The 60,948-nt window shown below is 35.1% G+C and overlaps 2 protein-coding genes across 6 annotated transcripts in view; both read right to left on the bottom strand.

The window, feature by feature from the left end:
- Positions 1-4,418: 4,418 nt before the first annotated feature.
- Positions 4,419-34,994, bottom strand: LOC125678705 (von Willebrand factor A domain-containing protein 5A-like). Of its 3 annotated transcripts, XM_048917347.2 has the most exons (22): positions 34,663-34,961; positions 32,078-32,156; positions 31,555-31,757; positions 31,133-31,358; positions 30,233-30,423; positions 27,069-27,180; positions 26,858-26,962; positions 24,381-24,458; positions 20,295-20,421; positions 19,941-20,082; positions 19,406-19,482; positions 19,106-19,220; positions 16,127-16,294; positions 14,990-15,161; positions 14,347-14,565; positions 14,077-14,262; positions 12,540-12,632; positions 12,288-12,374; positions 7,747-7,812; positions 7,587-7,628; positions 7,186-7,313; positions 4,419-6,505 (listed from the first exon to the last, which is right to left on the bottom strand). In XM_048917347.2, the coding sequence occupies exons 2-22, from the start codon at positions 32,124-32,126 to the stop codon at positions 6,335-6,337; spliced, it is 2,757 nt and encodes a 918-aa protein (XP_048773304.2). In that variant the 5' UTR covers positions 32,127-32,156; positions 34,663-34,961; the 3' UTR covers positions 4,419-6,334. The 3 variants fall into 3 exon arrangements, with proteins under 3 accessions (XP_048773304.2, XP_048773306.2, XP_048773307.2); XM_048917349.2 differs by lacking the exon at positions 24,381-24,458 and having other exon boundaries at positions 34,663-34,994; XM_048917350.2 differs by lacking the exon at positions 12,540-12,632.
- A 10,918-nt stretch (positions 34,995-45,912) lies between these two features.
- Positions 45,913-60,948, bottom strand: part of LOC125678706 (von Willebrand factor A domain-containing protein 5A-like) — a 30,914-nt gene continuing 15,878 nt past the window's right edge. Inside the window, exons 12-20 of one of the 3 annotated variants that reach the window (XM_048917351.2) lie at positions 60,789-60,948; positions 59,782-59,953; positions 58,305-58,523; positions 58,041-58,220; positions 57,630-57,695; positions 49,561-49,608; positions 49,400-49,441; positions 49,035-49,162; positions 45,913-46,372 (exon numbers count right to left, since the gene is read on the bottom strand). The exon at positions 60,789-60,948 is cut by the window's right edge and continues 8 nt beyond it. In XM_048917351.2, the coding sequence (XP_048773308.1) occupies positions 46,202-46,372; positions 49,035-49,162; positions 49,400-49,441; positions 49,561-49,608; positions 57,630-57,695; positions 58,041-58,220; positions 58,305-58,523; positions 59,782-59,953; positions 60,789-60,948 (1,186 nt within the window). In that variant the 3' untranslated portion in view covers positions 45,913-46,201. Of the gene's footprint in view, positions 46,373-49,033; positions 49,163-49,399; positions 49,442-49,549; positions 49,609-57,025; positions 57,230-57,629; positions 57,696-58,040; positions 58,221-58,304; positions 58,524-59,781; positions 59,954-60,788 lie in introns of those variants that run through there. The other 2 variants (XM_048917352.2, XM_048917353.2) reach the window with 2 other exon arrangements.

Here is a 60,948-nt window from a genome sequence, read left to right as displayed (position 1 = left end):
AAAAACACACAAATATATATAACTATATTATACATAAGGATGTTTCTATGAGGATTGCATTATTTTAGTTCTGTTGTTTTTAATGTTTTTAAGATATTCTTTTTTCTCTTTATGGATGTAATACGTTGGATTCATTTCATCTACATTATTTCAAATAATTGTCACATGGTGGAACGTCTATATGTATACTGGATGTCGTGGTGATCTTATCCCCAATTGGAAGATGTCTTGAAACATAGCTCCATATATATTATTGCAAAAACAGATGTATGTAAATTTATTTTTTTATACACGTACCTTAGTAAACTATAACACAACACCCGATACGTGTTGAATATAATGGTTTATCATAGATTGATAAATCTGTGTATACCAAAATCGACATGTAAAAATAAACACTTCGATTGAGACCAAGTATAATTAACAGAAAGTACAACAGTGAGCTTATTAACACATATACCATAAAATGTTCACTATACCGATGTATCGCATTAAACAAATATGAGTCATAACGAGTAATACGATAAATCAAAGTTAAGTTACATTTCACCAAGCTATACATTAGCATGCAAATAAGTATGAATAACAATTAATATTGTAAGTTGAAAAACGCGAGCTCCAAAGACTCCATAGTAAATCTTACCACTGACAAGAAGTTTTCTCCAAAGAAAAAGAAAAGAAAAGAAAAGAAAAAAAACCCCAAAAAATAATAAAGAAAAACCCGGGAGGTGGGAGGGATTTGAAAAAGTTTTTAGTATAAGATACATCTTCTTTTTTCTGTCTACAAACTTTTGTGCAGTGACGTTATCTCACAACCAATCAAAATAATTTTATACTAAACACGCTTTTCCATGATTTGGCAATCTGTTAATTCAGTATGAGGATTTTCATTCATGCGTACTAATCAGAGACGGAGATGGATTTCAATAAAATTTTCAATATATACATGTACATTGAATGTTGTCGCTCATATCATTTTTATTTTATAATCATGCAGGTTTATAACAACTTATGTTGTTTGCAGTAATTAAAAAACTTTTCATCCAAAATATTAAAAGAAATCACTACAACTGAGTTAGTTTTCTTTAAAAAGAAATACATAGTTGTATATAAGGTGCGTCCAAAATATAGGGCCCACGGCGGGTGTGCCCGGTCAACAGGGGATGTTTATTCCTGCTAGACACCTGATCCCACCTCTGGTGTGTCCAGGGGGTTGACTCTGCCCGCCTCTTAATTTTGTATTCCTTATAGGATTTATGAGATTGATCACTGTTCGTTATCTTCACTAGCTCATAATAAGTAAGAATGGCTGGATAAGGTTTTATCTGTCACGATCGTAACTACTCGGCTATTTCCGTAACAGCAAATGACCGGTTACGGAAAATGACGAATGACGAGCGCGTGATCCGATTGGACCTGTCGATGACTACTCTGACGTATTCGTATTACCTCATGGTCATGCTCCTTGGAAGAGGGGCTGGATCTTCATAGCATCCTGTGATTATTGCTGAAAAAGTAAATGTTCCTAATTGCCGAGAAAAGAAATTATAATTAGACGACGGTTAATTCTATAGCGAGTTAAAATTAATCTACAGACTAGAAAGTTACACGGTGTATTACCTTCGTAATTAGAATTAATGTAAAGGGCTATAATTCTTGTAAACGCAGGGTCATGCGTGACGAAAATAGAATTATTTACACGTTGTTGATCAGTATGTTATTCAAAATGTTCAACGAAAAATTACGGAAAGCGAATATAACGCAAAAGACAAACTCGGGTAATGCTGGATCACCCGTGATAAAAATGATTGTAGTTTTAGATAGCTATGCAGCAGAGTCAGATAATTGTTCTAACGTTTTCAACAAAATTATTTAGTGTAATTTTAGAGTAATGAGCCACCATCAGTTAAAAAAGATATGCAAAAATCTGTAATTTATGTAATGTTTATTTGCACCGAAAGTCATATGATATGAAGTTATTTGAGAGGGAGCGACACAGCAAGTTTCTTATCAACATTATTTTTTTAAAAGTGAGAAACAAAAATTTTAGACAAAAGGTAAACAACTCTTGTAAAAGTGAATGAACCATTATGGTAACGAACGTCGGTTGACTTTGACACAAAGAGGTCAATCAGAAAGATATAAAGCAAGTTTCTTATCAGAGTCATAAATGAGGAAAAATTAGTGTGGTAAACGAATTGTCTGCAAAGGTCTATAACTCTTGTTATTGATAGTCAAACTAATGAATTCTATGCAAAGGGCTATAACTCTTGTAAACTTCATGAAAATTACACAGATTGCACAGCACATCTCATATCAATATCTCCTTGAAAATTTATATTGATGCACAGATTTATCTTCCTCGTTATACTACTTCATCTGTGATGAAAGTGAAATTGAAAGAATGTTTCTAAATATATATGATACGACCGAAAGGCCAATGAGTGTTTCGTAAAGTATATGTTTTTTCACATCCCTATAATTTACAAAATTTCAGAGAAATCTTGGACTCCTTGTGAAACCAAAAGGCGTTTAAAACACCAGTGCTCTTGAACAGTTTTATTTGTACGCATTAACAATAGATGCAGGTAGAATTCAAGTATTAAAGATTATCTAGAAGTGTACCACGCTTGGCATATTACACCCCCCCCCCAACTGTTTCTCTTTTCGACAATAAAAATGAACGATTAAAACTGAACCAGAATATCTTTTTCAAGGATAGTGTTTCATGGATTTAATTTTGCCTTGGATTCATGGCCTTGATTTGATGTTGCTACCCACCCTTTTTTTGTGGGCAGGCAATATTTTTATGCTAGTCTTTTTACATATGTGTATGCAATAGGGGGTCATCTTGTTAGACCCCCTATCGGATGTTTTTATTTTGTGTATATATGTTCTTTTTCTCAATGTTAATTTTATAAATGTATGTAACAGGGGGTCATCTAGTCATTTGCAGCATATGATCTTAATTTTTACTTGGTTTTAATGACTCCCTGTACTGTATGTACTTTTCGTCATTTACTAAATAAATACATTTTCTATTTTTAAACTTGTTCTGATTTGCCTGCTTTGAGCAAAAAACGAGTGAAGTCCACTTGGGTAGTGCTTTTGAGCTAAGGATCATAAAATAAATAATTTAATTTCAACATTCCGGCTGATAGGTAGGTCGAGTTTTCGTTCGTATTCATGCACTCGTAAACTTGTTTCTGCACGACTTGCACTGCTTATCAATGATGTGGTTCAGAATACGAATATAACTAATTATCATACACCTGGGTATTAAGGCATGGACTTTTGGGGGGAAAGGTGTGCCGTGACTCTAACATAGGTCACTGTAGCTTTCTTAGACCATCAAACCTAGGCATTTGATGCATCTTAGGGAAAGCGTTTGTCGTTACCCAAAAGGAGGTCGCTCTGACCTCAGTTTGAACCTTTATGCCTATACACTGTCAAATCGTATGGAGAACTTCAAGGTAAGTTACAGTAATTTTATTCCGATGTAGTTGCAAACGATAGTCACACCTTGAGACGTCCATTATTTCTACATTATATTTGGACTGTGTGGAGGATATTCTAACATGTCCTTGGAGCATGTCCACGTTTTGTTTTATCACGTGACTTGATGTACCCGCCGATGACTGTAAATTATGCTAACAATGTCTTAATTAGGAACCATGTGCTAATTCTGTTGAGCTTTCCCCTGACAAATCAAGGTACGAAAATCTGCGTTCGTGTCAATACTTAGTGGCTACAGTGTATATACCGGGGAATTTTCGCCCCACAAAAATCCATCCTCCGCATGACTGGACGTAGTCAAATCTGAGCGAATTTGAATTTATTAATTACCTTGAAATATCAATAAATGGTTTGGGGACGAATTGAAAATGGGATGAAATAGTTTTTCAATGCACCTGGGTTAGTGTTCTCATCAACTCACTTTTGCAAGGTCGCTATATCTCCATCAGCCATAAAAAGGTAAATCAAGGTTAATGGTGGAAATGTGGTGATAATTACGCGTATTTGCATTACCAACCATACCTGTAGGCTTTAATTACGCGAAGTCAGTATTATCAGGTAATAAATTGCATAACTATGGGAATAGTACTTGTGATTGGAGTAATTTGCACTAAAATCTCGTATCTAATGGAATTGCATGTTTCCCTCATTGACAGTATTAGCCACCGTTTTGAGTGCTAGATATCTAGCCGTCTTCATTCACTCCAAGGTTAATTCGAGTTTAAACTCTTCATTTGTCTCAATGTCCCGGTCTTCGCATATTTTCATAATCACATTTAGGTTTTGTCTTGGACCATAATGAAAAGATAAGTAAAACAAAATACTATTATAAAATGGAGATTGTACATGTAGCATAAACATCAATACCCAATAATGGTTTTAAAAACAAAAGCAAGTGGGAATATCTGTAGTGTTTATACACATATTCTTTGATGAAATGTTTAGTTTATTGGAAAATTCCAGATTTTGAAATTCATTGATGAAATAGACAAACATTACAAAAAGATAGTGCACAAATAGTATATATTGACAACAAAATCGGGTCATCCAAATTTTAACATAAAGTTAAACCTTAATGTTTTCCAAACATATATCAACATTTATGCGCTAAATATATGTAACTCTACCAGTTTTAACTCATTAACTTGTTTACATTAATACTTTTCATAAATTTATCGCCCAAACGTACACTGAATGACAAAAAGTATTGCAACAAACATGGTTGATGTCATCACAATTTTACTCGCTTCAAATTCTATTTTCATTGTTGACGCGCAATAAATTAAGGTGAGGTTGTAATGTCAGGTATGCGAATTAACTAGGGTACGAATTATATGGGGAACCGTTTGTACTTCAAAGTAGCAGACGATTTCAGGTAAGGTATCGACTGGAAACAATGGTCGAATAGTATGAGACAATTGTCAAAGGACCTAAAGGAACAGATTGCAATTCTAAATTCAAAGGGATTTAATGACAATATAATTAGTGAATCATTGGGAATCCATTGAAGCACTGTTGGACGAGTTTTGAAGAAAAAAATTCGTCAAAAGGGAAGTGTTGAAAACGATCCCCGGAGTGGAATGCCCAAAGTGATAGATGAGAGGAGTGATCGGAAACTTTATCGCATTCTGAAAACTAACTCAAAAGAATCTCTTTAAGACATTACATCAATTTTTAATAGGAATGAAGGTACAAATGTGTCCAGGAGAACTGTTCGTCGTAGGTTACATCAGGAAGGATACAGGAGAGGCAAAATTTAGTAAACGCTTACAATCGCAAGTCAAGAGACAACGCCGAATTTTGTGGTGCCGAGGGAAAAGATATTGGAAACCTGAACAGTGGCAGAAAGTTACAAGTATTTTCTCAGAGGAAACACAAGTAGTCATTGGACAAAATAACTCTGTAAGTTTTTGGAAATCATTTATTTTCGAAGACGATAATGCCACCCCCACTCCTCTAGACAGACCAATACTTGGAAACAAGAAAAAGTCAACTGGTCTGCAGTCCCCATATCTTAATGTCATTGAAAATGTCTGGCGTTGTATCAAAATCAAACTGTCCCGTGAGCCGGGATGACCTAGTGGCTGCAGGGACAATAATTTGGAATGGTCTCTTTCAGACATACAGTCGAAGCTTATGTGCTTCAATTCCTTCAAGACTACGTCAAGTTACACTAGAAAAATGGTAAATAAATAACGTTTATTTCATTTAAAGCTGGTTTTCTTCCATGCAACTGATATTTACATTGTGATGACGTCATCCATGTTTGTTGCAATACTTACCACTCAGTGTATAAGTATCATACACTGGTACATAAATATTGCTTACTTGGATACCAAATGTAATTATTACTCTTTTAATTCTTTCCATCGCCAGTTATCTTTCAATTATGAGCACATACTCTAACTTTAGCAATGTATTTGTACTTCTTATAAATGACATAAATTGGGCTACACAAATGAAAGGCAAGATAACGAACAGTGATCAATCTCATAACTCCTATAAGCAATACAAAATAGAGATTTGGGCAAACACGGACCTCTGGACACAACAGTGGTGGGATCAGGTGCCTAGGAGGAGTAAGCATACCCTGTGGGCCGGTCACACTCGCCGTGAGTCCTATATATTGATCAGGTAAACGGAGTTATCCGTATTCAAAATCAGTGTGCCAATATGACAAATTTTCACAAAAAACGTTTGTTCTTCTTGAATTAATCCCCCAAGACATTTCCAATATTAATTGGTCTGAGGTAAGCTATAGCTCGTCATTGATATGTATGATGTATCGGAAGCGTGACTCAACGTGGGTTAAACTGGGTTATTCCGACAGAAATGCCATGGCTTCCTGCACGACATCTTTGCCCTCCGCGTCCTTTGTCTTCAGCCATTTCAGTGCTTTCTCCACTAACATTTCCCACTCGTCCTTTTTGTCAGGCAATTCTTTTCTTAAGAATGCAATAGCAAGAGCTGTGGCCCACACGTCTGTGTCCTGTAAAATATCGATCATCCTCCACGGTTTAATCTATTTCCAAGAAACGAGGCATGCTAATAACATATGTTTTTTGTTTGTATGTTGTTTTGTCCCATTCGAATTTTTTTACTCATATAGAAACGACACCAACTTTAGATAAAGCTCCACAAATTTTGACATCTTTTTATCGATTTGATTCTCGATCCCAGAGCAGCGTCAAACGTAATAAGGTTAACGTAGGGAGTGACTGTTCCCTCACCAAGCGCCAGGTATTAGAAAGGAAAGTCACAAGTCTTTCAGATGTAAAACTTATACGGTACCAATTCTGATGCACTAGATGCGCATTTCGACAAATGTCTTTTCAGTGATGCTCAACCGAAATTTTTGAAATCCGAAATAACAATAAACTTGTTAGAGCTATTTGAGTGGAAAACAGAGTGCAAAAGAACTGTATATGACGTTAAAAACGAAGTTCCCCTGTAACGATACGCATTGGCATGATAAAGAACTACCACTGCTACAGCAGTAAGAGCCATGCATAAGTCAAAATTTGTGGCACTTCACCTAGAGCTGGTGGCGTCTCCAGAAGTGAACAGTTCTCGAATGGGACGTAAAACAACCTACCACACATACCTTTGATATTGTCGCAAGCCACATACTTTGATATTGGATACATCGTTATGAAATCACAATCATACCTTAACCACTGCTGATTCCTTTATTTCTTCCTCTGGCTTTTTTATTATCTTTAATAAGCTGTCTAACTGCCAAGATCCATTAAATTTCTGTTCCTTAACCAGCTGCATCATTTTCCAAATGCTGTCATCTAAAGTTGAAAACAACAGACTATGGTAGTTTCTTTCCGAATCAGAATGACTATATGAAAAGATTGACTTTATGAGGTTAGTTGTATGTGTAAATTTAGATGGTTTGAAATGTTCTAAATATGTTAATTTATAGACATGAAGTTATTTGCATTACGTTTTATTCTATGCAACAAAAGAATCTGGTTTTGATTCAAATATGCACATGGGAATTGGTTAAATAATGCAGGCTTTACTTTTACTTTATAAAAATGCACATTTAACAATGCATGTACCAGTGCCTTTCACAACATCTGCAGGTTCATCATCTTCATCCACTGAAAACAGATGGAGTAAAATGGTTTGACTCGATTTACAGCAGTATAATTCTAACAACGTTCAAGTTTTTTAACACCAAAAACTCGGAATGTCTGTATTTTAAACAAAAAACTATACATGAACTCTCTGGCATTCCACCCATCAATCCACAAGTTGCCAAGGACAGCTTCAGGTCTGAATCACCTGAAGAAAAATTAGATATAGAGGCTGAATAATTTAAATTTTCTTACTTCTTTCCACATTCTCCAAGAATGTACAATTTTTTAATCATTCAACGAAGTTCAATTATAATTATTCAGGAAAATACAAATATTGAAACAATATTGTCTAATATGATGATGACTTGATTTAAGCTCCTCGAATTCACTAAAACCTCACTCATGAATGTAACAAACTTGAGCGAGTTCAATAAACCTTGACTGTTTTCCCTATATAAAAGTGTAATGATAAACTGTCTATTTCCTTGAAAATGTATTATTCCATTTCCCCCAATCTGAGGTCTACTCCACGCAAACTCAGTGCCACTCCTCGGACAATTCCCTCACTAATATCCATTAATATTTTTAACTACCCGGTAATCAAAATGCTTGTTGGCCGAATTCTATTTGCAAACATCGGATTATCTAGAATGATGGCGGAGGGCAGATATGAAAATAATATGTCTTTGAATTGTTTCCTATAATAAAACAATACAAGAGGCCCATAGGCCACATCGCGCACCCGAGTCACGTTGGCCATGGCATTGTTCAGCTGTTGGGAATTTAAAAGATTCTTTATTCCATGAAAAGTTTTGACCCCACCTTATGCCCCCCCCCCCCAACTTAGCTCCAAAGGATCACAACATAACTGAAATTGAATTCAGAGATTCCTCAACACCAATATAACTGACATGAAAATGCGCATCTGGTGCATCAAAATTGGTACCGTATAAATTTTACATTATGACCCCTGGGTATAGGCCTCTGCTGGTGGACTGTTAGTCCCCAAGGGTCTCTACAGCCCAGTAGCTAAGTACTTCGTTACTAGCTTTAAAATACGGATGTATATTTAATTGCTGGGATAAAATTTAGAAATTCATTTCAAAATTAAGGATGATATCTCCCTCATGCATAGCTCTGATCCTTGGACGAATTTGGCTCCAGTTTTTTGGCACTCTATTTTTCCATTAGCTCTGAAATAAACTTACGTTAAGAATAAAATCGAATTATATATATATATATATATATATATATATATATATATAGTGGGCCACTTATTGATACACTTATATATGGGGGGGGGGGGTGTTGTAGTTCACTTCACATATTGATTTTAAAAGTAGAGATTGAGGGGGAGGGGAATGGATAAATTGATGAATGCTGTGTTCAATCACAGTGTAGTTTTGAAAAGTAAAACAGTGTATGATACTTATAATAAAACATTAGCATAGAATTTTTCAGTCCGCTTGCTGATCCCTTTTCGCTGACCGGTGGGGGGGGGGGGGCGATTTTGTAAAATATCTTTCCTAGGTTGAATTATTTTTTAGATATATATATATATATATATATATATATATGTGTGTGTGTGTGTGTGTGTATATAGCTTGAAAATTTGACCTTCAAACATATCCGCAAGTGTGGTTATATAATTACAAAAATCAATAAAATCAATTTGTGACTTTGATTTATAATCTTATTTGTTTTTTTATATTTTAATAAACTTCTTTCATAAAATCTAAATTTTCTTCACAATTTCTTTAAAACGTGTACTTTAATGAAAACTAATATATTTAAATATATTCTGAATGAGATGTCCGAGACTCGATTTCTGTCCGTAATAAAAACAATTCTACAGGTCAAATTTCTTTAAAAATTTGCAAACAGATGTAGATTAATATTAAAAAGTCCTGTCGTTTTAAAAAATTGAACTCTAAGAAAAATGTTCGACAGCTGGTTGGTACTACCTAAAGGAGTTATCAAATAGGTAAGATTTTTATTCAAAGTAGGTTAAATTTCCAGGACACAATTTATTTTCAATATTACGTTTTCCATCTAGATTTTCTTTCTTAATTGAAACATACATGTACTTACAATGTGCCGAGTTTGAAATAAAATTCCAACCTGCACACTGTTTAGTTTGTGAATGGGAGTCGCAACAAACACGCCGAATACGTACAGCATGTGATACCTTTGTTTTGATAGTCAAGGCTGTTAACGAGAATTCTTAGGTTTTAAAGCTTTGAAAGAAAAATGTGAAACAAGGTAAATAACTGTTAAACAGTTTGAATGGACAAGACAATATGTATTCCAGTAGCAAAGTGCTATCGTGAATCAATGTTTTCAGCTGCATGTACTTAGAATTTTGTTGAACTTTATTAATGCGTATTAAACTTCCTATATTTTGTTTTATGGTCAGGGTTATTTACAGATGGTTGTAGTATATAATACATACGAGTATACGAGAGCTTTTATGCTGTAGTAGCATAGAATATTAAATACTATTATTTGATACACTCGTAACCCTATACATTGTGTCTAATACTCAAAAAAAAAAAAAAAAAAAAAAAAAAAAAACAACAAAAAAAAAAACAACAATTCACTACTTGAAAAATTATGTAGAGACTATATAGACACAAAATATTTTAGGCTTACCCTTCGTACTTGGGAATCCTACAGGTATTTAAATGGCAAATACGTAATAATAGTTTAAATAGGGATGAAGTTAAGTTCTACAGCAGTAGTGTTTAAATACCAGGCACAAAGCTCCGATTAGGAAATATTACCGCTTCTGTGCAACACCCTCTTTGCTATTTCCCTCATATCCATTATATAAATGTATACATATTTATTGCAGGTTGATAAATCTAACCTGTTACGTCGAACACGTGGATGCTATTTATAGTTTGTAAAGGGATTCAGGTGTGTCATACCAGTAAGACCGGTTATGTAGAGCATGATTAGCAGGTTCTGTTTCTCAGTCATTCGAGCTCAAGACTTTGCGCTGTTCACACGCTGTACACCCACCCACCCACCCACCCTCTAGATATACATTGCTATTGTGTTGTAATGTATATTATCATACAGGTATATAATGTACATGATACAAATATTTGTTACAAGAAGGTATATATATATATATATATATATATATATATATATATATTATATACCCATCAATGTATCCTTCGTTGATACTGTGGATTTCACAGCGTGTGATCCGGTTTTCCGGATCACCACACTGTGGTTTTCTGATTCCGTATCAGTATCCTCTGAAACTGATGCCGTCACAATGATGTCACAATGCATCAACGCAACGTTATTTGTGGAAAATGTTGACCGGGTCACAAAACAAAACTGCGTACACAAAACATAATTTCATAGTACATGTATGTCTGTGTTTTTGATAATTTGGATTACATTTATTATCTTATAAATGTGGATTTAAAATGCAGAAGGGGGTATATAATAAATTTATCATTACTACAGTAACTTGATCCGAAGAGTCGGATCACGTCGAGTTGACAGGCGCGGATCATCAGATCACACGAGACGCTGTGAAATCCACAGTATCAGAGAACGCGTCTCGTGTGATCTGATGATCCGCGCCTGTCAACGAGACGTGATCCAACTCTTCGGATCAAGTTACTGTAGTAATGATAAATTTATTATATACCCCCTATGCATTTTAAATCCACATTTATAAGATAATAAATGTAATCCAAACTATCAAAACCACAGACATACCATGAAATTGTTTTGTGTACGCAGTTTTGTTTAGTGACGTGGTCAATATTTTCCACAAATAACGTTGCGTTGATGCATTATGACGTCATTGTGACGGCATCAGTTTCAGAGGATACTGATACGGAATCAGAAAACCACAGAGTGGTGATCCGGAAAACCGTATCACACGCTGTGAAATTCACAGTATCAACGAACGATACATTGATGGGTATATAATAAATATATATTATTACTACAGTAACTTGATCCAAAGAGTCGGATCACGTCGAGTTGACAGGCGCGGATCATCAGATCACACGAGACGCGAAGCGTCGAGTTTGATCTGATGATCCGCGCCTGTCAACGAGACGTGATCCAACTCTTCGGATCAAGCTACTGTAGTAATGATAAATTTATTATATACCCCCTATGCATTTTAAATCCACATTTATAAGATAATAAATGTAATCCAAATGATCAAAAACACAGACATACCATGAAATTATGTTTTGTATACGCAGGTTCGTTTGTGACACGGTCAATATTTTCCACAAATAACGTTGCGTTGTTGCATTGTGACGTCATTGTGACGGCATCAGTTTCAGAGGATACTGATACGGAATCAGAAAACCACAGTGTGGTGATCCGGAAAACCGGATCACACGCTGTGAAATCCACAGTATCAAAGAACGATACATTGATGGGTATATAATAAATATATATATATAGTTGTATATGTCATTGTAGATATTAAAGATATTATTCCTCAAGGCAGTGAGGCAGATCGCGTGATATATGTACTTTTCATGAATAAATGTGCAAGCATTGGAGCAATTACCCATAAAAAGTGTTGTTATGATTTTGAATCAGGTAGTAAATATTTTATGTTCGTTTGAGACTGGTCGAATTAGAACATAAAGTGATTTGTTTTCACCCAAATACACGGATTCTACATGCCTATAAATATGTTGCTTTTATCGATATTTGAAAATTCCGATCTATCCAATTCACAAGACATCAAGGACGTCACCGGGTCTGGATCATCTGGAAAAAAATATGCGAAGATGTCAGAAATCTGTCTTTCACTTAGATTATACAATTCATCACTGATATTGTAAACATGTTTGTAAAACATTTATTTACGTGACCAATGGATTCACCTCGTACAACAATGAATTCTTTAAAAGTAAAAAAAAAAGAAGCAAAGACCTGTCGAGATAAAATGCTTTGTCCTTAGGCGCTCATTTCGTCCCAGGGAGGGCTTCGACTTTTTCTTACGTACATTGCTCGAGAAAGACATTGCTGTGTAATTAAGAAATAAGGTATCATTTAAAAATATTTATCGGGATATAAATACGGGTTGGTCACGTGATCAAATTCCATAAAGCCCGAAGGGCTTTATGGAAAATTTGATCATGTACCAACCCGTATTTATATCCCGATAAATATTTTAAAATGATATCTTATTACTTATATTTACATTTTTGGTCGGTAACATTGCTGAATTGTGTTAACAACACGTTTCCATACATTTCAAATTGTTGACGTCCACAACGAAGCGTCATAGATGTTCAAAATGACGACAACACAAAACAAAGTTCTATAAAATGAAGAACTGTTTTAATTATTAAGACGCTAGAAAGCAAGTATATCAACATATACTTATACATTAACTCGGGAGTATATAATGGAAAACTCTTCCATGTGTCTAATTTTAGGGGGTGGGGGAATTATGATTTAAACGGGGATGCGCAGTGTTACACTTAGAGTTGTGATGCGCTTTGACTTTTGAAAAGTGAAGACGTTGAAGACCGACTTTGAAAGATATTCTGTGGATATTACGGAGTTAACAGAAGACTGAGATGGAGGAACATGAAGAACAGGGCGGCAGTCGTCAGATGTAGGCAAATTATTTATAGACAGGACAGCTCGACAGAGGACGCAGCTCAGATGAATCTCCGGAAAGAACTGAACATCGCAGAGAATGTGGAACTGCACGAAGGTAAGGGACGGTTTGGATTTGGATATGTAATTATTGATAGATGAGCTCACTGAACGCTTCTTTTGACTCGATAATTTTTTGTAATAGGTTGTTAACGACGCCTCGCTTCGATGTCCCGACATAAACTTGGAAACCGACATCAAGCACTATGGCTGCTGTGGCACGGAAGCATTGTGGTGTGTAGGTCTTAATGCACTTTGACGACTTATCGGCCATACATCCTGTGAACGACCTTTTTGCTAAAGCCTAATGTCATCGTCTAGCAGTAGGTACAATTCCGCATCACCGATGACCAAGGTGAAGTAGCAGACGAAATTTTAGACATACATTAGGCCTAGTAGGCTAGTAACTAAAGACATTGTTTACAGTTATGATTTTATCAATTATTGATGAAAGTCCACTGCTTGGAATACAAATAAAACCGTAAATACATTTTGTGGTGTTGATTTCATCTATTGAAAGATTTCTGTAGTAAGTGAGAGCGATTGCTAGATGTGTATTGCCTTAGTAAAAGTAGTACCTGTTACCTACTTTTAAGAAATGTTCATACGCACAGCCGTGACCTCTGTTGACCCCGTAGTAGATTTATCCAGAAATAAATACGTATTGCTTGTAATAGTGTTATGTAGGAGAAAACAGTTGCAAATGTAAATATTAAGAAATAACTTCATATAACTATTTTCACATCTATGAATAATCAATTCCTTTTTGATAAAATGTAAGTTATATGCCTGATATACCAACCATGGAATCCATAGTTCATCTTTTCATGTCTCGGAGAATCAGGAACCAAGTAAGGTAATGCACCAGGGGAGGTTGAAGACTGTGGGCGTTCGACGGATCCTTTTCTTGACGCGGAGTTCGTATGTTTTGGTCCATGCCTAGATACGTGCGCATCTTTTGTTTGCATTGACTTTTTGGAGAATATGTCTATTAATTGAATTCATAAATTGATATACATGTAGAAGACCTTCAATTAATGTAATACCGAAAAAAATACACAATGTTACTTACTTGAAAAAATATTAACAAACTTTTCCCCAAATCCTGATTTATGTTTAGACTTTGGCGATGTAAAATTGTAAGCAGACAGATTAAATGATTCATTGCTGTATTGCTCCATTTCGACGTCCTGAGAGATCAAAGCTGTTCTCATCGTTTTATCGACGCCAACAAACGCCGTATATCTGCAGGGGACATTCATGGCAGTGCTTAGTGCAACCATCGCATTTTCTAATGGAAATACAAAGAATTATTGATGACACAAACTATAAATATTCTAAACTTCATTGTCGGGACAACCTGTCCCTTCTGGACAAAGATACAAATACTATTACTTTTGAAAAAATACAAAGACAACGAAATAACAGTATAACGAAATTAATATAATCTAAACTTAATTTGTCAATCACAATGAAATACCCCCAGCAAGTTGTCTGAATGGGAGGGGACCCGAAATACTAAATACAGGGTAGTCGTTATCGGAAATAGCCCTGTACACAGTCATTCGTACATGATAAGACAACGTTCTCTAAGTAATTATTGCCCTTCAATCGCCAGGGGCGCTGTTGTATCAAGGAAATCACAACACTATTATATACTGTACATGTCGCAATATCTGATGACGTGCAAGGAAGCATGGAATATGAAATTTTACCGTCAGTCATATTTAGTTCCATCTCAGCCAGTTTGGACTTAGCAGCAAGTCTGTGAAGCGGGCAAGAATCGTCGGCATGAGTGCACGAGTCCATATCAAACTGCATAGAAAAACTAACATTCTTTTCGCCGACTTTACCAGTTAACATCAAACTGGTTTTCCCTGAGAAGTCCTGTCAAAATCATAATATAAAATTAAGTAAATATCCTTTTGACAGAATCGTTTCCTCTTTAAGTCGAGAATACGAAATTCATTTCCAAATTCTATACATAAAATTAATACGAATTTCATTTTTAAGGAAAAAATACGAGTATATCCATCATGTTTTTATACATGCAATTAAAAGGAAGACTTTATTTCAGCAGTTTGATAGTGGTGATCAGATGCAAAGCAATATGTCTGACATTATTTGTTGTTAATTTGTTGATGGTGCTACCTTTAGGTAATTCATTAAAATCGCTTTCCTAATTCAAATATAAAAATTAATACGAATTTCACCTTTAAGAGAAAAATATGCCTATGATGATTTTATGCATAGAATTAAAAGGAAAGCTTTATTTCAGTAGTTTGGTAGTGGAGATCAGGCGTCTGACGGTGCTACCTTTAGGGCGACCGGTAGCGGAAGCTCAGTGGTAGAGCGTTCGCAGGTCGCAACTTCGACCATTGAGCCTAGATGATAAAGGTAAGGTGAAATTGAGATAGTCCACGTAAGATCAAAATACCTAGTCAGTGAGATATAACTTTTTCTCTTGTTCATGGCCCTATTCTCCACGAGGAGAGAAGGAATTAAGTCAAGTAAGTCAAGAGATATAACTTTAGGAGATCAAAATGGACGGTCGATGGGATTACGGGAGTTTTTAACTCGAAGTCGAATACGTATATTCGCCGAGCTCGCTATTAAAGTGGAGTAACACCAGTTGTGTTTACTGAAGTTTTTAATCACGGAATCTTACTCGATAAAGTATACTGTCTATCAAATATTTGGCTATATGTGCGTGCGCAAGTGTTCCTCACCTTCACGTCCTAAATATTTATTCATTTTTACTTAAGATTTGGTACATGTATGGGTATTTGTTTTTTTAAATAGCAGGTGTGATTATAAGGAAGTTCATATTGTAACTTCCAGTATTGACCTACCTTCGGAATATCACCGGTAATGATTGCATACAAGATTAGTCTTTCTCCAGGAAAAACGGGGGGTACTTCATCAGGAGCATTTATGACAGTGCAACCTTCAGGAAGAGTCCAAGTTAAGGACGCATCAGCAATTCCACCTTGCACACTGCATCTCAAAGCGGACATAACCTATGCCATTTCAAAAAAAGACACAAGGTTGTACATTTACTAGAATACTTCTTTTCTCTATAAATGAGGTTGTCAAACACATGGAATAATTTCGAAGTATATAACCTGTCGTTCAGGAGGTACTCTACATCGTCATAATGGCTGACTTCCTTTTAAATCATGGATGACAATATAGATATAAGTAATATTTGTCTATTCGTTTCAAAATTCTTCGCCTAGCTGAGTAGCTCCGTGGGTTAGCACGTCGACTACTGAACTGTAGATCGCGGGTTAGATTCCAGCAGGAGTTTTAATATTTTTGAGATTTGTTTTCTACTAAAACTGCATTTTGTTTTACTAAGTAAAGTAAAGTTGGAAGTTTTCAATTTCAAAATATTGTTGTAGATATCTTCCACTTTTCATCCATATCAAATTTCTCTGGTGTAACATACCTCCTTAAGCCAAATGCAGTCTTGTGTGTTTTATAGCAATTGTTAGGACGTTCTTCATATACTGATTTTGACTACGGATTTCGCCGTCTACCTGATCAAGATAGAGAGCTACGGTGGGTGTGACCGGTCAACAGGAGACGCTTACTCATCCTCAGCACCTGTTTTCACCTCTGATATGTTGAGGGGTCCGTATTTGCCTTGCTCTTACTTTTGATGGGATTTATGAGATTGATCACAGTCCGTTATCTTCACATTTTCATACCATCATATACACCAAAATTTCATATGGGTCACAAAGCTCACGGGGATTACCATGCTCATAAATGTAAACATGTATACACATCCTTTAACCTATTATTTCAGCTTCAATCTGGTTCCAGTGGGTTATGTTTTGAACAAACGAATAAAAAGGAAATGCCAATTTTTGCATACTAGTAAATTAATTTAACAAATAGTGTAATTCTGGTTCTTGGAAAACTTAAGTAAAACTTACAAACTCGACTCTACACTACATAAGGATATCAAATGCATTTGAATTGACAAGTTGTAGACGTGTGAATTTTACAGAGAATATTGCCTAAAAATTCCCCTATACTCAAACTTCGTTTACCTGATCAAGATATCGGGGTCACGGCTGGTGTGACCGGTTGATAGGGGATTCTTACTCCTCCTAGGCACCTGATAACACCTCTGGTATATCCAGGGGTCCGTGTTTGCCCAATTCTCTGTTTTATATTGCTTATAGGAGTTATGAGATTGATCACTGATCGTTATCTTCACCTTTCATACTCGTATATCCTTACATAACACTTACACCAATAACATGACCTCATGAATCTAGATTAGTTTGATATATCGTATATCGTTCTTGAGAGAACAATCAACATGTAACATCCTTCGTGTATTTTCAAAAAACGAAGTTTATTTTTAAAACTATATTTAAGTTGTACCGATCTGTTTTCCCCATTATTACCAGGCAGAATTTATTCAAAAGCATCAGTCTACATGAGGAGAAAAATATCTTGCTGTGGTCTTCAACTCAGCATTAAGATATACATGTATCGACGACTTTTATCTATTAATGATACCCATTTTCGTTTTTATCTCGATTCGATATAAAGTGAGGATTTCGCAAATTCTATGTTCGTTATAATAATCTAATTTGCAAATATAACCTGTTTATTGGGTTGAATGCTGTTTGACGTGTTGGCCGTTCTTTAAATACAGATTTTGATTACGGACTACTCCGTTTTTCTGATCAAGATAGGGCTTATGACGGCTGTGATCGGTCGACAGGGAGTGCTTACTCCTAGGCAGCACATGATCTCACCTCTCGTATGTCCAGGAATCTGTGTTTGTCCTTTTAAGTTTGTATTCTTTATAGGATTTAAGAGATTGGTCACTGTTGGATATCTTCACTCATATTTCTGTCGAAATTACCACCCTTTAAAATAGACATACAGCCAGGTGTATGTAACACTAAACTTGTAGACACGCCAAAGACCACATATTTTGCTCCATTTATTTTCATACTTGATATGTAGCGTTATTATCAAGAGAGGAACTCTATTGATTTTGGGGTCCAAAGGGTCAAAGTCACTACGAAACTTCATATAAAAAAAACTTGTTATAGCCACATTTTTTGCTCAATTAATTTGATACTTCACATGTAGCTTTCGTATCAAGAGAGAAAGAACCGTTATTGATTGGGGGGTCAAACGGTTAAGGTCAATATTGAAGTTGATAGAAAAAACTTTTGGTCACTTTACAGGCCATATATTTGCTCCATTAATTCATACTTCACTTGTAGCTTTGTGATCAAGAGAGGAAAACTATTCATTCTGGGGGTCATTCGAGGGGATATGTCCCGCTCTTGTTTTTCAATACTCCCCCAATTTGTATCACCTTTCACTTTACAATTACCTCCCCTTGGTAGGGAGTATGGTCCTTCATTTGAATACACTTTACTACGTAAGGATACGTTGTGCCAAGTTTAGTAGATTATTCTGGGAAAGGATTTGGAACGAGCCAACGACACTGTTGATGAATGCGACGGACAAATTCTAATATCAGAAAAGATCACTTCAGATTTCAGTTTGGATGATCTAAAACCGTTCTGAATTATGAGAATAGGTTTTGAGTGATTGATATTTCATGAGAGTTCAATTTCGTGATTTTGTGATATTAAAGAATTTTGTAAATTACCATTTATTAAAGTATAGATGTAATATTGTAGATACAAATTTGAGGACATTAAGAGAATACTATATACATGAATATCAAATCACTACCAAAAGTAAGAATTCCTCAGTATTCCTTCATAAGACAAGAATTGCTCATCCATGAATTGATCATGTACATATATTTCTCTCTCCCTCACCTTTGACTGCAGTCGATCTTCATCTTTCACAAATGTTGCTTTTCCATTGCTTACTTTGGCGACTTTCCGTATCAAGTCCGTCGAACATCCATCTCCAATGCCAAACGTAAACACCCTTCATAAATAAATAAATGCCCTAAGCTGTAACAATTTGAATTCTGTGTCCTGGTCTCTTGCTTATCTAGCTCCCAGATTGAGCTGCAAGGTATTGTATACAACGCCAAACAATAAACCCTGGTTAAACATTACAATGTACATGTATGTGGTTTTAAAAGTACCACTAATAAAATCACCAAATACCTTGTGTTTTTCTGCTCCTTCACCAACTGTACTATGTTTGATACACTGCTAACTTGTCCATCTGTCAGCAAAAATACCTAATAAAGAGTCAATAAAATACATATAGCACTATGTGACATATTAACATATTAACCACAATAAGTTAGTTAGTTGTATATTGTTTAACGTCCAACTCGATAATTGTTCACTCGTATGGAGATGTCATCAACGCCAGTGCAGAGCTGTAAGATTTAGATGCATGCTTAGTGCTTATGACCTATGGGCAGGGAGGGATCTTTATCGTGCCACACTTGCTGTGACACGGGACCTCGGTTTTGTGATTTCATCTGGAGGACCGCACCATTTACTCGCCTCTTACGACAAGCAAGGGGGTACTGAGGACCTATTCTAACTCGGATCCCCACGGGACTGTCACAACAGGTAATTATGACCACAACAGGTACTTAGACTTAAGCAACATCGGAACAGATTACCAATGTATACAAGTCAGTGCTGATAAAGTATCAATTAATTACATTTCGAGTTATGAACTTACTTGTCTAGCATAAGAACCTGAAGGCTTGTTCTTGAAAACATTTTCCAATGGCTTGAAAATTTCTGTTCCTCCCATATCTGCCCTCATATTCCTCTGAAGATGCATAGCTTCTTCCAGATTTTCCTCATTATACGGTTTACTCCTGAAAACATTGTACTTCATTTTTATTTCATCTAAGGCAATACGATCCATTCTACATGGTACATGTATATACATGTACTAGACATAGGGATGCAAGTTTCTTTATTAATTACCGGACATAATGAAGCAGAGAAACTACGATGATTAATGATACGATGGCATTTCTAATAAAACTGATACATTTTCTCCGATGTGACACTTTAAATTCCTTACTTTGAAAACAAAGTCGAAAATGTTGTTCCAAAACTGACTATATTGAATATGCAGGTAACAGGCAGACTTTTCAGCAACAACAATAATGTTTCTTTGGCTTTCTCAATGCGGTCACCAGTCATCGATCCTACATACATGTATATACATAAAAAGGCGACATTTTATAACTATTCATCAATATATATATATATATATATATATATATATATATATATATATATATATATATATGTGTGTGTGTGTGTGTGTGTGTGTGTGTGTATTGGTATAAGTTCAGATATACATGCATGAAAGGCGAAGATAACGAACAGTGATCAATCTCATACCTCCTATAAGTAATACAAAATAGATAGTTGGGCAAACACGGACCTCTGGACATCCATGTATAGAAATACAGATGGTGCAAACATTACGTTAGATTTCAATTTAGAACATTCAAGTAAAAGAAAATAAGACTCTAAAAAAGGAGGTCTCCATGTGAATTGAGAGAAAGAAACGGAAATTATAAATTCTGTGGTGACATTAAATTTCATTTCATAATTTTGCCAGCTATAAAATAAGGTACATGTATGATATGAGATTCAGGGTGGTACATTTATGTGCATACATATACCTTGTATCTCCAATTGAAAATTGATTGCTTTAAATCAATTTCAACATTATGAATATCCTACAAAAGTAAAACATAATGAGATTTAAAGTTTAAAAAACACATTGTTTCACTCCTGAAACCTTGACCTCACATGGATATATATTGGTATTTAGTGTTGGTAGGTTTTGGTTCTTTTGGGGTGGATTTTGGATAATGTAGTGAATTTCAGTTAGTTGTAGCACAGTAACATGGAGTGAGCTTGCAAAGTGCTTCCTGATATCTAGTCAATCACTTTTTAAGACATACATATTTTCAAACTCGCATTGCACATATTTGTTTACATTTTTGTTAGAAGTGTTTTATATCCTCATTATATATCTCATCTTCATATATAGATGTGTATATTGTTTGCAAAAAGAGGAGACATCAAAATTCCTAATAAAAATGATAATTACATTTAAATCATAATTGTGCACTTCATGTACTTTTTACATGCAAATTCATTTCATATAATTATATGGTTTTTGTACTTTCTGTCCATATCTGTAAGTCTGTCTGTCACAAAGTCTTAAATTGTGCATTAAAATGCTTCTCCTCCTGTATGGATTATCTGATAAACTTGAAACTTTGTACAATGCTTCATTGCCATTTGCAGATGTGCACATTGTTGGGAGAGGATTTATTGTTATCCTAAAAGTTATAGTGGTTTGATCCAAGAGGGATGCGGGTGTAAAATAGCTTGTGACCATTTCTCCTAGTTGCAAACAATATTGGAGAGTCTTGAATTTTTTTTTTACAATACTTCATTATCATTTAATGATGTCTAGATTTCTCTGACCCAGGAATCTAATATTTTCCTAAAATCTACAGTGGATCAAAAACAAGTATTTTTAAGTGTTGTTTTTTTTACCCTTTATTGAATAATCTTTGTAAAATTGCATGTGCAAAAGTAAAGATGCTTTGAAAATTCAATTACAAAATTAAACATTTCACTGGTTTGTTAAGGTACTCACTACACTAAAGCTTTATGACACTATGTTACAAGATGGCGATTTAAATGTTTTGGGAAAGTATTTGTATCGATCGATTTATTCGTCTATAACACGGTAGCTAAGTGGTTAATTAATAAAGCATTGGACAAGAGACAGAGAGAGAGAGAGAGAGAGAGAGAGAGAGAGCATTGGGCTGGTGAACTACAGATCTTGAGCTCAAATCCACCAGTCTTTTGTTCATGTGTTGAAATACACACTTATTGTATATCTTCTGGATCTTTTTTAAAATATTAAATCAATTTGTACTGATTTGAGAAACTATTTCCCGGTGTAGTGAGCCACCTTAAATGTAAACATAAAAAGACTCCAGTCTTTGTTTACATAACGCAGAATGAAGGCTAAAATATTGCTTTTATTCCTGCATCCAGAAGGTTAAAATTTTGGCTGTCAACACAGATTTAGTCATACTTTTCATGTTTAACATTAAAAAAAAAATGAAAACAAAATTTTCAAAAGAAAAAACAAAAACGTAAACGTCCTGCTTGAGAATTTTTCACTTGTATGGAGACGTCACCATTGCCAGTGAAGGGCTGCAAAATTTAGGTCTATGCTCGGTGCTTATGCCCCTTTGAGCAGGTGTGGATTAATATTGTGTCACACATTTAGGTAATGTCATATAACTGTAAACAATGTCTCGAGGATTTGGGTGTTGCTCAACCGGAAATTTAATAAATTAATGCATAAGATTGGGTCATACTTCTTTTTGGACTAGAACATCCAGGACTGAACTTTCTTAAGGTCGAGATGTCTGTTAACCGTTTATTCGTATTTACCTGTCAAAGTCTTTTTGACGCTTAAGGTATAGGAGAAAGTACTTTGACTTCAGAATGAATGTGATTGTCAGAGGGAGAATGATGGACCGAAGCATGCATTTTGTAAAATGATTCTTGTGTTGTTAAATCTTCGAGAATCTTGTTGGAGATGTCTGATTCGGTTCACGAAACAACTTAGCATCATCTAGCAGTAGCAGATTTCACCGTAAGCACTTAATTAACACTAATTTTAATATATTGTAAACAAATTGTAACTGTAAGCTAGGCTATTCCAAAATTCCACAACATATCAGAGGAACCGATAATTTAGCCTGTACATAATGATAAGAGTAGGGGTATATACCACACACCCCTAATAAAAGCACTGGGATTACTGAATCAGAATGACAATTGGGGTGGGTGACGATAAAAGCAGAATTTTCGAATTATTTTGAAGCGAAGTTTTGAGTAAGAAATGGTGCCATTCCTTTTGGGTTATTTTTTTCATTGGGGATGGTACCATAAGGCGTACTATTATTATTACAGACAAAAATACCGGTTCCTGTGAATATTCACACCTGACGACCTGTAAAGGGTTGTCAATAGTGAATATGAACAGCTGCATGTAAATAAGTTAGTGTTCTAACTGCATAATTTAATACCGTTCAATTTTATTCTGATATTTTTGTGATAGGGTTATATGTATACATTTAAAATTGCATGGGAAAGAGTTTAGTAATGCAGAGCTCTAATATAATTTAATTTCTCATGTTGTTTAGACATTTATCCATTAACACATGTATAGGTCTACATAATTTAGGAGTGTAATTACTAGATATAAAGTTAATGTCATTCCTTAGCTTGCAAGTACATTCTTAAGAATCATGACAAACAACACTCTTTAAGATACAATTTTCTGCTTTATTACTGTATTCATGGGATAAAAGTCCCCATCCTGTGTTTTATTTGGGATATTTATTCCCATTCATGCTCAAATAGGATATTCACTGCCATTTCATGTTCATTATGGGACATTTCCTCCTATGGGACATTGTATCCCATTTTAAATTTAAATACGGGAGTTAAAATCCTATGGGAGAAATTATATTTTTTCTCCCATGGGATTTTTGGTGGGAGTGAAAATCCCCCAAGTGGGATTAAAAATCCCTCCAAAATCCCATGGGATTTTTTGATTTCAGGTGAAATATCTTAAAAACTACAATAGTTACAAGTGTAAATGTTGGTGCATGTCTTGTGGACATAAAATCCCATCTTTTTTTGTAAAGGGTTTATTTGTATCCTTAATAAAAGGGTTGGCGAAACTCCGGACTTTTGTCGTGTCCGGAGTTAAATGTCGCACTGTTTATTGTGAAACACTTTCCGTATTGCATGTTTCTAATAAAAATGGTCAGGTAACGATTACACATTCCGCTGTTGAAAAGTAAGAATAAAATTAAAAGAAATACAGATATAGAGATAATAAGAGGCACATAGGCCTTAAAGGTCACCTGTATCATTAGTAACAAAGGCTACGAAGTGTATAAAGATTTTCTTGTTTTGCATACCTTAAGCTAAATTCTAATATTCAGCAGTTGTACGAAACAAGATGCGTCCTTAAAACACAAATATCCTATAAAGTGCTCACACAGATGAAAAACTTTACATAACATATGTTAAATTAATACTTTACGACTATTTTGGACCCATCCTACAGCCAGACTCCTGTGGTTACGAAATTCACAATTTTGGGATATTCCTTCTGCTTTTCCTAATATGCATTGAAATAGTATGATAGTATAATCAAAATTAAAGAAGTCTTCCAAATGATGGATGCATTTAATCGCCCTACCCATTTTGGCCCCATCCTGGTACTAAAAGCCCGTACCTTCGGATCATTACATTCAATTTCGGTAAAAGACTTCCTACTCCTTCTAGATATCTACTTCGTTTCAATTTAGCATTAATACCATTAAAAATGATGTTAATCAAATGTTTTCCACACACACTACATGTATATGATATATATGCAAGTTTGGCTCTGCCCTGGAGTCAAAACATCATGAAATATAGGATTTTGGCAGAGCCTTCCTGGTCTACATTACTATGCATTTAGATTTTCTTACTGATGTGCAGTTATTGGGAAAGAGGTTTATTCGAAATCGGCCAATATGTTGCAGTGTTTGCCCCACCCCTAATGTCCCGGTAGTGTAGAAGTCTTGGAATTCACAATGCATGCGTTCCAAAGATGCTACATGTACATACCAAATTTGATAAAGAATTTGAAGGGTAGTTAATATGAAGTTTGAAACATTTAATTGTCAAAACACGAGGGACGCAGATCGATAGCAATAGGTCACCTGATATATTTATGTGACCCAATAACATCAAATCACCGGTACCAAGTATAATGCTTTGACGTATTCAAACTCGAATTAATTTTAAGCAATGTTTACATACATCATATATGCATTCGGATAGTAAATCAGTCGAATGATACATGACTCTTTAAGAATTGTTCATGATTACATAAAAATAAAGACTATATGTGATAACATCCTTTATTTTTTTGTACCCCTGTAAGAATATTTTTACCCCTGGAAGAAATACTATGTATTATTTCATAGCACCAGAAATATTATGTCTAATACAGCTTCATATACCAATTTGTCTCCAATATTTGTAGTCACTTGGGGTACACAATTTTAAGAGACACAGTTTCTCAACTTCATGCACAAGTGTAAATACTAGTTCTCCTTTTGCGAGTAGGTTTTTGTCATTATTTAGACAAATTAGAAGATATCCGCCATATATGCAGATATTTTTTTCCGGTTATGAAGCATGTGGGCCATAGAACCACGTTACCCTTTCTCGTGTACATTTGAGGAGGTATATTAGATGTGAAAATTTAATTGACAGGTCCGAAATCTTCCATACTAGTCTGAATTTCTCTACTAACAAAGGCGAGAAACCACTCAGTGACCTGGACCGGTAAATGTCCTAAGTATATATAAACATGTGAAATCGAGAGAACGATGACGTACATATCTCTGTTATTGTTAGAACCTGTAGCTTGAAATTTGGCATGCAAGTAGTTAAAACATTAATCTATGCAAGGAGACCGGCAAATTACACATACCGCACCTAGTTTAAGATTTTTAAGGCATTTGAAGCGAGTGGGTGTTTTTGTCCCCCACCACAACGCGGAAGGGGACATAGAATTACCGGTGTCCGTCCGTCCGCCTGTCCCACTTCACTTTGCGAACGCAACTCCTCAGAAACCGCTCAACGGATTTTGTTCATATTTTGTAGGATTGTTAGTCACCATGTGTAGTTGATAATATTGCGCTGCCATTTTGATTAGACAATTTTTACAGGAGTTATGGGACTTTGTTGAATTTGTACGTGCTAAACTATAGGAGCACTTTGTGGACGCAACTCCTCCGAAAACGCTCACTGGATTACATTCAAATTTTGTAGGATTGTTAGTCAACTTATGTAGTTGATCATATTGCGCCATCATTTTGATTCAATGAATTTTACAGGAGTTATGGAACTTTGTTGAATTTGTACATGCTACACTGTAGCAGCACTTTGTGGACGGAACTTCTTCGAAACCGCTCAACGGATTTTGTTCAAATTTTGTAGGATTGTTAGCCACCATATGTAGTTGATCATATTGCGCCGTCATTTTGATTCGACAAATTTTAGTACAGGAGTTATGGGACTTTTGTGCTTCAACTTTTTTGCGGCGGTGGGGGACATGGCTACGTGTAGCAATCTTGTTTAAATCTGGGTCAGAGTTAGACCCCTTTCTATATTTATGGTATCCCAGAGTTCGCGTCCAAAACGGGCTTATCCCCTGTGACTGTAGGTCAATATTTGTTACACGTCATATACAATAAGTAAAAAATATATGACGGAAAACGTTAGCATGTGAATATACAGTCATGGAAATAAATTGTATGGAATGTATAAGAAAACGTTAGAATGTGTATATACAATCATGGGAATAAATTGTATGGAATATATAGGAAAACTACAGAATACTTATGGTATATCTTCGTACAAATCCTGTAGTTAATAGGTAAATGCATCTTCATGGAAAATTTCAATTATTTCTCCTTTATTACAAATACTGTACTTTTATGGGATATTTTGTATTCTCACCTGAACGATCTATCACAAACACAAATTCACAGGGCAATTCCGAATCCAGATCCTTAAATTCCGGCGAAAAATTGATCATCAATACATCGGACGACAAGAACCCATCTGTAAAAGAAAATCTGTTTTTGACACATAATTCATTACATAATCTATCGAATGATTTAGAGGAACAAGTGAAATATAGTAAAATAATATGATTTTAAAGACTTACTTTTACTGTCTTTTATGCCCTTCTCAAAAATCGTTCCTGGTTTCTCAAAACCTTTGTAATGCAATACAATCGAAAAGTCAGAACCAGGCTTCAGTTGTTTCGATAAGCTCATCTGTAGACAAAAATGCATTATAAACAGCTATATTTATCAAAGTTCCTCAGATATATACGGATGACCATTTTGCAATCAACTTCAGCATCTACATGTACAACATCTTCTGTTGAATGCAGCATATTATAAACCATTTTACAACGACATTATACATTCTATTTCTTGTAATAGATTTGCATAATTTGACGTGTTTCATACCAAATTGTTAGGCCGTTCTTTACACACTGGTTTTGACTACGGATTACTCCGTTTATCTTATAAGATGTAGTCTGATACATGTATAAGATATATGGCGAGTGTGACCGGTCGACGGGATGCGTACCCTCCTAGACACCTGCTCCCTCCTGGGTACCTGTAAAGTGCGAAACGAAACGAAATCTACCGAAACGAAACGAAATCTACCGAAACGAAACCCACCGAAACGAAACGAAACAGATTGTATAACCGAACTCTTTTAATTATAATAATTAAAAATGGTATCTTAGGCCCCGGTGAAAGTTACCACATATAAATAAAATTCGCCTCCCCTTTGATGTAGGCTTTCGGCTTGACTGTTACAAAGTTACAAAGTACATATCCGTAGTTGATTAAATGCCATGTACAATTAGTTTCGGATTCATACATTTCAGAACCGAGGGCTACAGTCTCAGAGATCTGGGGAAACACACTATACGAGGGGTGGGGTCGCCGACGTTGGATCCGCCTTTGGGCATAGATATATTGTTTGAAGAAGCTGGTGTCTGAGAAAATTGAAAGCAGGAAGAGCTCTTAACCTCTTATTTTATCTCTAACTGCTCAGGTGCGAGTACTTTCAATAATGGAAAAACTCTATACATTTGGGATGTTGCTAAGACGGGGAATTGAAAACGGGACGGAAAACGGATTTTTTTTAATGCAATAATATTAGGAGGAGGTCGGCATTTTGTAAACTGAAAAGGCTTATGAACAAGGGGATTTTAAGCAGAAATCACAAAGAGAACGGGAGGACATATTCAGAATCCACCGTTTGATATACTACATACAAATACACAATATCCACATGTATACATATATTTGTCTTTAGAGCAAAAATACTGAAACATGTATTTATGCCCAAAATCGGATTCAACGCCGACGACCCCATCCCTTGTTTAGCGTGTTTCCTCAGACCTCTGACCTGTGAGACTGTAACCTTCCGTTCTGAAATTTCTGGATCCGAAGCTAATTGCACATGGTATTTATGTACTTTGTGCTTACCCCCCCCCCCCTTTCCAACTCTTAAAACTTTGTATCAGTCAAGCCGAAAGCCTACATCAAAGAGGAGGCGAATTTTATTTATATGTGTAAACTTTAACAGGGGCCTTAGATACCATTTTCAATTATTATAATTTAAAGAGTTCGATCATACAATCTGTTTCGTTTCGTTTCGGTAGGTTTCGTTTCGGTAGATTTCGTTTCGTTTCGGTAGATTTCGTTTCGTTTCGTTTCGATTTCGTTTCGCACTTTACAGGTACCCGCTCCCTCCTATGGTACGTATGTCCAGCAGTCCGTGTTTGCCAAACTCTTAATTTTGTATTCCTTATAGGGGTTATCAGATTGATCACTGTTCCTTATCTTTACCTCTTCATGATTTACATGCCAAATATATAGACTAATGAGATGGTTTAAGGAATGAATTTATCATTTTTTCGTTGGATGGAGGTATACCACGAAAACTGCATTACTGCGCATAGCGCATGATGCAAAAGTTTTCTGTCTTTTTTTTTTTTTTTTGGTGGTATACCTCCATCCAAGGAAAAAATAATAAATTCATTCCTTATCATTTAATATTTTAAAACATTGAATTTATATGATAAAACATTATTTGATTTGAGTTGAATTAGCGAGTTATTCTTGGACTACATTCTATGTCATTTCGAGATGGGCGTAGTAATTTGTGAATACACAACTTAAAAAAAAAAACTAAATCCGTTAGGCCTAATGGCGACTTCCACGAACTGTTGAGCAAACGGGTTTCTTGGACTGAAGAATGCAGTTTTAAAAGGATGAGTTAGAGATAAGTCCCGTTGAGAGAAAATTGCATGAATTTTGTTGAGTGGAACTGGAATTAAGTGCAAAGTTCGATGTCGGTACTAACGGAAAGCGTGGGACACGTGCATAATCAAGATGTGGGATACCAAGTAGGGTTTTCTTGAGGGTTGTCGCGGCTTCCGGGTGGACAAGTGAGTGTTACAGAGGGTTTTTAGAGTTTACCAGTGAATTCCTAAGGCGTCACAGCTGTCGTAACGTCGTATGGAAGCCTCGTTTCGGTGCCCACTCATAAACATATTATACCGGAGCCCGAAACCATAGTCGTTAAAGGCTACGATATTGCAGTATCTCTGAGGCAGTGTGCGGTGTATCTGGTATTTGGGTTTGTGACATGAAGGAAGTTGTCGCAAGGTGCAAACTGGACTATTGTCATCCCCGGTTGAATACATTTAACTCTCAGTCCGGAATATTGCAGAAGCAGGCGTGTGTTGTTGTTGGGGGGTGTCCTCAAATAGCCATGTTTATTTCATTTTGCATAATTAATTATTATTTATATTTCATATTTGTTTGTTTTTGTTTAATGAATTTATATAGACCAATAGAACTGTCAAGTTTTTTTCTTTTCAGGATTCCCTGATCTATATATAAATACGAAGCATCCAGAGGAATTCCAATAGAAAGTAGTTCCGGGAATTTATAAAAAAAAAATTGTTGGATACGATATTCCAATATTTTTTCAACCAATGAAAAAGCGTGTAACATGTAAAATTAAATGATACTTATTTCCATATGGTTGCTGTAGCCTGGACAAGTTAGAATAATTACCTGTTAGTGTACGTATAACTTTAACCTTTGCCATACAATTAATATTGGTCGTCATCATCAGAGTAAAATATTTGTCCAATGGCTGTGAAAGAGTTATGTCCGGTATTTTAGCCCATGTTTAATTCGACCTTATTCTCTCGAGCAAGCCAAGCCCTCCGGGAAATTGTATAACTGTGTTATTTGACAGCTGGATATAAAGTCACGTATGTGTACATACTTTATTCTCAATAATATCAGCCAAGACGTCAAACTCCATTTTGTTCTCGGACAACATCAGATTTTTTCCTCCAGCCACAACAGTTTCCAAGGTCATTGTGAAATCAGAATAATACAGTGTTTCTACTTCAGACAGTATCGTGTCTAACGTCGTCTCTTGACATTCTTCCGATTTTGAATCATCAGTTGGTGCTGAAAGATATAAATATTTAACTGCAATACATATGGTACTCATTCAACTAACGCCTTAATCTCGCTGATATACATGTACATGTATGTACTGCGGTTTCAACATTAATCGATTCTAAAAACACAAAATTTCCTTCATTTCTTGGTCGAGCAAAATTATGAAACCGTGCAATCAACGAAGTGCAGATTTATGAACGACAAAAACAATGGAGTTTGATCAGCTCTTTTAAAGGATCAATTGAAAAGGACACTATACAGGTTTCTATCATGGTTTTCTAGCATGTGAATGTATGTACCGAGTTTAACGATACTTTAGCTTGCTGCAATCTAACGTCTTTCAAATATGATATAAACGAAAACTATTTGATGTTTTTATCAGTAGAATGAATACAATTTACCGTATCGGATGTAATTTATTCCTACGATTTCTCAATTAAGTCCAAAACAGTGGGGAAAATGTGTATAGAGTTATATACATATATGTAGAGATGGGTAATATATTTCAACAATTTTTAACATCACTGAAAATTTAGAAGTCCCTTATAATTTGTTAGGAGTTTTATATTTACACTTATTACCACCAAATTAAGACAAAAATACATATCAACTCTTGCATCTATTTTTTGTATTGTATCCAATGCCCTGAATGCCTACGGAAATTACGACTTGATAAATATTTTAATTTACTGTCAAACCTAAATGGCAATCTTACAGCAGTCGGGTGCATATCGAGGATTAAGCACAGTTGGAAGCATAAATGTCCCAGTCTGATCAGAACTCAAATCCAGTTCTTGAACGTAAGAGAACGTCAGCTTAGCCGCCATTTTGGCAGGAAGATTCCCGAGTCTCACACGGAAGATGTCGCCAGCCTTATCATATTCTCCCATGTACATAGCAGTATAACCCGAATCAACAGCATCCTGGTATGTCTGTTTAGCCTTTTGATTAGGAAAAGCATCGAAAATGATTACTATTTCGTAAAATGTGTCGAGACGTCTACCATCTAGGATCAAAAGTACTTCGTATTGGTTTGAATAAAATTTATCGTCTCATATTAGATGTAGAACTTCCATTTTTTAAATATGATTATTTCGTATATTCAGTTAGTTTTAAACTTATTTGTACAAAGCATACTTGAGATTTTTCCTGAATCTCTGCTACTATAGTCCTGTTGTCTATCTCGGCCTCAAACTTGTAGACCGCCGAATCCGTATCCAGTGGAAACACGAACTCGGTCTCCATGTTCTCGTCAGTGTCGTTCACGTAATGGAGGTCCGACTTAACATTGGCGATAAATCCGCGGATGGACACCTGTACATCGGCTTTCTTCAGTGGGACTACAATACGTTAATTAGCATTGATTAACAATTTATTGCACAAATTTGATTTCTTTAAAGGGCGTTAAAATCTAAGTTTGAATTGATAAATAGCAGCAATATGTATGTAATTACATGTATATTACAATATAGGTCGTTTATCTCCGTCTACCGCTATTGTTCTTTACTCGTTTATATGCATGTGAACATAAACTTCCAGAATAGTACTATTTAATGACTGTGGTGTTTACAACCTTGTTTCCTAGGTACATGTGCTCAAGTTTTATTGTAAATATTACAACTTTTACATATAGCATATATACCATTACTGTAAATCTTACCACTCCGGCTGTGAGGCATAGACATTAAACCAAACTGTGGACAGCTCATAGTGAAGGCAGTACTACCAAACGCTGATCCCTGAAAGTAGGTAATAGAATTCTGTACTCCAATTTCTGATGTGATCTTTAATACATGTACTTAACTGATGTAGATATTTTCGATGTGAGAAAAAGGTGGTTGGCTGGTTAAAAATTGAGACAGAAAAATCCCAAAATGCATTTATCCACAATTATAAAGTACGTTTAACAGTCTGCCCCATGTACAACGCAAAGTTATTATGATTACGCATTTTCAGCTCACCTGAGCCGAAGGCTCAAGTGAGTTTTTCTGATCAAAATTTGTCCGTTTTCTATCGTCGTCGGCGAAAACTTTTTGCATGTTCTTCTTCTTCTCCAGAACCACTGAGCCAATTTCAACCAAACTTGGCACAAAACATACTTGGTTGAAGAGCGTTCAAGTTTTTTTCATATGAGGGGCCATGCCCCCTTCAAAGGGGAGATAATAAGAAAAATGCAAAAATAGGGGTAGAGTCATTTAAAAATCTGTTTCTCAAGAACCACTGGGCAAGAGGAGCTGAAATTTACAGGAAAGCTTCCTGACATGGTGCAAATTCAAATTTGTTCAAATCATGGCCCCTGGGGATAGGTTAGGGCCATAATAGGGAATCAAAGTTTTATATTCGAATAGATATGAAAAATCTTTAAAAATCTTCTCAAGGAACATTGGGCCAGAAAAGCTGAGATTTATATGAAAGCTTTCTGACATAGTGCAGATTCAAGATTTTTTTTTTAAATCACGGCCCCTAGGGATAGGATCGGGCCACAATAGGGAATCAAAGTTTTACAAACAAACTTATAAGTAGAAAATCTTTAAAAATCTTCTTCTCAAGAACAACTGGACTAGAAAAGTACAAATTTATATAGTGCACATCTTCTTCTGAAGAACATCTTCTGAAGAATCACTGGGCCATCAAAAGTTTACATTTACATGAAAGATTCCAGACATAGTGCAGATTCAAGTTTGTTAAAATCATGGTCCTCGGGGATAGGTTGGGGTCCCAATAGGAACCAAAGTTTTGCATGCAAATAAATGGGGAAAAGCTTTAGATAGGGGCCGAGGTGACTCAGGTGAGCGATGTGGCCCTTGGGCCTCTTGTTGTATTACATTTCATTCACGATAAACAGTCTGCTTTAGGAAGAACTATATTAACGACAAATGGATCTGGTGCTGAGGGAGGGGGTGTGATTCGTTTTCTGGTGCACAAAACATAAAACTGTTGAAAGTTGTTCAATCTTTTCTTAACGAATGTGGACGTTTTTCTAGAAAATCGTAAATAATTACTTTTTCTACATTGATGTTTGTATGTAAGACATACTTTCAATAATCAATTATTACTTGATGTGTTGTATGACACGCAATATCATAAATTGAAATATTGGGAGAAGGCTATCTAAATTTTTGAGCTCGTGCCTAAACCTTAGGATGTTTTAATGCAAGGTGAAGATAACGAACAGTGATCAATCTCATAACTCCTACAAGCAATACAAAATAGATAGTTGGGCAAACACGGACCCCTGGACACACCAGAGGTGGGATCAGGTGCCTAGGAGGAGTAAGCATCCCCTGTTGACCGGTCACACCCGCCGTGAGTCCCATATCCTGATCAGGTAAACGGAGTTATCCGCAGTCAAAATCAGTGTGCCAAGAACGGCTTAACAATCGGTATGAAACACGTCAGACAGCATTTGACCCAATGCGAGGTTGTATTGAGGAACTAGATCGTTATAACGACCATAGAATTTGCGAAATGCTTACTTCAATCGAGACTGTTGAAATCCCTGTACCATCAACTTGTTTGTCAGTAGCTTACCTCGATTTAAAAACTAACTATACCCAGAACAAGTTCTTGCATATCGAATCAGTTGAGATATATAAACACAATATGCAGGTGATAATGGAATATTGCTACATAAATATGGGAAGTTGACGATGGAGAAGCTGAAATCATCCCGTTTGTCATACAGTTGAGTTGTCAGTTTGCCGTTAATGTCTACTTTCAATAAAATATCTAAGTATGAAGCAAAAGTGGACGACTCTGTGGTGTCCATTATTTCGAGCTCACAGGGATATATCAAATCGACATATGAATGAAAGCCATCATTGTTAATAGACAAAACGTCATCGATATATCTAAAAGTCGAATTGAAGGTCACAGCGAGAGATTTTTTCTTCTCACGTTGAAGTTTTTGAATAAATTCTGCTTCATTTAATGTCAATACAATATGTTCAATTCACAATTTCAGCGTTGAAACCCCCATATTATTGTGTTATAAATCAAGGAACAATAGAAAAGTTGACATTGTTTATCTCCCACATTCGTAAAAGTCATGCTAAGTATTAATTAACATTATAATTCTCTATAACACATTCAACACTTAGGATAAAGAGCATGCCCCCGACATACCTGAAATTAACGTTTTTTAGTTTCATGAAAACTGAATTTTAGAACCGACATCAGGATACTTTTCTGTATATTATATGGTTTTTTTAATTTACGCGTTTTGTGTCACTACCGCATACATACCGTACAGGTTTTTAAAATGATATTGATCCGCCTCCGATAAAATGATATTGATCCGCCTCCGATAATCACAACATTCTATCCGTGTAACTGCTCGGGTGTGAAACGGTTTGTTTTTGTCGCCATATTCAGTGTACATGTATATACCGATCAAATTGAACGACTACACATGTAAAAACTCTCTAAATCTTTCAGTATAAATCACGGCCCTATATAACACAACCTGTAAAAATCCTTGTGATGGTATTCACACGGAACAAGAATTGCACAACTACCGGAATAGACGAGATATCGACTGAGAATAACTCCAGCTACAACGAGTTATTTTTATAAATGACGTCGGTCAGTTCATGCGCAGCAAAGTGGAAGAGAAAGGGAGATTTTCAGTGTGTGTTTTGCTTCATACAATCCATCTCCTGTTCGCAAATATTTACGTGCGGTGTACAACACCTAAAAGTCTATGGTTTAGTGAATCAACTCCTTGGAATTTGTGTGATTTGTTTTATAAGTATTATGCTGAATTAAATTTTTTATCTTTATAGATTTTACTATGTCAAAGCAGACTATACAAACAGGAGCTATACCTACAGCATGGGCACGTGAAACCATGTACTGTTCCTTTTGTAAGGGACAAAGGTTTCATCAATGTGTAGAAGATCCAGTGTTGTCAAACTGATTAAGTGTTTCTTGCCGTCATTTAAGGTTTTTATTTTCTAAAAAAAAATTAATAAAATCGAAGATTGTTGGGAGCTAGATATTTCAGTATCTTTCAATGCTTTATCTCTAGATTCTATTTTCATACTGAGGGAAATGTAATGGAATTGGGTGTCATTCATTACTGTACATAGAAATGAGATGAAAGCTTACACAAAACTACAGGCACGTGTCTGTATAGGCGCCGGGTTTGGTAACTCGTGTGACCTATGTACCTGATTCTGTAAAACAATAGCATTACACTGGAAATGGTAGAGAAGATCTGATTTTAATTAAATTTATGCATTAACCTACAAGGTGTCGAATGAAACAGCCAATTTACCGATATCGATTTAATTTACGAATTTGTTTTCAAAAGGAGTGGGGGGGGGGGGCAGAAGATTTTGAAATTCTTGATACCAATCTGAGAATCTATATCGACTTCTTAAATCGTATAGTGTGTTTTTAAGAGGTGGAGGGAGGGAGAGAGAGGAGTTGTTATTTACTACATGGGATCAATCGTCATAACCTCTACCTTATAATCGTCCCACTAAATATAGTAGGTGAGTGGGGGGGGGGGGGGGGGTCACCCATTATATTATAATTTCTTTTACTACGTTGGCACGCAGCATCATTTTAAATAAAGCCGCCGTATTTTAAAAACAAATATAATAATCAACTAGGATTTTTTTTACTATTTTTTCATCAGGGAGGGGGGATTGATTGATTGTATATTGTTTAACGTTTCATTCGAGAATCTTTCACTCATATGGATGAAAGGTGAAGATAACGATCAGTGATCAACCTCATAACTCCTATAAGCAATACAAAATAGATAGTAGGGCAAACACGGACCCCTGGACACACCAGAGATGGGATCAGGTGCCTAGGAGGAGTTAGTATCCCTTGTCGACCGGTCACACCCGCCGTGAGCCTTATACCTTGATAAGGTAAACGGAGTTATCCGTAGTAAAAATCAGTGTGCCAAGAACGATCTAACAATCTGTATGAAACAGGTCAGACAGCATTTGACCCAATGATAGGTTGTATTGGCAAACTAGATCGTTATAACGACCATAGATTTTGCGAAATGCTGACTTTAAATGAGACTGTTGAAACCCCTGTCAGTGGCGGATTTATAGGTGAGGGGGGGGGGGGGGGGGGGGGGGCACAGCTGGCGCGCGCCCCTAAAATTTTCAAAGTTAACGTAAATCGTGGTATCTTGTTTAGAAAAATGTACTAAATGATAAAAGAAGCAATTATTTCTTCCACTCCCGCAGAAATAAATGACAAAATCTTTTGATTTCTTCAAATTCTTTAAATGGAGAAATTATTTTTTTCCAAAAAACCCTTAAAATTTGCGTCATTTTTCATCTAATGGATACCCTAGATTTAAAAGATGTTTTTCGTGAAATATACGCACAGAAAAAACGCTTTTCATGGAGGAAATAATCACCCATTAAACAAGCTAGATTAGACTTTTCCATTGTATCAGAATCTTTATTATCTTCAGCTATGTGTGTTAAATATGAAAATAGTTATCGATCTGACCATTCTCCAGTTCTGTTAAGTTTAAAAATCAAAAATTTTATTAAAGGTTCCGGATTTTGGAAATTTAACAATTCTCTACTTACTGATAAAGAATATGTCGATTTAATTAAAGAAAAAATGAATGAAGTGAAAACTCAATATGCTTGCCAAGTTTACTACACTGAAAATATTAGATTTATAGATAATGCATCTCTATGTTTTACAATTTGTGATCAGCTGTTTTTAGATATTTTATTAACAGAAATGAGGGGTAAGAGTATCTCCTACTCAACATACAAGAAAAAAAGAATGACAAAAAATGGAAGATGAGCTCAAAAGAGAAATCCAAGATTTGGAACAGAATTAATGACAATGTGTCAGATATTTTGATAGAAAAACAAAAAGAGCTAGAAAGTATGCGTAAATCTATGATAAATGGACAAGCTGTTAGAGCTCGAGTAAAATGGATCGATGAAGGGGAAAAGCCAACTAAATATTTCTGTTCCTTAGAATCTAGAAATTATATTTGTAAACAAATACCTAGAATAGAAAAAGAGAATGTAAACATGAGAAAATTCTTGAGGAACTAAAAGATTTTATGAAACCCTCTATAAAAAAAAACCCAGTTGTTTTAGAAAGCGATAACTTCTGTAATAATCTTAATAAATATAATGATATTCCCAAACTGACTTATGATGAATCACAAAGCTTAAAAGGTATGTTAACTGAGAAAGAGGTGCTTAACTTTCTTTTAAAAATGAAAAATGATAAAACCCCAGGCCCTGATGGCTTCACATGTGAATTTTTAAAAAAAAAGTCTGGAAAGAAATCAGTTCTTTTTGTTACCCGAGCAATAAATAACTCCTTTGAGCGGCACACGTTTTTCTGAATGTAACAAGTTAGGGGTGATTACCTGTATTTCGAAAGCCGGAAAAGCGAAACAGTTTCTAAAAAATGAAGACTCGTCTCTCTTTTGAATGTTGTTTATAAACTAGCATCAGGGACACAAGTCAGGGTGTATTGCAGAAAGAATAAAACTTTTCCTAGATAAATTAATACATACAGATCAAACTGGATTTATTAAAGTTAGATATATTGGTGAGAATATAAGATTAATTTATGATAGCATGCATTATACAGAATCCAAACAAATACCGGGGCTTCTGATGCTTATCGATTTTGAAAAGGCTTTCGATACTGTCTCCTGGAAATTTATTCAAGAAATATTACGTTTTTTTTTTTTAAATTTTGGTATTTCTATTCAAAACTGGATAAAATTATTTTACAATCAAATAAAGTCACGTGTCATGCAAAATGGAATTGTGTCACAATATTTCAGTCCAGAACGGGGTTGTAGGCAGGGCGATCCTATATCTCCTTACTTATTTCTTCTATGTGCTGAAATACTTGGTATTCTAATACGCAAAAACAAAGATATGAAAGGCATTACTATTGATGGGGAAGAATGTAAGATATCTCAATATGCAGACGACATCTCAATTATTTTAGGTGGGTCTCCCACTTCCATGGATGGCATTATTAGAGTCCTAGATTACTTTGCAATAATTTCAGGTCTAAAGATAAATATTTCCAAGGCAAAAATTATTTGGATAGGTAGTAAAAAAATTTCAAAGGACGTTTTCCATCATACAAGGTGGAAATTTGATTGGAACAATAAAACATTTGATTTATTAGGAATAAAATTTTGTATCAATTTACAAGAAATGGTAGAACTGAATTATAAGACTAAATTGAAGGAAATAAAAAAAGTTATGATGCAGTGGAAAAATAGAAGTCTTACTCCCTTAAGAAGGTTAACAGTAATAAAGACATTACTGATACCAAAATTAAATCATTTGATAATTACAATTCCAAATCCTAAAGAATAAACCATTTGTGCTTTTGAAAGTGATTTATATAACTTTCTTTGGAATAACAAAACTCACAAACTAAAGAAAAATGTCATAATTCAAGAATATGCTAATGGTGGTATTAAAATGGTTGGCTATAAAGAATTTATCACTGCTCTTAAAGCAACATGGATTCGACGTATTCTATATTCAAATGCAAAATGGACAAAACTACTGGGGGCAGAACTAATGACTTGTATAGAAAAGATATGGGTATTTGAAATAGATTTTATCAATAATTTAAGAGTAAAAATAACTAACACTTTTTGGATAGATGTGTTTCAGAGCTGGTCAAATATAAATTCTGTAAAAGATAAAATCAACCCAGATTTTTATTGTGAACATATTTGTTATAATCCAAATATTACTATTGTTGGAAGATCAGTATTGTTTAAAAGTCTGCATGATTTAGGGATTATATTTATTTATGATCTTCTTGATGAAAATAGTAACTTGTACAGCTTTGATTGTGTACAAAATGTTTTGAAAGTTAAAATGAATTTTGTAGAATATGTAGGACTAAAGAAAGCAATCCAACAAAGACAAGTTCTTATACAAGACAATACAAGAACTACAAAACCACTTTTGCCTTTTATTCCCTCTACTATTTCAATATATTTAAAAGATAAAAAAGGTTGTAAAGATATGTATAAGCGATTGATAAGCCACAAAGCAACCAAAATTAAATCTATGTCAAAATGGGAAGAAACAGAAGAAGGTTTTTCAGAGCTTGAATGGAAAAATATATTTGAACTTCCTTTTAAAACAACTCAAGAATGTAAATTGCAATGGATACAGTTTCAAATCTTGCACAGGATATTTCCATGCAACTATCATTTACATAAACTTAGAATTGTTGATTCCCCAATTTGCACATTTTGCAAGAGGGATTTTGAAACTATTGATCACAGATTTGTAGAATGTCCATGTGTGAAAGAGATCTGGTATGGAATTGAAGAATGGCTTTGCGAAAAACTGGACAGGCATATTAGTTTTGATAGACAAGCAATTCTTTTTGGAAAATTTGCTAATAAGAATATACACAAGGTGGGATAATTCTGATGATAAAGCAATATATTTATATCAGTAAATTCTCAAGTATATGTAAATTAAGTATAGATGCATCCAAAAAAATTATCATTGATATAATTACAGTTGAAAAACTTTTGTTGTTGAAAAACTGCAAGTATAGGGAGTTTGAGAGATACTGGCAAAATATTTATGATAAATTATGATTGTGTTAGTGTATTAAAAAGTTTTTTTTTAAACCTAAGATTGTGTTCCATGCCCCACTTTGTTTTATGTGTTCTTTCTTTCTTTTTGTCTTTCTTTCTCTTTCCTTGTATTTATGAAAATGTCTTTTGCATATGAATATTGATGGTATTATTGTGTAGCTAAATTACATATATGTGTATAATGTAAAAGTCAAATAAAAAATCAAACAATTAAAAAAAAAGAAATGTCGATATAAGGAATTAAATGGGTAAAAATGCAATACATGTATATAGGTTCGTCATTGAAAGTAGTTTCCCGTTGGTTTGAAGTAGTTTTAAGGTATTCAATGTATAATGACCATATTTCATATCTAATAAATGGATGGTGGAATATTTGTAATCATGGTATCATTTTGAAGGATTCATCAAATAAAAATAATCCACCATAGGAATTTTCAAAATTTTGTTTACTGCTTGATTTATTTCACTTAGAATTTAACATTGAAGTATATGGGAAAAGCATGTTTTAATACAATATTTTAAAAACAAATTATATTTTCATTCTAATCTCTTGGTAGAAAGTTGCATACACTTTCTTTTTATGAAAATATGAAATAAAATTAATCATTGACCACACACATTTTTAGAAAATTAATTTTTTTTTTAGAAAGGGCAGACAACTCTTTCAAAAAGTCTTGAGTGCAAAATGGTCAGCTTCTAATCATTTACCAGTCATGTGAATATCATCTGCTTCATTTTCATCATTATTTAACAATAAACTTTTATGGTGATCTAAATCTTCAAAATTGTTCGTTATCCTTTCAAACAAGTTGATGGTACAGTGGTTTCAACATTCTCGATTGAAGTAAGCATTTCGCAAATTCTATCGTCGTTATAACAATCTAGTTCGTCAATACAACCTATCATTGGGTCAAATGCTGTCTGACGTGTTTCATACCGATTGTTAAGCCGTTCTTGGCACACTAATTTTGACTGCGGATAACTCATTTTACCTGATCAGGATATTGGGCTCACGGCGGGTATAACCGGTCAACAGGGGATGCTTACTCCTCCTAGGCACCTGATCCCACCTCTGGTGTGCCCAGGGGTCCGTGTTTGCCCAACTCTCTATTTTGTATTGCTTATAAGAGTTATGAGATTGATCACTGTTCGTTATCTTCACCCTACACTTGGAATACCTTAAATATACAAAATTTCTTCGACTTGCCCCGTTGGTAAAAGCAAAGAACTCTTTTTTATGCTGATTGTTACAGCTATATACTGTACAACACATATAATGGGACTTCTATCGAAGCTCTCCAATCTAAATGGCGCGAAAATCTCCAACGAAAATATGCATCGCTGGATTTTTGCAATTTCGATACAAAATAATCACTAAAGCACGCGTTATATCGAAAAAAATTTACCTGCAAGATTTAAAACACCACATTTTCATACACATTCACAGGCAATAAAAATAGTAGTAAAAATCTTTTGAGATTTCGGAAAGAATGCAAAAATTCTTTAGAAACACTGCGGAAAATTTACAGAAATTTAGAAAAAGAAAGCTAACAGTAATGAATTATAAAACAATTAAAGAAACAGTTACATTACATTGTGAATTTCCTCCCTGGCGCCATACATTTTTGAAGATATGTGTATGATGTTATAGATATTTCTGTTACATGAATCTTGCCGATTTTAAGACTTCCTCGTTCAATGCTTTGAGACTACATTTTGTAATCACTAAGCATCTGTTCTCCGTACACACAGTCTTCAAGTGAAACAAACAAAAGGTACTGTGAGCAATGCTCACTAAGAATACCCCCGCTTACCCCAATATCGCAAAGTGTGTTGTTAATAGGTATAAATTACCTCTTTCCTGGGTGTAAAAATATGGTATGCCTTTGTAGAAGAAAATGGAAGATATAGTCCGAACACAAATCCATGGCATAAACCTATAATTTTGACCTTGAGATCAAAGGTCAAGGTCATAAAGAGGTCATGAATGTACATGACACATAGTCTCATGGTGATACACCCATGTCTTATGGTAGGACTATGTCAAATCCCTATAATCAAATTAGACCTTGAGGTCAAAGTTCAAGGTCATATAGAGGTCATGAAGGTACCCGATACATCGTCTCATGGTGATACACTCACGTGTCAAATATGGTATGCCTATGTCAAAGAACAGAGAAGTCATGACCCTGACACGAATCCATTGTGAAAACATTTAATTTTGACCTTGAGGTCAAGTTCATATGGAGGTCATGAAGGTACATGACACATTGTCTCATGGTGATACACTCATGTGTCAAATATGGTATGCCTATGTCAAAAAACAAAGAAATTATGGCCCAGACAGGATTCCCTTGTAAAAAAAAAAACACCCTTAAATTTTGACGTTGAGGTCAAGGTCATATAGAGGTCATGAAGGTACACGACACATCGTCTCATGGTGATCCACCTGTGTGCCAAATATGGTATGCCTAAGTCAAAGAACAAAGAAGTTATGGCCCGGACACGAATCTGCACAGACAGAGTGATTCCTATATAACCCCCCCCCCCCCCCGAACTTCCTTCGGGGGGTATAATAAACCCCATTCCGTTCTCTTCCCGACACTTCACCACTTATGTAACATGAAAATCAATAAGCCTTTTCACGATAAATCTCGCACATGCGCACAAACGCTTCCGGACGGCAACTTCCGATCATGTTTACGTTGGTTACATGAATTATAATGGCAAAGTGGGAGAATTTGAACAAACTAAAAGTAAATGATCTGAGAAATCTGGCGGTAGATATTGGCATTGATGTTAAAAGAAAGAAAAAAAAAGAAGAAATCATTCAAGAATTGCTGTTAAGTCAGACTGAAACTTCGATTTTAAGACCGATCGTACAAAAAGACGCGCTTGAACCTACGTTCCATCGCCAAACGCTCGGCATCTGGTGTGAATGTCACGGGTCCTCGGAGATGAGCTTAAAAACGGATGACCCGTGTCACAGTAGGTGTGGCACGCTGAAGAACCCTCTCTGCTCAATGGCTGTAAGCGCCGAACATAGGCCTAAATTTGAATGAAAAATTCTCGAGCGAGACGTTAAGCAAGATACAATCAGTCAATCTTCAGAAAGAAATACGTGTATTTAGGCGTTTAATTACTCTTTTATAACAGATTATATTATTATTAACATTTGTTGGTCTCTTTTATGACTTTGTAGGTTGGCACAGGCATGTAGTCACATACATGTAGGCCCTACTTCTTGCATTGAGTCATGCAAAAACCAATGAGGCGACTTTAGAGAGCTGTACATCTCAACCATGTAAGTGGATCATTCCTGGGCGACAAACAAAACAAATCGGACCAATCAGCACTTTGCCCAAGAAAAAGCTTAAATTCGCAGATACTGAAGAAAACCTTGATCCACTCGTAGCCTATGATCCTCGTCATTTAGACATAAATATTAACACTACTCTGTGGCAGTTAAAGAAATTAAGAGATGTCTTTCCATATACAGATATTAAGGATTGAATTTCAACAGGAAAGATTTAAATGTATAGATATTTTATTTATAGATTTTAACAATTTTGTATAGTTTTGAGTAGTCATTATGTCACCAGTAATTGTCATTCATAAACATACACTCATTATGTAGGGATGTCCCACTTGTGGAATATACCCGACCATGCCACAGAAGCCATAAGGGAAATGAAGGTCCAAGATATTGAAGATCCAATGGTGACAAGGAAGGAAAATCTTATATTTTGTGAGGATAATGGTAAGGAATGAACAATTAATTCAAATATACTATATAACTATACTGAAAGCTGCAAAATATATAGATTTCAAATTTGATGGACATCAATATTATTTAAGAATATGCAAAATACTAACCATCATATGCATCCTTAGTTTAATATAATGATTACCTGATAATTAACTTTTACATTTCAGCACTTCAGTGTACAATTGATCACAAATTGGTTGAATTCATTGAGACGAGTACAAGAGGCCAGAGGACATCAGAAATGTGGCAGAAACTACATATTGGTCGTTTAACCAGTTCCATATTTGGTGATGTATTGAAAGCTGGACTCAATCCAAAGTCTTTGATCAAGCAAATTGTGAAGGGTCTAGTCTTCAGAAGTAAGTTGTGATAGTTTATGACTTTATAATACATGGGCATACGTGTGTATATTTATATATAGGTAATGCGGAATACAAATACAGTGTAACGATAAAACCAGACAATTATTCCATGCTAAGCCCACAATTCTTTAAAGTCGGGCTACATTTAATGTAGCTGGCATGATTTCCCAAGCTAAATATTCATACTACATCTGTACATGTAGTATAAATTTGTCACATTGCAAATGACCCGTGCACTACTAGTCAGGTTTTCTATCTACTGAGCTACCCTGACTGATATCATTGATATAAATTGTTGCTTTCATGTGTTGTATTGTGACGTCACAATAAGTCCGATTCATTCTACTTTCATAGTTCGTAAGGCACAAAATATGCGGGTCTCTGATATACAGTTTTAAAATCGCTTAATTTTGGTTGATACAAAAACAAGCAAGTAATTCAGCATTCAAGGAGAATGGAAATACAAAACCTGGTTATCATATCACTATATTTCGTTGTTTGCACCTTCTAATACGTTGATGGCGCGGTGTTACCGTTAGGCCATGGCGTTAGGGCAATCTCAGCTACATTCAATGTATAGATGAGCGGACTCCAATTTCAAATGCATTTTTGTAGTCTTGCTTTGTTTCGGTATAATAAACAATCTATTGCATGATAGTGAGGGAGATATGAAGATTTATTCTCCCAAGAAAAATCATATATTGATTTTTCTTGGGTGAATAAATCTTCATATCTCCCTCACTAGTATGCAATAAATGTATATTATCGTGAGGAATGGTCGTGTAAAGTGTTGAGAAATCATATGTTTTGATGTTGTTGATTTGAGAAAAGTTTTACGATTTCAAGTTTACTAAATTTTCTTTAGAATTTGTTAGAATCCACATTTGATTTACGTGACCACTTCTGGCATATAATGCAGTCGCAAAGTAAGTTTGAAGTTTTTCCTTCACAGCTGTTAATATTTCCGTGAGGAGCAGAAATAGGGGCTTGGTAGAACGTTTACTGGATCCAGCAATGTATCTCTGTATGAAGTTTAGGAATCCACAATAGGTATCCATTCGACACATTGATTGAGATATTAAATGTGTCTAAAACTGAAGCATGGTTTTGAAGAATTTCACGTTTTGAAAGGGCAGTTGGAGTATAAGTACGATTACCAAAAGTGGAATTAATGCCACGTTCGTTTCAAATACAGCGCAATAATGAGCTTTACAAACAAAGACAATGTTATTAAAGTTTTGTCAGCTGGAACCAAAACATATTGCTCATTTAATTTATCTAGTTCTTTTATTACTTCTGGTTTACTAAACACAGAAGGATAGATGGTACGTACTTTTGTTTTGATGTGTCTAATGTGGAATTTTTATACCCCTCGTATGATTTTAATCCACTCTGACAATATATAAAGTTCTTCTTTTCATATTTAGCCCATGATCTGACATAATCTTCGACAGAATTCATAATAGAGATGAAGTTCTGTCGCCAATTAAAAGACCGAGGTTCTCTGCATTTAAGACCTTTTAAAATAAGTGATTTGAGGTCCTCATTTTCAACTATATGTTGACAGCATCTTTTCCTTTGTTTGTAAATTTAAGCTTAAGGAACTGGTGGCATGGTTCGGAAGGAACATAATTCATGTCCCGCAGTGGTTTAAAGAGCCTGTGATTGGCAACATCCATAATCATAAAGTTCAGTCAAAATTCTGGTGTTGAAAAATCCATGTATAAACAAGGCCTGAAAGAACACACGCACACTGTAATAATTGGAGAATTTTACCCCAGACTGCAATTTTTAAAACAACATTTAGGGGACAGCAATTCACTTCGGAAATGATATTGAAATCGTAGCTCCCCTCTGAAGATTTTCAGGATTCCCTGTAGTTCTGTATGATAAACGAATAGCGAAAATGCCTACAAAGTATTCCACCACGATAAAATATCATTTACACATTTACACAAGGTTTCAAAATTCATTAGTACTAACTGTTACTGTAGATGGATATGGGCTACTAAAAATAAAAAAGATAATAAAGCTTGATAAATGTCATGTCAATAGAAATGTCATGGCTTCTTGCACGACATCTTTGCCCTCCGCGTTCCTAGTCTTCATCCATTTCAGTGCTTTCTCCACTAACATTTCCCACTCGTCCTTTTTGTCTGGCAATTCTTTTCTTAAGAATGCAATAGCAAGAGCTGTGGCCCACAGGTCTGTGTCCTGTAAAATATCAAGCACCCTTCAATGTGTTTTGTTTTGTTGAACAATATTTATTTGAAAAATTCAACACAATGCAATATAGTCATTAAGCATAATCCTGAATGAATTCAATTCAATGTACATATCATAATATACAAGAGAGAGAGAGAGAGAGAGAGAGAGAGAGAGAGTATAAGGTTGTCATGGTTGGAAAGTAAATGTAAGGCTGTCATAAATTGGAGGTAATTAAATAATAAGAGTTGTCGTAGTTAGAAGCTTTCAGATTATATACAAGATAAATCCTTAGTGTCAAGAATTCAATTAGTCAGGGTCTGTATGGTTTGTTGTAAAATGCTATCAGTGCTTATTTCAGAATATTTGTCCAAGTTTCCCATTTCTTTTTTAAATTTTCGAGTTTACAGTTTTTGTAGCCATATATTTCAATGTTGAAATGTGTGTTTTGATATTTATAAGTAATTTGTGTATAGATAGTTTTTCATTCAAACAGCGTTTCTATAAATATATGATTTAAAAATCAGAAAGATTAAGAATGTTCCACTGGTTTTAGGATTGAGGTTTAGTACAAAGATAGATGTTAATGGATTTCTTGGAATAACAATTCCCCTTGTCTGACAATACTCATAGAATATATTGATTAAGTCTTGAACAACGGGACACTCCCAAAGTATATGATATATTGTCTCTTCATATGTATTACAAAAGCTGCATAATTTACTTTCTTTCAATCCTATTTTAAACAAAAAGGTATTAGTTGTTAGTATATGATGGTTGATTCTAAACTGTAGCCATTGTAATTTGGTACTCTTAGTATGATGAAAGGTAACTGAAAAATATTTTTCCAATCTAATTCTGATAATGTAAAATATTCTCCCCATTTTGGTTTGTAGAATGATGTGACATTTTCATCCTAGTTTAAGGTATTGTACATAGCTCTACTACCTTTTTTGGATGAACAAAAGAGTTTGATATGAAAAGATATAAAAGGCTTAAGGTTAACTTCTTCCTTTCAAATTCTCTGACAATTCATGCTAGCTGCTATTGCTTTCTGTAAACTTAGGTATGTCAAAGTTGGTTTTGACATTAAATTTTTTCTCTAGATGCAATAAATTTAAAAAAGACCCCTTTTCATCAAGCAGATCATTGATGTATATTATATTCTTGTTGAACCATTCACTATAAAAAAGGATTTTTTCCCAATTAAAATTCTTTTATTACAAATTTATTCCAAATTGGCTGGAATATAAAATCTTCCCATGTATGTAACTTCAAGTTATCTTGAATATTTTGTAAGGCAAGGAATGTGTCTATCCAGAAGGGATTTTTTAAAAGGTGTAATTTTTTGTTGATGTAGTCTGATCCAGTTTTTAAAATCATATCAGTATTAATTGATTTACCCATTATTTTTTTCCAATTTGCAGTTTGACCATTCATTAATCTTTTAATCCAATCCTTCAATGTTGTATCTATTTCCAAGAAACGAGGCATGCTAATAAGATATCTGGTTTTGTTTTTGTTTTGTACGTGTATGTTGTTTTGTCCCATTCGAATTATTTACTCAGAGACGTCTTTTCATCGATTCGATTCTTGATCCCAGTGCAGCGTCAACCATAATAAGGTTAACGTAGGGAGTGACTGTTCCCTCACCAAGCGCCTGATATTAGAAATGAAAGTCACAAGTTTTTCAGATATGACCTTAAGAAGTTCCCCTGTAACAATACGCATTGGCACGGTAAAGAATGCTCACTACTACGACAGTAAGAGCCTAGCTGCAATAATGTAGCCATCTCCGATTTTTTGGTGCGAGAGGGTTACAACTCTTTAGGATCTTCGTAATGGTGCAAATGCAGGAATGATTTACTTCCGCAACATTTTCGATCATTCTAAACATTTACTGACTTTATTTACTTTAATAAAATGATATTCTGTTTCTTAGTCAATATATAAATTTACAACCTGCAACTTACGATTTGTGAGGCTCTATTCTACCGTGTTTAACAATTTCGATACATTCCAATTTCTCGATTCATATTTGAGCGCCATGTTTGATGTACTGAAGTGTCAACTTCCGATTGTCAAGTTATTTTCATATGTCATATAAGGTAGTATTTACACCAATGGACGAGTACGGAAGTGAAAGCTATTTCGTCGGTATTGAAAAGGTTTAAATTTAATACCAAGTTGAAAAACGAACAGCAGAATGTAAATTCTTTCTGCAACCATATGATTGCCCTTCCTTTGTCGGCATGGCTCGAGTAACTACATTTTTGCGCTGGTTGTCAATGTTGAAATTTTTCAGTTGACCCACCTACGAGATCTCGTGATAACAAGCATGGCGGAGGAAATGAAGAATTTTGCGTGTTGTAAATGATATTTAATGAATAACACCTTTATTAGATGTACCCGAGCACAAAGTGGGTACTCCTTTTGGTGTAAACAACATTTGGGACTAATACACGGAGATTATTATCGGTTATTCATTAAATTATTTTGCACCATTGCGGATATCCTATGGAATTGTAGCCCTATCCCGAAAAGAGGATAGGGCTACATTATTGCAGGTAATAAGAACCATGCATTAGTAAAAATCTGTGGCACTTCACCTAGAACTGGTGGCGGATATACCTTTGATATTGGATCCATCGTTATGAAATCACAATCATACCTTAACCACTGCTGATTCCTTTATTTCTTCCTCTGGCTTTTTTATTATCTTTAATAAGCTGTCTAACTGCCAAGAGCCATCAAATTTCTGTTCCTTAACCAGCTGCATCATTTTCCAAATGCTGTCATCTAAAGTTGAAAACAACAGACTATGGTAGTTTCTTTCCGAATCAGAATGACTATATGAAAAGATTATCTTTATGAAGAAAAATATGCGTAAATTCAATTGGTTTGAAATTTTGAATTACTTTTTATTCAATATACCAAAGGAATCTGGTATTGATTTTAATATGCACATGGAAATTGGTTAAATAATGCAGGCTTTACTTTTACTTTATAAAAATGCACATTTAACAATGCATGTACCAGTGCTTTTCACAACATCTGCAGGTTCATCATCTTCATCCACTGAAAACAGATGGAGTAAAATAGTTTGTCTCAATTTACAGCAGTATAATTTTTACAACTTTCAAGCTTTTAAACACCAATAATCGGACTGTCTATATTTTTACGAACTATACACGAACTATCTAGCATTCCATCCACCATTCCGGACAGCTTCAGGTCCGAATCTCCTGGAAAAATAGATATAAAGGTTAGTTTATAGCATGTTGAATAATTAAAATTCACTTACTTTTCGCATTCTCCAAGAGTGTGCGATTTTCTAATTATTCAATTAAGTTCAACTATGATTATTCAGGAAAATACAAATATTGAAACAATAGTGTCTATGATGATGGCTTGTTTTAATTAAGCTCCTCGAGTTCACTAAAAACTTTAATAGTTCAATTAACCTTGACTGTTTACTCTCTTTATAAAAGTACAACCGTAAAACTGTTCATTTCCTTGAAAATATATTATTCCCCCAATGTGAGGTCTACTCGATGCAAATTCAGTGCCACTCCCACGGAATATTCCCTCACTAATATCCATTAATATTTGTAACCAATCAAAGTGCTCGGTAGACCGAACATTCCCTGAATTGAGAGATCTGTGACTTGGTTCTATCGACAGGCGTCAGATCATCTGGAATGATGACGGAAGACAGGTATGAAAATAATGTGTCTTTGAATTATTTCGGTATGATAAAACAATATAAGAGGCCCATATGCCACATCGTGAACCTGAGTCACATTGGCTCTGGCATTGTTTAGCTACTGTGGGTTTTAAAAGACTCTTTTAATCAATCTAAATTCCCATGAAAAATTTTGACCCCATTTTCAAGCCAAACTCCAGAGGATCACAACATATCTGAAATTGATTTCAGATATGCCTCAACACCAATGTCACTGACATGATCTTGCTGTTCTAGATAAGACCAAGGTCATAAGGTCAATGATGATTGTATGATATCACGACGTTGTCATAAGACATCTATCCACAGAATATGAAAGCTATATCTTAAATTGTTAAAGGACACTACGCATGTTTCTAAACTTTTTCATTTTTTCAGCAAAATTTTACTTTCGCTATTTTACGCACCATTATATGTGACGTCATATGCGCCCTCGGGTTTGAAAACATCTATTAGCCATTTCATAAACATATTAGATTTAGTCGACAAAAAAACCAAACAATTATCATGTTAACGGCTTGTAAATAATATTGCATTAAGGTGTTTTGTGCCGTGTTAGGGTGTACTAATGGTCGGTAGAAAGGATTTAGACTGAGTAATTTTCAATTTTTCGAAGAAAGGTATGAGAAAAAAAGAGGCGGATAATATTTTGTTGGAGCAAAAACATTACCTTAAAAAAACCCACCCAGTCACCTTTTCAAAAACAGATTGGAAAGAGAACCAGATAAACAGCGATACAATGGATATATCGAAGCTATAAGCACTGCTAGGCCTACAACATATACATTATGTTCTCAGACAGACTGGTCTTCAAATTCAATACACACTCGGATCAACTGACCTTCACCTTGTAACAACATGTAAAATTTATACGGTACTAATTTTGATGCACCAGATGCGTATATAACTTGTGCTGCCAGTTTCTACCAACTGGTAGATTTACAAAAAATTGAAAATACAAGAAAATTGAACTTTAATTATGGATAATAGAATATTGTAATTCCTACCTTTAAATTGAATTATAAAATTTTTTCTCATTGAAATCGTAACATTTTGAGTATTTGACGCCGAGCTTCCACTTCCCAGCGACATGCAGATCACAATTCAAAAATACTAATAAGATTGCTTTATTAAAATAAGATAATGAGATTTCCACTTTAAATTTGATTATTTTTATTGATTTATTGTTTTTCCTTTTCTTTCTTTCCGAAATGCACCCGTGATAGTACCTTGACTGTCAACAATGTAACGTATCATAATTTGTCTAATCCAAAAACAAATAATAATTATACTGTTTATTTTAGTAAAACATTGGCAATTACAGATGTATGAAGGAATAACATTACCAAATAGTTTGTAAACAGCGACCCATATAAACAGTATTTACTCGCAATATTGGCCGATTTCATACTCGCTTTCCTCACTATATTTGGGTATTCACATCGCTATTTGTATGCACTGGTGACGAAAGCATATAAAACTCGAACATTTTATTAACATCGATTTAAATGTTGCCCATGGAGAATAAATTAGGCCCCTAAAGCTGAGTTTATAATAATATCTCGCACTTCTTTCACAATCAGTTAATCGAAAAAAGGCGCATGTGACGTCACTGTACCACGTGACTACCTAACTAATTAACTAGACATTTTGAAATCGGGGCTTAGACTTAAGTCTGTATTGTGGTTAATTGTCGCAATATTTCGGCGAACGAACCATTAGAACTAATTACTATAAGCATAAAGAAGACAAAATGCATATAATTCTGTATACTTTGAAAACATAAGATGTGTCCTTTAAGGAGAGATCAAATAGGTAAGATTTTTATCAAAAGTAGGTCAAACTTTCAGGTCAAGATCACAGGGTCAAGCCCCACGAAACAAGAAGCCCATGGGCCTAGAATCGCTCTTCTGATACATTGTAGAACAGACAAAATTCTCACTAACCAAGATTCATCAATTAACAAAGTTTGATGATGTTAAGTCAAATAGTACCTGGAAATTTTAATGTAACTGTCCAAAAGTAGGTCACGGTGACCTACTTTTGGTCGACACACTGAAGACTCAAGATGCATCCATTGACAAGTCAAATAGTATTCAAATATAGCCGTCAAATTCCAAAAGAAGGCCACAGTGACCTACTTTTTTGTCGACACACTCCAAAGACTCAAGATGCATCAACTGACAAAATTTGATAATTGAAGTCAATTAGTATCTGAAATATTCAGATATAAACGTCAAATTCCAAAAGTAGGTCACAGTAACCAACTTTTTGGTCGACACACTCTGAAGACTCAAGATCCATCGACTGACAAAGTTTGATGATTGTAAGTCAAATAGTATCTGAAATATTAAAATATAGCCGTCAAAATCCAAAATAGGTCACGGTGACCTACTTTTTAGTCAACACACTCTGAAGACTCAACATGCATCAACTGACAAAGTTTGATAATTATAAGTCAAATAGTATCAACTTCCCATATTTGTGTAGCAATATTCCATTATCACCTGCATATGGTGTTTATATATCTCAACTGATTCGATATGCAAGAGCTTGTTCTGCGTATAGTCAATTTTTAAATCGAGGTAAGCTACTGACAAACAAGTTGATGGTACAGGGGTTTCAACAGTCTCGATTGAAGTCAGCATTTCACAAATTCTATGGTCGTTATAACGATCTAGTTCGTCAGTACAACCTCGCATTGGGTCAAATGCTGTCTGACGTGTTTCAAACCGATTGTTAAGCCTTTCTTGGCACACTGATTTTGACTGCGGATAACTCCGTTTACCTGATTAGGATATAGGGCTTTGTGACCGGTCAACAGGGGATGCTTACTCCTCCTAGGCACCTGATCCTGCCTCTGGTGTGTCCAGGGGTCCGTGTTTGCCCAACTATCTATTTTGTATTGCATATAGGAGTTATGAAATTGATAAATGTTCGTTATCTTTACCTTGCATCTGAAATATTAAAATATAGCCGTCAAATTCCAAAACTAGGTCACAGTGACCTACTTTTTGGTCAACAAACTATGAAGACTCAAGATGAACCAACTGACAAAGTGTGATGATCCTAGCTTTCAAAGTGTTCAAAATATGCATCTAAAATTGAAAATGTGAAATTTGAATGTCTGCAAAATTCAAAAAGTAGATCACTGCGACCTATTTCTTTTTTATAAATATGTTTTGAGGCCTCTTGACGCATCAACTTACAAGGTTTGATGATTCTAAACCTCTCGGTATTTGAAATAACAACCTAAAATATATTCATAAATGATTAGCCATAAAATTCAGAAAGTAGGTCATGGTGACATACTTTTTACATGATGCACTTTAAGGTCCCATGATCCATCAACTGACAACTTTTGATGATCATAGGCTCAAAAGTGTCCATGATATGCATCAAAATCCATTTAATAATAATTACCTGCGAAATTCAAAAAGTCGGTAACCATGACCTAGTTTTGAGACAACATGATATTAGGTTCTAAGATGCATCAACTGACAAAATTTGATGATCCTAGTCCTTATACTAAGCAAAATATCAAAGTTTTAACAAAACAAAATTTAAGGTAAACTTTGAAGTGACCTTGAGACCACACCCTTTGCCCCAGGATGATGCCTTGAACATTTTTTTTTTTATCTACAACTTATCCTCATTCTTATGCATAAGTTTGGTGATAATTTGTCCAGTTGTTCTTGAGAAGAAGATTTTTTAGCAACACCTACTTTTGTTTGCATTTTCCTAATTATCTCCCCTTGGGAAAGGGTCACAACCCTAGTTTTAGTACAAATGAAAGCCCTTGAGCCAAGGAGACCCTGTGACAAATTTGGCCAAGGGGTTCTTAAGATATAGCCCTTTTTCCAAAAAGTTGACGCACACCGCACGCCAGACATATGGCCATATGATTAGCTCTTTGAGCCTTCGGCTCAGAAGAGCTAATAAAAAGGTCTTGCCATAAAGAACTTACTAACTAATTTGAAAGCCCTACATTAAATAGTTCAGGGATTGTTTTAAAAGGTACGTCAAACTCCAAGGTCAAAAGATCGAACATCATGGTGTACAAGGTATTGTCATAAGGAATATATATGTAAGATATGAAAGACCCATATGCATCTAAAATGGTTTTTTAATATATCTAATAAGTTATGTTTTCTTAAAAGTACGTCAAACTCCGAGTTCAAGGTCACAAGGTCATATACCACCATATCAAATGAAATGTCTTGCCATATTATGTGTATATATATATATATATATATATATATATATATATATATATATATAACTACAAAACTCGAATAACATTTCACTGTTAGCGCTTTCGGCTTTAATGCCTCTTCAGACAGTTATGAAATGAAATAATATTGCTAAGTAACGTCAACGTATCACGACGTAAGTAATTGTCCTTTGTGACGTCATAATAAATTACACTGGTAGCGGTATAATACACACAATATTAGACAACACTTGGAGATCAATTCAATGTAGTTTCAATTTTACACAGTTATTTTCTATTAAGTTTGGGATTAAACAATTTTATAAAGTATTCCTCCTTTGTAACTCTGGAAATTTCGCAGTCATTATACATTTCATAAAATGGAAATATGTTGAAATCTCCATGACCACAATTGGCAAAATGTTCGGAACTTGGCGAATTTCTGATATTTGGATCGCGAATTTGCTGCTTGTGGACGCGCACACGGGCGTTCAGTTTATTGGTTTGTCCGATGTAGTTTTCATTACAGGTAGGACAGGTCATACAATATATTACGTTTTCGGATTTTTATGTCATGTTATAATTTGGAAGGCAGAGAAAAAAATTCTTAAATGCGGCAAAAAATTAACACAAATTCTATATATATTAGATTTATATATTAGATATATAATAATAAGATATGACAAATCTAATTCAAATAGTTCAGGCCATTGTATAGGCCAGATTTTTATTAAAAGTAGGTCAATCTTCCTGGTCAAGGTAGCAAGATCACACACCATTGAATAAAATGAAAGGTCTTTACATAGAAATGTACATGTGTATAAAATGTGTATAAAAATATATAAAAGTCCTAACTGAAATAGTTCAAAAGATATTTTTCAAGAATTGTTCTAAAGATCAGCATATAACACTTTGATCCCCCATGGTTGACAAACTCAACCCCCGGGGACCATGGATTTCACAAACTTGGGTCTAGTCTGTCGGGAAGGTTTCGTTTTTATTTGCACTTTTCTGGCCTAGTGGTCTTTGATTTTTAAAGATTTTCCCTATATACTGGATTGTAAAAATTGCATCCACAATTGTGGCACCATCCTACTCGCGGGGGCCATGGGTTGAACAAACTTGAACCTGCACTATGTTAAGAAGCTTTCATATTAACTTGAACTCCTCTGGCCCAGTGGTTCTTGAAAAGAAGAACTCTAAAGATTTTCCCTATAGATTCGCATGTAAAACTTTGATCCCCTATTGTGACCCCACCCTACTTCCGGGGATTATTATCTAAACAAACTTGAATCTGCTCATGTCAGGAAGCTTTCATATTAATGTCAACTCTTCTGGCTCAGTGGTTCTTGAGAAGATGTTTAAAGATTTTCTTTATATATTTGTGTATAAAACTTTGATTCCCTATTGTGGTTCCATCCTACCCCTGGGGACCATAATTTGCAAAAACTTGAATCTGCACTGTGTCAGGAAGCTTTCATGTAAATTTCCACTTTTCTGGCGCAGTCGTTCTTGAGAATTTCTTTAAAGAATTTTTCTATATATTTGCATATAAAACATTGATCTCTAATTGTGGCCCCACTCTACCTCTGATGGCCATTCTTGTGTTTTAAAGATTTGAAAGAAAAATGTCAAATGAGGTAAATAACAGTTAAACAGTTTGAATGGACAAGACAATATGTATTCTAGAAGCAAAGTGCTATGGCAAATCAATGTTTTCAGTTGCATGTACTTAGAATTTTGTTGTATTTCAATGCGTATTAAATTTCCCATATTTTGTTTTATGGTCAGAGTTATGTACAAATGGTTGTAGAAAATAATATATCGAGTATAAGAGCTTTTAGGCTTTAGTAGTATAGAATATTAAATATTTCATACATTCGTAGCCATATATATTGTCTAATACTCAAAAAAATAAAACAATTTAATTTTTACTATTTCAAAAATTATGTGGAGACTATAATGTATTGACACATAAAATGTTTAAGGCCTGCCCTTAGTACTGGGGAATCCTACAGGTATTTAAATGGCAAATACGTAATAAGAGGGATGAAGGTAAGTTTTACGTCACTTCTGTTTAAATACCAGGCACAAAGTTCCGATTAGGGAATATTATCGCTTCTCTGCAACACCCTCTTTGCTATTTCCCTCTTATCCATTATATAAATGTATAGTGCTTTGTTTTCACAGAAATACATGTACATGAATTCTACATGCCTATAATATGTTGCTGGTATCGATATGATTCAAATACTAATTAATCTATGGTTGATCGATGCATACATGTAGATGATTAAAAGACAAAATAGTCCACTACTATATAAACCATGAAGGTAACTGGGGCATCCATTGTAACTCTACTGATACGAAATAAACCTATTGATGGAAAAAATTGAATCCGCTTAATTTTTTATCATCTTCGACAATGCCTTAAGCGTCAAGCAAGTAATTGATCCTTTTTATCATGTAAAACTTATACGGTACCAATTTTGATGCACCTGATACGCATTTCGACAACTAATGTCTCTTCAGTGATGCTCAACCGAAATGTTTGAAATCTGAAATAACAATGAAGTTTTAGAACTATTTTAGGGAAAATCAGTGTGTCAAAAAAGTGGAGTCAAATTCGTCTAAGGATAAGAGCTATGCGTGAGGGAGATAATCCTTAATTTTGAAATGAATTTCTAAATTTTGTAGCAGCAATTAAATATACATCCGTATTTTCAAGCTAGTAACGAAGTACTTAGCTACTGGGCTGTAGATACCCTTGGGGACTAACAGTCCACCAGCAGAGGCCTCAACCCAGAGGTCATAATGTAAAACTTATACGGTACTAATTTTGATGCACCAGATGCGCATTTCGACAAATAATGTCTCTTCAGTGATGCTCAACCGAATTGTTTGGAATCTGAAATAACAATGAAGTTTTAGAGCTATTTTAGGGGGGGGGGGTGCCAAAAACGTGGAGTCAAATTCGTCTAAGGATAAGAGCTATGCGTGAGGGAGATAATCCTTAATTTTGAAATGAATTTCAAAATTCGTAACAGCAATGGTAACAGTTTTAAAGTCTTCCGCTAAAACCAAAGTATGGTCTACCACTAAAAACCAAATTAAAGCCTTGCACTAAAGCCCAAATTCCAGTCTTTCACTAAAACCAAATCATAGTATTCCACTGAGGACAAACTATAGACTTCCGCTGAATCCAAATGAACAGAACTGGTTTGTCATAATTTACATCTAGCATTTTAAACAGCATTTGACTTTCCTAATACTGAAAATAAAATATTAGTTCAAAAGGAAAACTATACTTGAAAGATCCGTCGTCGAACTCTCCAATCCACAAGAACTCGAGGGTATCACCGGGTCTGGATCATCTGAAAAATACATACGAAGATATCAGGAAGCTGTCTTTCACTTAGATTATACAATTCATCACTGATATTGTAAACATGTTTGTAAAACATTTCTGTCCGTGACCAATGGATTCACCACATACAACATTGAATGCTTTAAAAGTTTAAAAAAGCTAAGACCTGTCGAAATAAAATTCTTTGTCCTTAGACGCTCATTTCGTCCCAGGGAGGTCCTCGACCTTTTCATACGTACATTGCTTAACAAAGGCGTTGCTGTGTAATAAGTAATACCTATAGCTATCTTTAAATCTATGAATAATATATTCCGTTTTGTTAGAATGTGAGTAATATGCCTGATATACCAACCAAAGATGGCACAGTACATCATATATTGTCTCGGAGGAACCATGTAAGGCAATGCACCAGGGGAGGTTGAAGACTCTGAGCGTTCGACGGATCCTTTTCTTGACGCAGATTTCTTACGTTTTGGTCCATGCCTAGATACGTGCGCATCTTTTGTGTGCATTGACTTTTTGGAGAATATATCTATTAATTGAATTCATAAATTGATATACATGTACAAGACCTTCAAGTAATGTAATACCGAAAAAATTACACAATGTTACTTACTTGAAATTTTTTTAACAAACTTATCTCCAAATCCTGAGTTAGGTTTAGACTTTGGTGATGTTAAATTGTAAGAAGACAGATTGAATGATTCGTTGCTGCATTGCTCCATTTCGACATCCTGAGAAGTCAAAGCTGTTCTCATCGTTTTATCCACGCCAACAAACGCCGTATATCTGCAGGGGACATTTATGGCAGTGCTTAGTGCAACCATCGCATTTTCTAATGGAAATACAAAGAATTATTAATGACACAAACTATAGATATTCTAAACTTCATTGTCGGGACAACCTGTCCCTTCTGGACAAAGATACAAATATTATTACTTGTGAAAAAATACAAAGACAACGAAATAACAGTATAACGAAACTAATATAATCTAAACTTAATTTGTCAATCACATTAAATCCCGTGGGGATCCGGGTTAGAATAGGTCCTCAGTACCCCCTTGCTTGTCATAAAAGGCGACTAAATGGGGCGGTACTTCGGATGATCCTGCAAAAACCGAGGTCCCGTGTCACAGCAGGTGTGGCACGATAAAGATCCCTCCCTGCTTAATGGCCATAAGCGCCGAATATAGGCCTAAATTTTGCAGCCCTTCACCGGCAGTGGTGATGTCTCCATATGAGTGAAATATTCTCGAGAGGGACGTTAAACAATATTTAATCAATCAATCACATTAAAATACCCCAGCAAGTTGTCTGAAGGGGCGGGGCCCCGAAATACTATACACAGGGTAATCTTTATCCACGTTTTATGTTCGTCCCTTTCACCTACACATTTGATGGACGATTTTGAAAAAGAGTTAATTATTAATTAATTCATAGGGAAACTTAACTTTGAGTGAATTCAAAAGTAATCGAAAATTTTTAATAACGTTAGTCAAAATATGACAAAGCAGAAATAACCGAATACATACGTAATTCGTACGTGATAATAAAGGGTCCGCCAAGTAATTATCGCCTTTCCATCCCTAGGAGCGCTGTTTTATATAATAAAAGACATAATATGCGAAATACACGCTTTTGAAGTTGAAGGAAGAAAAATTATAAGGTGTTATGAAAATGGGAAAGAAAGACATTTTAGAGAAAGCTACGTTGGTATATAATGTAGTCGCACCATTTCAATCTTTTTTCTCCTTAGATCATCTATAAGTACAAAATGCACTATTTGTGCATCATTAAAATCACAATACGATAATATACTGTACATGTCGCAATATCTGATGACATGCAAGGAACAATCTAATTTAAATTAGATCCTCTGATTTGCTCACGTATATCGCTACACTAGGATCTAACGAAACCGCATACGGAGGTCAAATCTAGAATTTTAATTAGATTGTACAAGGAAGCATGCACTATGAAATTTTACCGTCAGTCATACTATATACATCTTTTTTGTTTATACTTTGTAATTGAATATGTATTATGCTGATGAGCCGTAAGGCTTAAAGCCAATAAACAATACAATACAATACCGTCAGCCATAATCAGTTGCATCTCAGCCAGTTTGGACTTAGCAGCAAGTATGTGAAGCGGGCAAGAATCATCGGCATGAGTGCATGAGTCCATATCAAACTCCATAGAAAAACTAACATTCTTTTCGCCGACTTTACCAGTTAACATCAAACTGGTTTTGCCCGAGAAGTCCTGTCAAAATCATAATACAAAATTAAGTATATATCGTTGTGTCAGAATCGTTTCCTCATTAAGTTGAGAATATGAAATTCATTTCCAAACTCTTTCCTAACTCTATACATAAAATTAATGCGAATTTCATCTTTAAGTTAAAAATACGAGTGTGTCTATCATGTTTCTATACATGCAATTAAAAGGAAGGCTTTATTTCAGCAGTTTGATAGTGGTGATCAGATGCAAAGCAATACGTCTGACATTATTTGTTGTTAATTTGTTGACGGTGCTACTTTTTGGTAATTTCTGTGGAAAGGAGTGGTTATTTATATTCGGTCTTTCTTATAGGGGGATAGGAAAGACCGAATATAAATAACCTCCTCGCTTCCACAGAAATTACCTTTAGGATGACCGGTCGCGGACGCTTCTTTGTGTAGCGTTCGCTTCGTAACTGAGAGGTCGTGAGTTCGAACATTGATTCTTGATAATAACAGTAGAGTGAAACTGAGATAGTCCACGTAAAATCAGAATACTTTACGAGATCAAAATGGACGGTCAATTGGATTACTGGAGTTTTTACTCGACGTCGAATATGTAGACTCACCGAGGTCGCTATTAAAGTGGGGTCGCACCAGTTGTGTTAACTGAAATTTTTATCATTGAATCTTACTTGATAAAGTATAGTGTCTGTCATATATTTGGCTACAGGTGCGTGCGCAAGTGTTCTTCACCTTCACGTCCTAAATATCTATTTATTTTCACTTCAGATTTGGTAAATGTACGGGTATTTGTTTTTTAAATAGCAGGTGTGATTATAAGGAAGTTCATATTATAACTTCCAGTATTGACCTACCTTCGGAATATCACCGGAAATGATTGCATACAAGATTAGTCTTTCTCCAGGAAAAACGAAGGTTACTTCATCAGGAGCATTTATGACTGTGCAACCCTCAGGAAGAGTCCATGTTAAGGACACATCAGCAATTCCACCCTGCACACTGCATCTCAGAGCG

The sequence above is a fragment of the Ostrea edulis genome, chromosome 2 (genome assembly GCF_947568905.1).
Source record: "Ostrea edulis chromosome 2, xbOstEdul1.1, whole genome shotgun sequence".
NCBI lineage: Eukaryota > Metazoa > Mollusca > Bivalvia > Ostreida > Ostreidae > Ostrea > Ostrea edulis.
The sequence above is the reverse complement of the archived record's forward strand: the minus strand, read 5'-3'. Positions and strand labels throughout refer to the sequence as shown.

Excerpts from the sequence above, each read along its gene's own strand:
- LOC125678705 (XM_048917347.2), bottom strand. The coding sequence starts at position 32,126 with ATGAGCTGTCCACAGTTTGGTTTAATGTCTATGCCTCACAGCCGGAGT. Across the intron at positions 30,424-31,132 it reads TCGATATGCACCCGACTGCT|CACCAACTGATGATTCAAAA; the intron begins GTAAGATTGCCA and ends TATATCTTTCAG. Across the intron at positions 12,375-12,539 it reads AAAGCATTTTATCTCGACAG|ATGATCCAGACCCGGTGACG; the intron begins GTCTTTGCTTCT and ends ATTTTTTTCCAG.